The sequence below is a fragment of the Trachemys scripta genome, chromosome 10 (assembly GCF_013100865.1).
Source record: "Trachemys scripta elegans isolate TJP31775 chromosome 10, CAS_Tse_1.0, whole genome shotgun sequence".
Taxonomy (NCBI): domain Eukaryota; kingdom Metazoa; phylum Chordata; order Testudines; family Emydidae; genus Trachemys; species Trachemys scripta.
This window is the reverse complement of record NC_048307.1, coordinates 11082090-11153047: the sequence shown is the minus strand read 5'-3', so window position 1 is coordinate 11153047 and position 70958 is coordinate 11082090. Positions and strand designations below refer to the sequence as shown.

General features: G+C 44.6%; 3 protein-coding genes across 9 annotated transcripts in view; all 3 read left to right on the top strand.

Moving 5' to 3' along the window:
- The first annotated feature begins 307 nt into the window (after positions 1-307).
- On the top strand, positions 308-32125 carry EIF3B (eukaryotic translation initiation factor 3 subunit B). Its single transcript, XM_034782937.1, has 19 exons — positions 308-847; positions 11122-11314; positions 12574-12693; positions 12804-12861; positions 13307-13435; positions 14576-14733; positions 16228-16359; positions 16470-16536; positions 17207-17253; positions 19022-19232; positions 19820-19892; positions 20269-20391; positions 21371-21449; positions 26227-26365; positions 26988-27113; positions 27677-27754; positions 28373-28481; positions 29252-29370; positions 31570-32125. Exons 1-18 carry the CDS (start codon positions 343-345, stop codon positions 29353-29355), a joined length of 2451 nt encoding a protein of 816 aa, XP_034638828.1. The 5' UTR covers positions 308-342; the 3' UTR covers positions 29356-29370; positions 31570-32125.
- A 3386-nt stretch (positions 32126-35511) lies between these two features.
- Positions 35512-66974, top strand: LOC117883556 (kinesin-like protein KIF19). Of its 5 annotated transcripts, none has more exons than XM_034782932.1 (20): positions 35512-35782; positions 38493-38573; positions 41768-41878; positions 44605-44692; positions 45111-45247; positions 47076-47201; positions 48314-48508; positions 50489-50641; positions 51536-51658; positions 52317-52470; positions 53291-53465; positions 57219-57411; positions 58447-58717; positions 58951-59072; positions 60362-60498; positions 62023-62128; positions 63136-63594; positions 64017-64182; positions 65391-65498; positions 66064-66974. In XM_034782932.1, exons 1-20 carry the CDS (start codon positions 35588-35590, stop codon positions 66138-66140), a joined length of 3177 nt encoding a protein of 1058 aa, XP_034638823.1. In that variant the 5' UTR covers positions 35512-35587; the 3' UTR covers positions 66141-66974. The 5 variants fall into 5 exon arrangements, with proteins under 5 accessions (XP_034638823.1, XP_034638825.1, XP_034638826.1 ...); XM_034782934.1 differs by having other exon boundaries at positions 50486-50641; positions 63139-63594; XM_034782935.1 differs by having other exon boundaries at positions 50486-50641; positions 65394-65498.
- Positions 66975-70002: 3028 nt separating this feature from the next.
- The window catches only part of CHST12 (carbohydrate sulfotransferase 12), a 15517-nt gene continuing 14561 nt past the window's right edge, over positions 70003-70958 (top strand). The window contains exon 1 of one of the 3 annotated variants that reach the window (XM_034783660.1): positions 70003-70076. The gene's annotated coding sequence lies outside the window, so the exon portion shown is untranslated. Of the gene's footprint in view, positions 70077-70741 lie in introns of those variants that run through there. The other 2 variants (XM_034783662.1, XM_034783661.1) reach the window with 2 other exon arrangements.

The following is a 70958-nucleotide window of genomic DNA, read 5'->3' as shown; positions in this document are numbered from 1 at the left end:
AAATATGCTGCGGTATCTGATGCCCAGGGTGCATTTTATTTTTAATCTATACAGAGAGGGGTATTTGGTATCTCTCTCTTTCCACCTTCCGAGATGGTTCAGCCAGGCCTCACCTAGGGCCGCTGACGAGGGCGGCCATGTTGGACTAAACCAAACTGGTGTATGAAAAAAGGGAGAATTGGTTTTGATGGGCGGTAGGGATTGAAGTCGCGATCGGCGCTGTCGGGAGCGGGAGGGAGAAGAGGGCCGGGTGATTATAGAGCGTGTGGCGAGAGGAAGGTACTGGGTGGAAAAATTACAGCCCCCCCATACACACTAGGAGTTGGTGTGTTCTGCTTCGCCATGCCCGCCGGGTCTCGCGCACATGGCCCAGCCGTAGGAGACTCCCCTCCCCCCTGCTTTCCCCCGGAGAGCCTGACCGAGCGCGGCTGGCCCAGCAGCGACCCCCTCCCCATGCAGGAGACGGAGGAGAGCCAGGCGCCCGCGGCGGCCGGAGCCGAGGGGTCCGGGGACGAGCCCGAGCAGCCGGACGGGCCCCCCCAGCGGGAGGAAGAGCCTTCGCCGCCGCCATCATCGCCCGACTCCCAGGAGGAGCAGCCGGCGCCGCCATCGCCCACTTCGCAGGAGACGCCGCCATCGCCCACCTCGCAGGAGGAGCCGCCCGCTGCTGAGGAGGCCGTCGTCAGCCAGGAGGAGCCGCCCGGCCAGCAGACCCCGCAGGAGAAGGCGGAGGCCGAGGAGCGGGAGGAGGCCGAGGAGCGGGAGGAGGCCGAGCCCGCGGAGGAGCCCGAGGACGACATCTCCTTCAGCGACCCCGAGGACTTCGTGGACGATATCAGCGAGGAAGGTGCGGCGGCCGGGGCTGCGTGGCTGGGCCGCCGGGGGCCTTGGCCTGCTCAGGCTGGGCCTCCAGGCGCGCGGGTCTGGGGGTGGGCCTCCGGAGGCAGCCGGAGCGGCGCAGAACTGGACCGGCGGGAAGGGGCGAGCTGCAGGGCCCACGGGGCTGCGGAGCCTTCCGAGACCGGGGCCTTGGGTGCCTGCCTGGGCCTCGGTGCGGGGGCGTAGAGTCCGCGAGCTAGGCCGTGCTGCGTTGGTCCCTGGAGTCCCGTCCCGTGAGGGAGGCGAGCGCCCGTGGGCGGCCTGACGGGAATCTATAGGCCCGGCTCGCCGAGCGCTCCCTGGGCTGAGAAGAGCAAAGCTGGGGCACCACTGAAGCGGCTCTGTAGGGACCAGTCCCCTTGCTGACTAGCTGGTGAGCCGCTGGGGGTGCGGGGCAGGCTCGTGTCCTCAAGACCCCAGGTTCCCCCCGTGCCAGCTGGTCCGATTGCACCGGGGGTGGGGGGAGGTACAGCTCGAGCTGATGCTATCACAAGCCCCCATGATCTGCTGCGCGGTGTGTAGTGTTACTTGGCTTTCGCAGCCGGGGTCCCAGAGCAGGCGTCTCTTACATCCAGCACATGCCAGCCACGCTGTTAGTATGTGTTTCTGTTACAGCAGCATATTCAGAATCCCCTTCAGGGTAGGGTCCTCACTTCGTTATACATACAAATGCACATTGGGGATAGAGTCTCTATCATGAAGGGCTCACAATGTTAGCAGATGGCTTCTGTGCATGTGTGAGCAGTAGAGATCCTCTTCTATATTAGTACAATGTATTAGTACTGCTGTATTTCGAGTACACTTAAACAAGAAGTATGTTAAGAGAAGTGTTTTTATTATCATATAAAACCTATTAAACCAAACCTATTAAGTACCTTTCATATCAATGTACCATAAAATACTTGGTAAACCTAATTGCCTTTTCTTCTTAAACCCACTGACATTTATAAGTATCTGCATATTTGCCAGCCCAGGACAATGAAGTAATTCACTTGATCGTTCCCAGATCTCATCCTTTAGTTATTTTGGATTTTCTAGCACAGGAATTTTCAGACTAGCCTGTCAAACACCAGTGATTGGTGGACCCCTCCTCAAAGTCTACGGAGTGAAAAGTTTTGAGAAGGATGGGGAGGGGTAATTGCATCAGTGAGTGGATAGGGTTGCTCTTATGTGATCTTCAGAATGCAATAGCTGACGAGCAATTTATTTAGTACACCTCTACCCTGATATAACGCTGTCCCCAGGAGCCAAAAAATCTTACCACGTTATAGGTGAAACCGTGTTATATCGAACTTGCTTTGATCCGCCCGAGTGCACAGCCCCGGTCCCCCGGAGCACAACTTTACCGCATTGTATCCAAATTCATGTTATATTGGGTTGTGTTATATTGGGGTAGAGGTGTACTAGTGAATCCAAGCTATGTGGAAAATATATTTGAATGCTATCCTGTGTAATTATCTAGAGATGCATATAATTTGTTGTGTTGGGGGCGGGGTGGAGAAACTACTCAAAAAATATTTCTTTGCTATAGTGAGACCTTGGTAAACAGCTAAACTTGCACACAGTGGAATCTTGTAAACAATGTTGTGCTGTACCTGTATTTACTATACTGAAACACAGATATTATGAGAGCCTATATTTACTAAGTTCTGATCTGCTTATAAATTAAATAAGAAAATCAGTTATTTCCACTAGTAAATTATACATGTAGGGTGTGTATATTGCAGGGCAGTGAGATGTTACTTTACTACGTTAGAACAGTTAAACTCTAAAACTGTACAAAAATTGCTTTAGACTAAAACTTATTTGTATGTTTTGTTTTTTCTAAACTTGTGCAGTAGTTAAAGCAGACAGTGAAAACTGCTTGGTTAGATTTTTTTGTTTGTTTGTTTGTTTGTTTTCAAACCCATCTTGGGAGATGCTCTTTAGGTATGTCTACACTGCAATTAAACATCCTTGGCTGGTCCTGCCGGATAAGGGGCTGCTTAATTGGGATGTAGACATTCCTGCTGGAGCCTGGGTTCTAGGATCCTGCAAGGTGGTTAAATAGCCCCTTGGCCCAAGCCCTGTGAGCCTCAGTCAACTGCTGTGAGTTTTTAAATTGTGGAATATACATACCCTGTGCTGAGTTTGGAATGACTGTGTTAATTTTTATCTTCATTCCATTCCAGAACCGGGTAGGTTCTCCCTTCCCACTTCATTATTAAGGGTTAAACTCTTTTTGGTGTTTAGGTAATGTCATATAAGTAACCTGGTTACAGGATTTTAATCTAATTCTTGCTGGTTGGCGCGCTAGCATCTTTGCTCACTGCTTCTTGAACTGTTCTTCCTTTCTCTTGATGATCTATTTTTGAAGGAAAAAGGAAGTAATATGTCCATCTCAGTCATTGAACTAAGAATAATCTTGTGCTTGTGAAAAGCCATTGGAAACTTCAGCCTTTTTTCTGTAATATCTTTAGTCCCCACCCTCTCCACTCTGATCCACTGTCTCTTCACTTATTGTGACTGTGCTGGTAAGTTAATTCCTTTTACTTTGCAGTGGACCAAATCCTCTGCTATGTCAGGTATCTCGGGGGTGGGGGTACATCAGGGAGTCAGTTGTGGCTTCCTAATGTCTGCATGCCCTCCCTAGTTTAGATCATCTGGTAATGGTCCCCAAGGGAACATCTGCCATTTGAAGATTCCAGGAGCACAGCACCCCTCCCTGCCTGACATGATTGTCTGCACTGTAGGGTGGAGTATACATGCCGGCTATACTAGCTCTGTGCCCTATGAGCTAGTGCTAGCTAGGAGCCGCATGAGAGGAGCAGGCCAAGGAACCTGGTCTGGTAGGTCTTTCCTGCAGTACAACCCTAATTCAATCCAGATAAAGCTGTGTTTATGTGTATATAGTACAGCAGGGAAAATCTACCGAAAACAAGTTTAAATATGTATTACTCAGTCTGTCTAGATGTTTAGGAACTTGATTATGCAAAAGACTTTAAGACGTTCAGAAATCTTAACACTGAGATTTCCTTATACAATCAGTGGTTCTGTCTGATCATAAACATGTCTTACATTTCTTCTCAGTGGAGTTTCTCTTGTTGGGAAATGCTTCCATTTCTGTTTTATAGATATAGATATATATGGAAAAATACTGTAAATAACACATTGGTGATTGATTAAAATTCATCCTCTCTGGTTAGCTGTCATGTCCCTGCAGAGATTTCAAAATTCCTTCTTTCACTCTGGGGCCTGAAGTGTCTATTGCATATACAAACTAAACTACCAGCACCTGAAACCCAGACAAAAGTGATTCCATGTCTTTCATATATTTTGCTGTCTTGGCTACTAGGAGAATGGTATTGCAAACTCTGGATGTTCATCCTGAGAGCCCTGGATGCACTAGAAAATTAATTTTTCTGACAGTAGTCATCTGCATCAGTTTGTCCTGCACTAAGAGGTAATGTAAACTAGGTGAACCTATTTTCAACACCACTGCAGAAAATGTGATTTGAGAATCCGTGGAGGATGATCTTGATTTCACTCAATAGCAGTTAAATCAGTTTTGGCAACTGGCCCATCGTAGGGGACCTGTTGCTGATCGCCATTGTCAGCAATACAGTAGACCACTTTCTAAATGTAAATGTTACCTTAAAAGCAAGTAGTATTCAGACTGGTGATGGTGGTGTTTAGGAGCCCTAGTCATGGACCAAGATTCCACTGTACTATGCATTGCACAAACACAACAAAAAGATGGTCGCTGCCCCAGACCTCTATGTGAGGAGGAATTAACTGCTAAACATGCTTCTGTGTCAGCTGTGGGCTATCAGCAGGATAAGACCACATAAATAACTTACTGGGAAAAGATCAAGCAAAATTTTAAGATCCTAAGGGCCTACCATGAAGAGACTTGTGAAGTACTGTTTCTCTTCTTGTCAGTGTTCACAACGCTAATATGTCTCTTACATGCTGCCCCAGAAATTCATTGAGTCATAGGATTAAGCTCTGAGAAATTCGCTACACAATGCCGAGTGTGATGCCATTGCCCATGGTCACGCTAGTTGATACAATGCACAGTCTACTAAGGACTGTTGTGTCTCTGGGGTGGCACCACAGGCAATGCCAGGTAGGGTTAGTAGGTGCACCCCTTATCATGTCAGTGGAAATTGGAGAGCGCACAGTGTCCTGGGATGCTTTTGTTCATCTTGGTGACATGGCTGAAAAGCATGCAATGCCACTTTTGGATATGATGAGTGAAGGGAGACTAGGTCTTTGTGAGATTGTGACATCTTGCACAAAGTCAAACCATATTTTTTTTACTCAGGATTCGGTACTGACAGCCCATATAGAATGCCTCTAGCGTTTCCACGTCTTGCCTGTAGCAGGGTCTAGGTTTCTGACATGTATAGCAATATGGGTAGTACGCATATTTGAGAGATCCTGAAATTTATTAATGTATGATCTGTCATTTTTAAATAGGTACTATCAACTTGACTGTAGTTGGTTTCAACAATTATTTAGAAATAGTTTTAATGTAGTTCACCTATGCTGTGATTCCTCCTGGCAATTTATGGTTTTACAGTTGTGTGTATTTTGAATGTTTCTTTCCTCTGTCTTTAAAATCCCAACACAAACAGGAGAAACTGACTATGCAGCAGAAACAGTGACATAGACTATGCATACTGCTGTCAAGTGTGCAAAGACAACAAAATGGAAAAGGGGAGGTGGGGTTGCTCTGTAACCTTTCCTCACTTATCCTACTAGTTACTCGGATAGTAGATCGTTTTTTTTAAAAAAAAATAAGGTTACCTATTTTAATGTTGTCTAATCTCCCCAGGTTCCACTGGAGGACCTCTGCAGGGTCTCAGGGTTGTTTTGTGATCTCTAACACCTGAATTGAAGGGGACTTGTGTCTAATCTTTTAACAAATGCGTTCTTTATCCAAAATTAGTGGTAGTTGACTTGTTCAAAAAAGAACTAGATAAGTTCATGGAGGATAGGTCCATCAATGGCTGTTGGCCAGGATGGACAGGGATGAAAAACCATGCTCCGAAGTGTCCCTAGCTTCTCTTTGCCAGAAGTTGGGAATGGGCAAGAGGGGATCGATCACTTTATTATTACTTGTTTTGTTCATTCCCTCTGAAGCACCTGGCATTGGCCACTGTTGGAAGACAGGATACTGGGCTGAATGGACTACTTGTATGACCCAGTATGGTTGATCTTATGTTCTTGTTACCACATGACATTTTGATTTAAAAAAAAAAAAAAAAAAAAAGCAACCAAACAAAAAAAAACTAGAATGATATAAAATTACCATGGCGCACATTAAATGGATTAAAAACTGACTGATAGATCTCAGTGTTTTTTATAAATGGGGAATCATCATCAAGTGGGTGTTTTTTTTTTTCCAGCGGGGTCCCACAGGGATCAGTTTTTGGCCTTATGCTATTTACATTTTTATCAACGATGTGGAAGAAAACACAAAATCATCTGTGATGAAGTGTGCAGAAGACACACAAAGCGGGGAGTGGTAAATAGTGAAGACAATGCTCTGAATCTGGTGACATCTGGATCACTTGATAGACTGGGCACAAGCAATAATGTGCATTTTAATACAGCTAAATGTAAATGGTATACAGCTAGGAGCAAGGAATATAGGCCATACTTACAGGATGGGGGACTCTGTCCTGGGAAGAAATGACTGAAAAGGATTTGAGGGCCGTGGGGCATAATCAACTGAACACGAGCTCCCAATGTGACACTGTTACTCCTGAGGGAATTCTGTGCCAACGAAATAAAATTTCTGTGCATAATATTTTAAAATTCTACAAATTTTGTCAATACATAAATGTGGAAGCTCCAGCATGGCAGTGGGGGAGCACAAGCCACTGGCTGCATGGAGGTGGGAGACCACCCTGCTGTACCTGACCCTAACGTAGCACAAGGGATGAGCCTGCCCCTCCACTCCAGGTGCGGTCAGGCAGGCTCCGCCCAACAGGACCCTAATGTTGGGGGGGATCCAGGTGTGGGATGAGAGGATTCTGTATGGGGAAATCTGGGTGAAGGCAGTTCAGTAGGGGATCCAGACACCCTCATTAGGGGGAGTTCTGGGTGCAGGTGGTTGGGGCTCATAGGGGGCAGGAGTCTAGGCATAGGAGGAGGGGGCTTCACGGGGGGGGGGTCCAGGTGCTGGGGGAGTGGGGATCCAGATGTAGTTGCTTAGGACTCAGTAGGGTGGGAGTCCAGATGCGGGGGGGTTTATCGGGGTGGTCCAGGTGCAGGGGGGATGGGGGTTTGATGAGGCTGCTTTACTGAGGATCCCCAGCAGCTACTGCCAAGAGAACGCCACATGCTGGGCTCCCACTTCCCACATCCCTTTCCCTTCCACATCCCATCCTCCTTCCCTCATTTTCCCCCGCCCCTCCTTGCCCTGTCCCACTGCAGGCCCTCACTTTTGTACAGATAACAGGATGGTTCCCAACACACAGAAAGGGAGCATGACCGGCACTAGGACCCAGGAGGTGGCATCCAGCTGCAGAGTTGAGCCGCACACTCCTTCAGCTGGGCAGCTCTGCTCTCACAGAAATGGCAGAAGCAGTGGCACGTGACCCCATATGATCACCCCCCCCACACACACACACACACGCACATGCCTTGCCTTTATTTGGGGGGCAATTCCCCCCCCCCCCAAAAAAAAACAAACTATGCGCATGGGCATCACTAGCCCTGCCCCCGACCCTGTGTGGCTTTCCTTTGCTTCCCCATCATGTTCTGTGGGGAAGTAAATTCTACTGAGGGACATGAATTCTGCGCACGCACAGTGGTGCAGAATTCCCCCAGGACTGCACTGTGGTCAAAAAGAGTTAATGTGATCCTGGAATGGATAAACAGGAATGTCAAGTAGGACTAGAGAGGTTATTTTATCACTGTATTTGGCACTGGTGTGACTGCTGCAGGAATACTGTCTGGTTCAGGTGCCCACAATTCAAGAAGAATATTGATAAATTGATAAGGGTTCTGAGAAAAGCCACAAAAATGATTAATGAATAAGAAAATATGCCTTTTAGTGATTGAGCTCTTTGAGTCTAATTTAACAAAGGGAAGGTTAAGGGGTTATTTGGCTGGTCTATAAGTATCTATATGTGGAACAAATATTTAATAATGGGCTCTTCAATCTAACAGAGAAAGAAAGATATAATATCCAGTGGCAGTAAATTGAAGCTAGACAAATTCAGACTGAATACCGTGTGTACATTTTTGACAGGGAGGGTACTTTACCATTGGAACAATTTACCAAGGGTCATGGTGGATTCTCCGTCACTGGTGAATTTTGAATACAGATTGGATGTTTTTCAAAAAGATATGCTTTAGGAATTGTTTTGGGTAGTTCTGTGTCCTGTATTATACAGGAGGTAAGACTAGATGATCACAATAGTCCCTTTTGGCCTTGGAATCTGAGTTTATAGACTTTTTGCATCATAAAGAAGCAAAAAAAAAAAAAAACTTGCATTTATCTACCCTTCATTATAATACTGTGGTGCTAACACAGTTTGCCAAAAACTGTATAGTAACTGTCAGTCCTGTGTAATCTTGGTAATGTTATGCATAAACCTGAACAGTTTGGAACAAACTATAGCAGGCTTAACAGACAACTTAATTGTATATTCACTAAATTAAAAATAACACACGGCCTAATTTTCTGTTTTCTGATTGGTTGAAATTGTGTAAGCATTTATCAATGCCAGATATTTCCCAACACTGTCGTCTTTTTTTTTTTTTTTCTTTCCCAGTTTCAGCCTCTGGGTAAATAATTCAAAAATTCTGATCACGTCAGTTATGAGACAACTGGCAAAAGCTGGTGGTTAAAGCTCTAAGCACTACCAACACCTTGTAATGTTTTCTGGTATTTAAGTGTTTTCATGGTGCTTATTAAATCTTCCTGATCTCCGAATGCTGTCTACACAGTCTGACTCTCCAGACTGCATCTTTAAATTGCATTTCAAAAGTGAAATGACACCTATCTCTTTTTTTCTGCATGAGCTATAATTTTTAGTTGTTTTTTTGCAATGATTCATCTTTTTTGGAAATTACAGGCATAAACTGATTGAATTTAGATAATCGTTTGAGTATGTGAAGGAACCAGGATTGTCAGAATTATTTCTGCTCTGCTGTTTCCAGATCTCCTTTTCCTGCCCCTATTTAGCCTTTTCATCAATAGACTTTGTTCCACGCAGTCAGATAGATAGCATAACTAAACCCTTGGTAAAACTGAAATAGATATTTTTCTGTCTTATAGTATAACGAGGTAATGGGATGCACTGTTTATAAATCTTGGGCTTTGCTAGGTAAAGCAGATATAAAGTTGGCACTTAGTCCTTGTTTCTATACGTGTCCGGGTAATGTCATTTTGATTAATGGATCTGATGTCAGTGCATGTCTTAGTACTGTTGTTGGGGATTAGTTTGGAGTCTGTCAGTTTCTCATCTTGGGGGGCTGTTACTAGACACTCCTAGAATTAGATACCCAGAAATCCGACTTGCATTATATGAAATAGAAAAACTACATGAATGCAGCATTGTTGTTGAGGCTCTGTGACTTATGTGCATGTGAAAGTTATTGTTCCCAGAGCAATTGTACCTTGGATACGTTGCACATAATGTTTATGCCTTAATATATGTGTGTGAAAATGGAGGATTAGAATAGAACAGTTATAGCTTGAACTACCACTGTCTCCCTAGTGAGAACTAAATTTGTAGTGTCCATTCTGTAGGAACTATACCTCTGAATTTCCTGAGTTCTGTATATGTAAAACCTCAACCATAATATTAGAGTAAGACTATTTTGCTTTTAACTTCCTTTTCCAACTAGAAACTTGAAGCACAGGCTCACTGTACCATCCTACCAGCTAAGCTTTTTCTCAGGCAATTTAAAGGGTGTTGTAGGAGAGGGGCTAGGAGGGTTTACAGGATACGGATGACCTGTCAGAATGTCAAGAGGGTTGAGAAGACGCATTCAGTTGCCACATGCTTAAAATGGTTTAACAAATTTTCCTCACTTTCCATATAGTGTGACCAGGGATCTGCTTTTTGACTGGAACATCTGGTCGAAAAGGGACCCTGGCGGCTCCGGTCAGCACCACCGACCGGGACGTTAAAAGTCCGGTTGGCGGTGCTAAGGCAGGCTAGTCCCTACCTGTCCTGGCACCAGGCTGCATCCCGGAAGTGACCAGCAGGTATGGCTCCTGAGCAGGGGGGCCACGGGGATCCGCACACTGGCCCTGCCCCAAGCGTCGGCTCCACACTTCGGTCAATGGAAGCTGGGGTGGTGGTGCCAGTGGGCGAGAGCACATGTGGCGCCTCCTTCCCCCATCTAGGTGCTGGACCTGCTGGACGCTTCTGGGGCGCAGCGTGGACGGTGTCAGGGCAGGCAGGCAGCCTGCCTTAGTCCCGGTGCGCTGCTGACCGGGAGCCACCCGAGGTAAGCCAGTGCCCCTACCTCCCCAAACCCAGAGCCCCCTCCTGCACCGCAAACCCCTCATCCCTGGCCCCGCCCCGGCTGGAAGCAGCTCCCATCCCTTCCTGACAGCACAGTGCTGAAAGGCTGCTGCTGGCCTCCTTCTGGTGTGAACCCTCTTTGGCAGAAATCTGGGGGGGAGGAGACATACGTGCTTCCCCCCCCCCGCATCATCTCCAAAGTTCTAATTAAAGGCTTAGAATGAGCATGACTTCCCAACCATAATTACAGTGATGCTACAACATACAGGGCTTCCAATGGAGAATCATGCTAAGACTTTTTTGATGTGGGAGGAAAGGTGATGTCAAAATTCTTTCTTTCTTGATGTCAGCATTTAGTTCAGTGTGGGTTTGTGGGTAACTGTTGTAGTGTTCTGATTCATGAGCAATTTGGGGAACTTGTAGGACAATGTCTTTAAATATAAAGAGATCTTTCCCAGAGAAACAATGGAACTTGGTCTGTCATGTCAAGCTAGCATCTGTGATCTTCAGGAAATTGTGCCCTATAGCGAGCATGTCCTAGTAGATTACACCTATGTTAAAATGGTGTGGGGCGGGGGGGGATTTTGGTAACGTTTTACTAAACTCAGTCAAGCTCAGTGTTCCATACAGCTTTCAGTTACTCCTGAACTTTTTAAAGGTGTTTGAGAAGGGTGTAGGTAACTAGCTATTGAATTCTCATCCCTTTCCTCCCTTCCCCATTCAATCCAGAGATTGGTGCTGAGTTTTTCCCTCTTTCTCTTTGCAGAATTACTTGGTGATGTGCTAAAAGACCAGCCACAGGAGGCAGATGGAATCGATTCAGTAATTGTAGTGGATAATGTTCCCCAAGTTGGACCAGACCGTCTTGAGAAACTGAAGAATGTTATTCACAAAATCTTTTCCAAGTTTGGGAAAATTACCAATGAATTTTACCCAGAAGCAGACGGGAAGACAAAGGGGTGAGTAATGAGAACTCCTGCTGTAAATGGGATTGAAACATTGTTCAGGTTAATCCTTTGAATGCTAATAGACATTTGTGGGCTAAAATTCTGAGATTGACATAACAGAATAGGATGATGACCATAGAGGCACTTTGGCATGCTATCTCAGTGATATAGACACAAGATCCTGAGGACACTGAAGGGCTTAATTGTTACCTAGACTATAGCTGTATAGGAAAATAGATGTAGTCATGTTGAACAAATGGGTAATGAAAACTTGGGCTTGGGAGAAGGTAATTACAGACTTTGGGTGGTGGTATTTTTGTTGTTGTTTTGCAATACTGAGTTACTTGCTATTTTTTTCTCTTCTCTGGGATTATCACTATCCCAGATTTCAGCTCAATGAGACTGTTAAGGTGGCTGGAGAGTAGCATATTTTTCTTTGGGGTTTGGAGACCTAATATGGCAGATGAGAGAATGTAATTTGTTGTCAAAATATTCAGTATATGCTTTCTAGAGTTGTAGGGCTGGAATAATTGCTGTGGGCTGGAGGGTTTTCAGCTCAGTCAGGATAAACTTTACAAAACAAATCCAGGTACCTTGAAAATCATTTTCTGTGGGACATTATTAGGTCCTATGTCCACTGTTCCATGAATTCTGGCCCTGGGGCAGCCTGCACCCCAAACCTGTCATCATTGGCCCCAGCCGGAGCCCGCACCCCAACCTTCTGCCCTAGCCCTGAGCCCCCTCCCACACTCTGAACCCTTCGGCCCCACCTTCGCCACACACAACCTCCATATTGGTGCACATGACAAAATTAATTCCGCACATGGATATAAAAATTAGAGGGAACGTTGGTGGAGAGTAGTAGTTGTATTTTGAGGGCCCAGAACATATGAATGAAAAGTTTTACGTATCTCTCTGAATTTGCTCACTTCTCAAACATGTCCTGCCATTCTAATGGGAAGAGCTGCTTACCTATGTACCTGATGGTAGCACTTCTATGGCAGTTCTGCTGTGTGTGAATATGCCTTCATAATCTGTTCCACACAGTTTCAAGAAGGCAGAGAAAAATTTTGATCCAAGTCATGTATATATGATTAAGAAAAATACTTATGAGCAAAATGGAGATTAATTGCCTTCTCCTATACCAGAACTGGCAACTTCTTCAATCTTGCCTTCTGGATTGAGTACTAGCTTTTCAGTTAATTCACCCACCATATGGCTAATGCTGACTACAGGCAGGTTGCTACTGAGTAATCACATTTATCTCTTAGGTATATTTTCCTGGAATACATGTCCCCAGCACATGCAGTGGATGCTGTGAAAAATGCAGATGGATACAAGTTGGACAAGCAGCACACTTTCAGAGTCAACCTTTTCACTGATTTTGACAAGTGAGTGTAGCCATCATGTTCTCTCGTCTTTATTCCTAAAGATCATGTTGTAGCCTACTTCTGATCAAAGGCATCTGTAATATGTGTAACTGATCAAATCACTCTTCTAGATACATGACAATCAGTGAAGAATGGGACATCCCAGAGAAACAGCCATTTAAAGACTTGGTATGTTTTTGTTTGTTTGAAAGATGAAAGGGATATGTTACATGAAGCTTTGAATTAAAATATTCCACGTTCTAAAACTCCTTATTGTTGTGGCATTCATACAAAAAATACAGAACAAAGCTATGTTGCTTTCATAGTGACCGCTGCTACTGTTTAAGAATTATCTTCCCCATGATGGAGTGCTGGGCTCATCCAAAGAACTTGCCATAGTTCTTGGGCAAAGAGGGAAATGAGGTCCTGATATTTCAAATTGCTAATGTGTTTTTTCCAAAGTTTAAGCCAAAATAGCTAGAGAATTAAATTTCTGAAATCTGTAGTTAAATAACTTGTGGCTTGTAATTATCTTTGGTTTTTATCATGTGCTCATAAAATAGAATTTTCATCCTGGAGCATGAATATGGTATTTTTGAGAATTTGCTTCCTTAGCTCCTGACTCTGTTTTTAGGGGAATCTTCGCTACTGGTTGGAGGACCCAGACTGTAGAGATCAATACAGTGTGATCTTTGAGTCAGGAGACCGCACTTGCATCTATTGGAATGATGCAAAGGAACCAGTCGCAATTGAAGAAAGACCAGTGAGTGTCCCTGAAAGAACAGCTGCATATTCTAAATGCAGTATGGTCATTAAGGCTCTGAAAAAGTGGTGAACTCAGGAAACCGGGGCAGTAGTGACATAACTATCTTGTTCAATTGTTGTGTGCTGGGATGTTCAGAATAGAGTGGTAACACTCACTTTCTTTGATGAAAACAACTTCTCCATTTCCCGCTGTTCAGAGTACTTTGTTTTGGTTTTAATCTTCTAAAGGAGATAATGTCATTCATTTAGAGGCAGGGTTGCCTGTTTTAGAAAGGAAATAAAGTTGAATGTGAACTGAGTTGGTCTACCATTACTATCTTGCTGTGACTTCAATTAACCTCCCTATCTATAAATTAGGGATGATAAAAATCAGACTAAGATGTTAGGATCAAAAGACCTAGTTGAGCAAAGATCTGTCAGACTCTGATTTTGCACATCAGTGGTGAATGGGAGTTTACTGCTGTCGAGTGCATGCTACTCCCTACCTCCTCTTATTGTGTCTCTGCTGAGAGAAGGAGCACTGAAGATTTGTGGTAGGCTTGGTACTGGAGGCAGTCCATTACCAGTAGCTCACATGTCATCTGCTCTAGAGGCCAGGGAAGGAGACCTCAACAAGATTTTTTTTGATGACCAGGAGCTCCTCTGTTATGGTTAGGGGAAGGCAAGAAGTAGGGAGAAATTGATTTTGGGGGTGGTGAACATTATTCCAAATCACCAGATGCTTATTAACAAAGGTTCATATAGAAGATGCCTTTTTCCCTCACACTAGGTAAGGTTCAGGAGCTATGTTTTGTTAGGAAGATTAAAACACACCCTTCCCAGTAGTCGGAGAACAAGTAGCATGCTGAGCTTCTCGCTAGCGCTGGACACTGCTGAAGGCTTCCCACTACCATCCACCTCTAGCTCACTAGTTTTATTCTTCTGGTTAGTGAATGTTTGAAACTTGAAGTTTCATTCAAAGGCATTTTCCAGGAAACATTCAGACTAAGGAAATAAGAACTGCACTCCAGTCATGTTTAAGCTTGTGTAAATGGTGGCTGCTGGATTACTTGAGGGAGAGTGAAGCTACAAACTGCACATACTGAGAGTCTTCTGAATGTAATTCAGCTCTGATGTATACTGTACACTTTATCTGCAGCGGTGGACGGAAACCTATGTACGCTGGTCCCCAAAAGGTACTTACCTGGCTACATTCCATCAGAGAGGCATTGCTCTATGGGGAGGAGAGAAGTTCAAACAGATTCAGAGGTTCAGTCACCAAGGGGTACAGCTTATCGACTTCTCACCTTGTGAAAGGTATGGTATAAAAGCAGTTTGAGAGAACGCCTTAGGGAACAGAACACCAAGCATGTTTATTCTGCCTTATCTACTTTTCGGTATCATGGGTTTTCAATCTTCATTTCTCTGCTCTTTGGAATTGCTGCCTTTTTTTCATTAAATATTTTTAGAATGTTTGTGTGTATCCATAATTCTGTTTGACATGACATTCTACTTTTTAAGTTGGAAAATGGATTGTGTTCTTTAAATACTGAGTAATGATCTACAGTATTTAATAATAAAATCTTCCCATTTACTTCAGTTTGTCTGGTACAGGCACCTTAATATATACACACACCCACGGTATCTTTGAACTCAGTGATGCCTGTGAGTTGAGTTCTGGTCTTTCAGCATCTTCAAGGGTTGTAATTTTCAGATGAATAATTCTTTATGCTTTTTGTTTGATGATGGCATCTGTGGAGATTGTCAGGCAAATGGTTTTGTGAAGGCTTCACCTATTTTTCTCTTGTGAAGCTTAAGCTTCTGTCTTGTGTTTATAAATGAAAAGATTGACTTGTTGGGGGTATTTTGGTTTTAGATTTTTATTGTAGTTAAGATATGCTTGGGCTCTTAATAGGAAAACATGTTCCTGCCCTGAAAGCTTCCATCTGGTAAATTCTTGTCTCCAAGTCATCATGTTTTATACTATGTACCTCATTAGTAGTCATACATGGATAATGATGTTTCCCCTTTACAACACCCAGGTGTGGTGGGTTTCTTGCTTGAATTGGGTGTTTGTTTTGGCCAGAGGAATCCAGAGGCAATACCATAGTTTGGATGCCTAACACCACCCCTGACACAAAAAGGTACTAGAAAGAGTGCTGGACTCTGCCTGGGAACACTGATCTCATCAGACAGTCTAGCTAAATGCTGACAAAGCTTCATCCCCTCTAGCTTTTGCAAGAGAAGGGACTCTGTCCTCCTAGAACATGCAGGCATACTGTTTTACTGCTCCACATCCCCATAGTAACTGCTGGTTCATGAGGTGGGTGAATAAGGCTCTCCACTACTCTACTCCTAGAGAGCTTCCCCTCTATTAAAAAGGGGTGTATGGGTGGCCATCTAATACACCTCTACCCCGATATAACACAAATTTGGATATAATGCGGTAAAGCAGTGCTGGGGGGAGGGGGCTGCGCACTCCGGCGGATCAAAGCAAGTTCGATATAACGCGGTTTCACCTATAACGCGGTAAGATTTTTTTTTGGCTCCCGAGGACAGCGTTATATCGGGGTAGAAGTGTACTCAAGCCATCCCTCAACTCCCTCACTAGTTTGTGTAGGGGTGGATTGGAGAAAAGTGTTTGTACTCTACCCATTCCCCAATTCTGGCTGTGTCCTCTTTCAGTGCATGCCTCTTGAACTTTGCTTAGCGGATTCTTCTCACAATTAGACAAAAGCATATTTGTGCTGAAATGATCGTTACATCATATGAAAAGTGAAGCTAGTCATTTTCCCTCTCCCCTTCTTGTAGGTATTTAGTGACCTTCAGCCCTTTAATGGACACACAAGATGACCCTCAGGCCATAATCATCTGGGATACCCTAACTGGACAGAAGAAGCGAGGGTTCCACTGTGAAAGCTCAGCCCATTGGCCTATTTTTAAGTAGGTTGGGTAACAGTAGTAGAGGACAGATCACACTAAATGACTAGCCTCTTCTTACTAGAGGGGTAACATGATAGATCTGATGCTTCATCTTCCTCTTATTTGTTCAGGTGGAGTCATGATGGTAAATTTTTTGCCCGAATGACATCAGACACGCTCAGCATCTATGAAACACCTGTAAGTGCGTTTTTACATAAAACCTGATTTATAATGTCAGTTGTACCTAAAGTGCTGCTTTTTTTTTTTTTTTTAATTTGAAGCGAGTTACTGCTAAAATTTGCTTAAAAGAAATATCTGACTCTCCAGTAAATACCTATTAAAGGGTGAGAAACCCACCCTCTCTCTTGTCTTGCTCTTTCCTTGGGCTCCCAACATCCCCACTGTTCACGGGTTGTGTGTTTGGTTTTTTTTCTTCCCCTTCCTTAATTTTTCACTGAGGTAGTGAAGGTTAGAAGGAAGTAGATGAGGAGAGCAACTTAATTTTTTTAATGGAGTGTAGAAAATCTAGCCTTACAGTATCATAGTTGTTTAATACTTCCCAACTTTTGTCAGCAGATCACTACCAGAAAACCCCCCTAAATCCAATAATGGAAACAATGTTGCTTACAACCTGCTCTATTTTCCTGTATGCCTCCTCATCCTAATGCATATTTTTAATTTGTAGGGTTATGGTGACTAGGTGGGTAATGCAAGAATTAGGATTATGGGGATGAGTGACAAGTGTTTTATACTATATATCCAGGTAGTGATTAAATTAACACCCTATCTCCTTAAGGGTGTTAATTTAAATAACCTACCTATGTAAGTATTCCTAACTTGCAAATTCATGATTTTTCTCTTTTTGCAGTCCATGGGTTTGCTGGACAAGAAAAGTTTGAAAATCAACGGGATAAAGTGAGTTTTTATTCTCTTGTGAAGAGTTCTGCTTTCTTTTGTTTTATTCTTGAGATATTGTGTTAGGATTCTAGTATCATGGAGTTCAAGGCCAGAAGAGACCATTAGATCATGACCTCCTATATATTACAAGCCATTGCATTTTACCTAGTTATCCCTTTATTGGGTCTGACTAAAACATATCTCCCAGAAAGGCATGTAGTCTTGACTTGAAGACATCGAAAGAAAGCTAATCCACTTCCCTTGATGGTTTGTTCCAGTGGTAATCACCCTCACTGTTAAAGTAAACCATATCTGTGTGCCTTATTTCTAATTGAATTGTTCTTTACTTTAGCATCTGGTCATTTGGTTCTTGTTAGTTCTTTCTCCACTAGATTAAAGAGCCTATTGGTACCCAGTATTTTCTCCCCATGAAGATACTTATACAGTGTAATCAACTTGCCTCTCAAAGATAAGCAGACTGAGCTCTTTCAGTTTTTCTCACTATAAGAGGTAGTTTTGGGTCGAGAGTGTTACATGCTGTTTCCCAGAACATCCCCTTTTCTTAGGTCATGGATCAGCCTTTCAGTCTGATATCTATTTGCACTGAAAACTTTGCATTTGTGTAGTGGTTACACAATGAGGAATTAATATCTATTCCAGAACCATCTGCTTCCTATATTGGTGGTCATCAGTAAGAGTCGCTAATCTGTCTTTTGCTGAGGAAGATGCCTATGTCAGTGTGTGTTGGCTGTCAGTCAACTGGAATAATATTACTCTTCAACTCTTATGCTTTTGGTGCAGTAATAGAACGAATACTTAGAATTTCAATAGGATAGCATGTTTCTTGTCAATGTTTATACTTCCATTGATGATGATCCTGTTGTGTGTTCTGCAGCTGTGGAGAAACTACCTATGGGGAAGAAGTAAAGACATCTGTTTGTTACTACTTCTCTCTTTCCATGAGTTGGTGACAATTTGTGAACTTAGCAATGATGCCTGAAATATCTAATTGCTTGATGATCTAAGGACCTAACTTTTGATGTTCCTGCTGCATGTTGGCAGAATGGTACTCCCTGATAAACCAAAATGCATTTAACTCAAGTTAAGGATATTACATCAATAAAGGGATATCTTGTCTGATATTTGGCCGTCCATAGTCTTTAGTAAGAGTGCACTATACTTTACCTGCTGGCACTGAGGTAGCTGGGCTTATTGTACAATTTTATATGATTCTCATCATGATTCCTAAAGAAACGACTGACCTTTTTTCACCTTTCCAGGGTTCCAAAAGGCTTCTCAGAGAATGGGGATCTCTGAAATAGCTTCCTTAACAAGGGAGCTAGAAAATCTAAGTATGACAGATTGTAGGAGAGAAATGTACTTTTACCATAGTTAAAATGAGTTACAAAAAGACAACCCATTAATCAACCTGTCTCCCAAATCACTTGGGTATGAGATGAGGTACTCTTTCTACCTTTCCTAGATGTAAATGTATTGCTTCTACATCACTCCTTGTCTACCTGTGAATGGCAAATCAAACCTGGGTTTTCTGCAGGGTCACCAAACTGGTCCTGGTAAATTTATTTTTAATCGTTCTCATGGCACTTGAATTTAGAGTTAGAATTCCTGTCTGTAGCCTAGCTTTAGTATCACGCTACCTGGGAACTGATTGATTGATTCACCATAACGTATCAAATGTAACTCAGAACGCTACAACATATCTTTAACTGATTACTAAATTGGACTTTTTTTATGACATCTTGTCTCCTCTTTTTCAATCCTGTAGGGATTTCTCGTGGTCTCCAGGGGGTAACATAATTGCGTTTTGGGTGCCTGAAGACAAAGATATCCCAGCAAGGGTGACACTGATGCAGCTCCCCTCCAGACAAGAAATCCGTGTGCGGAACCTGTTCAATGTGGTGGATTGCAAGCTGCATTGGCAAAAGAATGGAGATTATCTGTGTGTGAAGGTAGACAGGACTCCTAAAGGTACACAGGTATGTGCTTCCTAGGTGTGTTCATAAAACTGATTCGGTCTCTGCTTTGGTTTTTGCATTTCAATATGGATTGATAGAAATGTGTCAAAACCCTCTCATTTTTTCAGTTAGGTTTTTAAGGGCTATGTGTGAGGTGCCATGGGCACTTAACGAGCATTGGACTTGACATCACTATCCATCAGGGTTCTTCAAGATCAATGAAAGTATGCCTGTCTTATTTCTGACCCCCTTCTTTTGGCATTTGTTGTATTTGTTTCAGCTGGTTTTGGTCCCACAGGTGACGCTGCATGAGCTACCATACATTTGTCCTCTTGAAATAGTCTCAACTTCTGTGCCGGAGAAAGCCTTTTTTGTTAACGCACAACTTGCTGAAGAAAATCCTATTTTAATAAAGGTGCTGTTTAGAAATAAGTGATCTTTCCGTGTTATCTTCCACCCTCTAAGGAAATGAGCACCAAAGAGTCTAGATTTATTATCTTGAAGTATTAAACTAGGCTAGTTGCATAGTCATCCTCATAGTCCTGTATTAAAATGACTTTCTGTACAATTATTATACTAGATACTTGACCTTTTGTTGACTTTCACAGGGTGTGGTGACCAACTTTGAGATCTTCCGAATGAGAGAGAAGCAGGTCCCTGTGGATGTGGTAGAAATGAAAGGTAAATCCTAGAGATACGTGTGCTAGCTATTTTGCTGATGTTGTGTATTCATCAGTGAATAAACTGACAAAATATTGTGTAAAATGCTACAACTAATGGCTCTTAACAGATGAAGGACAGTTGTGTGGCAAACTTCTTTCTTTGCCCAGCTATTTCTTAATCTAAAAAGACTGCCTGGCAGACTGTTTTCTGCTTCAGTTGCTGTACTTTAATACCAAATTGCTCATCATAATAGATGTTCTCTTTTTTGCATCCAGGATTTCTTCAGTCCTGTATACAGTAACGGCTTGGAATTGAAGTTGTGTAGAGCATGACTGACTTAATTTTGTCTCTTTGTACAATGTTGGGTTTTGACACTTCTTTACATCTGTTGCAGAAAGTATCATAGCCTTTGCCTGGGAACCAAATGGAAGCAAGTTTGCAGTATTGCATGGAGAGCCTCCCCGAATTTCTATCTCCTTTTACCATGTCAAAAACAATGGGAAAATAGAGCTCATCAGTAAGTATAGTTGACAGCAGGAGTACAGGTGGAGGAATCTAGGCATTAAGCACTTTACATGGTGGTATCAACCTGTTTACCCTGTAGACTTCTTACAGTTGCTTTTTCATAGACAGATTATGGTACTTCTGGGCCCTGGCAGAGGGCATGGGAGGCAACATGTCTTGAGCATGCTGCAGTCCAGCTGTCTTGGGCTGGGAGAACAGCCCCGAGGGCAGGGGTGTCAATTTATTCTGTAGTGAGGGCCAAATTACCATTTTATTCAGAGTCTGGGGGTTGGGATTGAAAAGATCACTGGTAAGATATTAATCTTGCTGCCTTGCCTGACTGCAGAATGTACCCCTTTTGCTGGCAAAGTTAAATACCACCTTTCTTTGACAGGACAAAAAATGCATTTTTGAAACTTCCTTTCCTCTCTCCATTAATTCACCTTCTCTATACTTCCTCCCCAGTATTTTAAGGATTTCCTCCCTCTCTGTTTGGACATTCTCTCCTTGTCCCTGCCCTCCATTTTGGTTTAAGAGTGCCTTATATTGATTTAACTTCAGTCCGCAAGGAATCCGCTTAAAGTAAATTGTGAAAAAGCACTCTTATGCCAAAAGAGGTATCCACATAAGGGGTTGCACCAATGTAACTACATCCATTTCTAAACAATTTTAGTTAAATTGGTACAATTTGTGTGCTAAGGTTTTGCGGATTCCTGATTCTCCCTGCCTGCACGTGCACTTTTTTGAATGTTTGATCATCCCATTCTTTTCAGTTTAATCAATGAGAGCAGATCCATGTTGGGTTTCATTCTTCCAATTAAAATACTACTATAGTAGACCTGTTGTTTGTTAATTGCAGAGCTCAGAGGTGCCTTTTTGAGGACTCTCTAGAATGCCTGTCAGTGTGGTTGCTACTAAGCTTCTTGATACCATTGGGTGGAGACTTCCATCATTTTTATGTTGCCATAAATACAAATTCTGTTTCCTTTCAGAAACGTTTGACAAGCAGCAGGCAAATACGATATTCTGGAGTCCACAAGGGCAGTTTTTAGTATTGGCTGGCCTGAGAAGGTGGGTATCACTACTTGACATTCTGAGAGAGCTCATTTTAAGTCCGTGTAATGCTCTCAAAGATCTAAAAAAAGGTCTTCATCACACTACTGTATAAAGACATCTGTAAGACAAATAGCCAAAATCTTAACCATCTGTCAATTTTCTGGTAGAAAACCTGCTTGTATTAAGAGGATTATCTTTGTTTGGAAGAATCTAACTTTGACATACGGTAATCTGTCAGTTGGCCTTTCTGAGGTCTACATGAATTTTAATTTGTTTGCAAGTGATTGAGTTTTTCTTGAAGATAAATTTATCTGTTTGTAATGTCTACGTATTTTCATATGCATCTTGCCCTCTTCTGCCTGAAATTTAATTTCCTGAAGTAGCCGGCCTCCTTACAGCAAAGGTAGTTAGTGCAGTAGATAAGATAACACCTCTTGTTCTGTGGCTGGCAGAAAATCCATTTTTATTTAGTCTATAAAAACAACTAATGAGATGCCTGTGTTTATATTGGCTATCTCTTCTGCTATCATATAAGATGAGGAATGAGGTTATTCTAATCTCACCCACCATGTTGTTCTCTTGGCTAAGTTTAGAATTCACTTCAGCTGTTTACTTCCTTAGTTTAAATATAAAGATGTATTTATTCAGGGAGCCCCTCAGATTTCTCCCCCAGCAGCAGTACAAATGACTTATTATGCCAGCAGCTGCCGCTCTTCGGCCGCCGTGCTCTGAAGGCAGCACAGAAGTAAGGATGGCAATACCGTGACACCCCCCGCCCCCCAACAGTCAGATTTCACAGTCTGAGGTGGTTTTTTGTTTGTTTGTTTTTTCTCATGGCTGTGAATTTGTAAGGGGCCTAAGTATAACTGATATAGGCCAATGGTCAAACCACTGAGCTATCCCACCCCCCCACAGTTCAAGAAGGATGTTGGAAAAACTGGAGAGGTTGAGAGAAGAGCCATGAGAAAGATTAGAAAACTTGCCTTCTAGGCATGCAGCAATTCTCCAAAAAGCTATGTTTTTAGAGTTTAATGTACCCACCATACATACAGACAAGGATAGCTGAGTGTTTGAGCATTGGCCTGCTAAACCCAGGGGTGTGAGTTCAATCCTTGAGGGGGTCATTTAAGGATCTGGGGCAAAAATCTGTCAGGGATGGTACTTTGTCCTGCTGTAAAAGCAAGGGACTGGACTCAATGACCTTTCAAGGTCCCTTCCAGTTCTATGAGATAGGTATATCTCCATATATTTATTTTATTTACACCCACATCATATGTTATTTCAAAGCTTATGCTATGTACATTTAGCTGAGGTATGATATGGAGTTGTCAAGTGGTGCTGTAAGCCTTAGGCAAGGTGAAACAATGGAACCCAAAGTGAGTGTCTTCTTGTGCACAGTTCCAGAAACATTGGGAAAAAAAAAAAATACTACCCATGCAAATCCAATTAAGACTTTCATTGGATTTGCATGGGTAGTATTTTTTTTTTTTTTCCAGAAAAGATGAAGCTTTTTAGCGTGTGGCAAAAATGGTGAATATCCATGTTTTGCAATATACTGACATGAAATGTTCTCACATCACGTGAGATATTTTGACAATTAAGAATAAATGATTATCATAGTTTTCTATATTTTCAGTTGAAACTTGCTGACGAGATTAGTCTCTCACTGAAGATTGTGCACCAGTAGGAGTAGATTGCATGCCCACAGTTTGTGCTGCATAGTGGGTAGATAGAAATGCATATGAATTCCTAATGTAATGCTTCTCCATTTGTAAGCTTTTGTGTCTATAGTATAGCATCGAGTCTGCCTGGTAGAAGGTTTTAATTTGTAATTGCCTGTCCATGCAGTACTAACCTTTGAAATAGAATAGAAACTAGCTTTTTAATTCAGTGACAATGCACATATCAGTGTCAGAGAGGACAATATACAGCTATTATGAATATGTAACAGCTATGAGAAGTGATTTAACAAAAAAATAGTGAAGACAGTCATTGCCTCTGTACTGGAGATGGGTTACAGCTCTTACCAACAATATGACAAACCCTTTTGACCCTGAATCACATCTGGAGGTGCTTCTCAACATATCTACTGAACTGCGTGTAACATCAGAGATTAAAGAGTCTCTACTTAAAACAGCAGATGTTGTTGAAGAACAAATTGGAAGACTTGTGAGAGGTGCATTTGATTGTGATGGGAGACACAGCTTCAGCCCAGTCAAGAAATCTGGCATTAAGATATTTACTCACATGGTCAAGACCACCAAATTTAAGTCTGGAGAAGGAGGGACCATTAGAGCAGCTATTAGTCCAAAAATTGTTTTCCACGGTGTATATCAGAGATACAATGGCGGTCATACAAATGATGGCTGGAGACAAATTTCATTCATTCAGTGAATTGGCTGCTGAGTACTTGAGGCAGGTCCTAAAAGGATTTGATAAGCTAGTTCTGTAATCTCTTTGACAGATATAACTGTAACTGAAAAGTGCGGGAAGATCACGCCAGGCAGGTTCCAAAGTGGGATGCAAGAAATACCGAGTAATTGGATGCCCTCTGCTTCCATATGGAGAGATTCTAAAGTTGGTGTCCAAAAAGCAGTCACTTGTAAAATTCCTCTGTGAATATATGGTTCAAAATGCACCAGTGTAGGAGCACCCAGAGTACAAATACGCCACCTTGCTGGAGGCTTTTCCAATGGGGATGTAGTAAAATACATTACCGGTAGAGGTGTTGAAAGAAGCTCAGACTAGCACAGTACTCAAGAGGAAGCAGAGACAAAGATGCTTCTGAATGCTGTATGTACCAGTACGGCTTTTGGGTCTCTGGATGTCAAAGGAACCATATTGATACAGATGTTTTGGTCCTTGCATGTTCCATACTTTCCAAAAATGGAACATGCATATAACATATGGATTGAAACTGGCACCATTACCGGCTCCGCTGACAAGTGTCACTTCATACCTGTGCATACAATTAGATGCACTCCCTCCTGACTTCTGCAACATATTTCCTGCTGTCCATGCATTAATAGGATGTGACTGTCCTCCCTAGTTGATATTGCAGAAAGAATCGGAATTTAATGCTGTAGAAATACAGGGAACTTACTCCCCCTTTGGCGAGATCTCTGAAGCGGTGACTGACCAGTGACCATTTCTGCAGCAAGGAATCTGGTAGCAGGGCTGCATTACAAGACCGAGAAAAGGAGACCCACAGAGACCTGAATTGCTTTCATTTCAATCTAGCCATCAAAAAGAGCAAGTCACTGGCCAAACTCCCACTATGTGAGGACCGTTTTGAAGAGTATGTCAGCAGAGCATCTTGGCAAACAAAGATTTGGATGTCTTTGTGCATAGGCAAACCAAATATTGGATCACCATTGCAATGTGGATGAACTACTTCCATATTCTTCAAGGGCCCAATGGCACCTAAGCTTCTACCAGACCTTATTTGTGCCATTACTAGTAAAGGGTCACTGCAAAATCAGCTGTCTGTAGTCAGAACAATCTTCACTGCACAGAACTGTGAAGGCTGGTAATCCATGTGCTGTCAACGCTTCATGCTGGACAAGATGATGTTAACTAGAAATGTCACCAACAGTGTTACATTTCAGTTACACCTGTACAAACTGATTATTTTGTTTTATCCTTTTAGATTGTTGCGATGTTCTGAGACCTCAAAAAAATCCAATTTTATGCCTTGAAATAATACATAGGGTCATAACGCACACGTTTTTCAAAGTGGTCCTTTCAACATGTTGATGGTGTCATTGTTATCCCTGTTTCTGTGGTAATGGCACCACTTGAGTGTTCTATCATACTTCATCTTAAAGTAGACCTCATAAGCTTTCAAATGATGTGCATGTGTGTAGAGAGGGTACACTAAGTCGACCATATCGGTGGTGTCTGCCACGCAGCTATGATAGTGATAGGCTTAGGGAGCGCAGTCTATTTAGCTTAACAAAGAAACGGTTATGGGGTGACTTGATTACGGTCTACAAGTACCTACATGGGGAACAAATATTTAACAATGGGTTCTTCAGTCTAACAGGTTTAACACAATCCAGTGTGTAAAATGTTAACAGTGAAAGTAATTAACCATTGGAACAGTTTGTGGTGGAGTCTCCATCTCTGACTATTTTTAAATCAAGAGTTAAGATTTTTCTAAAATATATGCTCTAGGAATTATTTTGGGGAAGTTCTATGGCCTGTATTATACAGGAGATCAGACTAGATCAGATTATAATGGCCTTCTGGCCTTGGAATCTATGAAAATCAATGTGGTTATTCTGTGTACATTATTTCCATTACACATGTTAATGGAAAAGCCCTGCTTCTCATTTAGAAATCTATTTTATTTTTTACTTTCTTTGCTACCGAAATAACCATATTTACACCATGGCTGTGAAATTTTGGTTGTACCCCAAGCTCATTCATAATGTGGTTTCTTTATGACTTTGGAGAGGGAAAAAACATGTTAAGGAACTTTAAGCCTAGAAGGATACAAGGGTTAAAACTATTCCCCATTGTTTGTTCACAAAAATATGAAGAAACAGGTGTGACTTTAAAAACCTTGAGAGAACCTATTTAAACACCAGCAATGAAAAAATGGTAATCTTGTTAATATTGATGGGATTTTGTGGGGTGTGTTCATAAAGAATGTCACCTCCTAGTATAGATCCTGCTGATCTTCTTTTTTTTGCGGGGGCGGGGGCGGAGGGGGGGAACAGGACAGGAGGAAAGTGTCAGCGTGCATGGATCACTTTTCCATCTTGTTCCTCATTGTTTGCCTTTGCAGCATGAATGGTGCCTTAACATTTGTTGATACATCAGACTGCACCGTGATGAATATTGCTGAACACTATACAGCCTCAGATGTAGAGTGGGATCCTACAGGCCGATACATTGTGACATCTGTGTCCTGGTGGAGCCACAAGGTACTAAAGTTTCTGCTGTGATGTCTCCCTGGGTATTTAAGAGGGTCAATCTGGCTTTTCCTATGTTAACTACTCGAGAGAGAGAGAGAGAGAGAGAGAGAGAGCGAGAGCGCGTTGCTTGTATCTGTCAGTGGGTAATAGCTCCTGGTGTAATCGCTTACATGCCTATTTCACATATCAACTTATTGCTTTCCTGTGTCAATGAACTACTTCCTTGTTGTTCCAGTCAGGGTACTGTTTCTCTTCTATATGCAAGTATAAGGTTTTTAGTCTTTGGGATTAGTTCAGGAGCTTTCTTACTGCAGTTCAGATATCTTGGAAGTGCTGGTGGATACCTCTGCTTTGGATACTTCATAGGTGCTTCATTTTTGAAGCAGTATAATTTTTTTTTTTTTTTTTTGAGGAACATTACTTCAACTTATAGTTAAAATAAGAAATGGGGGGACCCACACCTACCCCAAGCAGTGTGTTCACCCTGAAAAGGTAGACGTTCCAGAGACTGAGTCCCACTAGGGACTTTCCTGTTGATTTTTCCATGGAATGCATTCAGATATATGGCAATGGGGTAGCACAGTATAAAACCCTTAGACATGAGTGAAATTTCTCACTTACTGTTTTCCAGGTGGACAATGCCTACTGGCTGTGGACCTTCCAGGGTCGTCTCCTCCAGAAAAACAATAAAGACCGGTTCTGCCAGCTACTGTGGAGACCCCGACCTCCAACCCTGCTCAGCCAGGATCAGATAAAGGTGTTGTATCTCAGATTAACTCTTCTGGTGTGGGCATTGGTGTAGAGAATTCAAGAGTGGTCTAGTCACAAGGGTGTGGCTTAAACTGGGGAATGGAAAACTGCTGTAGAGTTTTCTCTCTGCTTAGTGGTAAGGCAATGTGAGAGCTGTTCACAAATTCACTGGGGGAATCTGTATGTTGAAATGGTTCTGTGTATGTAACAGTATTCAATTTGAGTTGTCACTATTCCTATTACAAACTTGTTTTTGTGTGGGGGGGGTGGGGGAGAACATTCTGAGGCAACTAGAAGGAAAGGTATTAGAAGCAGAGAGGACTGTTGAAAACTTGGATAAGGAGCAGACTTTGGCTATCCAAACTCCAGTGGTTGCCCAGGTACAGAAAAACTGAAGGTATCTATAGGCCTAAGCAAGGAAGAGAAACTATAAATGATAGAGGAGAGGGCTTTTTTTATAGACAAGGAAACTTGCAAAAATGCTGGGTTTGCCAAGGCATGCCTGAAGTAGCACTGTCTTATACATTATGGTGGTCTCTAGTACTGGTTGACATAAGTTCTCTCTTGCAGCAAATTAAGAAGGACCTGAAGAGGTACTCCAAGATTTTTGAACAGAAGGATCGTCTAAGCCAAACCAAAGCCTCAAAGGTAAGATGCTTCTGGGACACAATGAATCAATAAAAGGCAGCTGATGCACTTGTAGTCCATACTAATCTAATGTGTCTTTGTCGCATTTCACTGACTGGGCCATATAGTTTTGAGTCTGCTGCTGCCTCCAATTTAATAGACATTTATCCCTTATTTCAAGTAGGAGAGGCCATTGTGTTTTAGGTCCAGGTTTTCCAGATTCAGTCCCCACATGACCCAGCCAGGAACATTATGAACTCAAGCACAAGCATATGTGTAGGGAAGGCAGTAAGGCAAAATCTGCTGGTTCTTCACTTGAAGAAACTGAAGCATGGTGTTACTGGTATATGTTGGAGGCGGAATCGGGAAGAATTTTTGTTGAGTTAAGTAAAGATACTTAAGTAATCTTGGCTGGGACTTATGGGTTCCTGGTGGCTGCCTGTTAGCCAGTTTTAGTATAAAATTTTCACAGAAACCATAAACCCATCTTGCCACGCTGGAGAAAGGTGTCTTAAATGCTGATGATTATCTGTCACTAGCTGCATCCATAAGCAGAAAACCCCTAGATCACTTCCAAATGCATCCCACAAGGACACACTTTACTGATGGGCTTATTAACCTCTTGTTTTGCTTCTGTAGGAGCTCGTAGAAAGAAGACGTACAATGATGGAGGAGTTCAAGAAATACCGCAAGATGGCACAAGAATTATATTTGGAACAGAAGAATGAGCGTCTAGAGCTGCGAGGAGGTAAACCAGCCACTGGCCTTGTCTTCACTTACCGGAGGGTCCGGCGGCACGCAGTCGATGTTCTGAGATCGATTTATCGCGTCTGGTTAAGACGCGATAAATCGATCCCGGAAGTGCTCACAGTCGGCGCCGGTACTCCAGCTCGCCGAGAGGAGTACGCGGCATCGACTGGGGGAGACTTCCTGCCGCGTCTGGACCGCGGTAAGTTCGGACTAAGGTACTTCGAATTCAGCTACGTTATTAACGTAGCTGAATTTGCGTACCTTAGTCCGAAGTGGGGACTTAGTGGGGACCAGGCCACTGGCAGCATCGTAAAGATGTGGCTTTATCAGTAAAAATTTTTAAAGCACCAAATAAACATCACTCAGGCTATAGAAGCAGTCTCTTGTAGTGGATCAGTGTTTGGGAGTCGAAGCCCTCCTCTTTGTGGTGGGTTGGGGTCCCTTTTTAACATTCCCCCTCCTGCCAAAAATAATCCCTCGACCCATGCCTTAGCAGGTTTGCTCACTCCTCAGCTATTCTCTTTCCCATCCTTTGTTTTTTCCATCTGCTATCTTGAGGTGGTGAGTAGGGAGGAAGGCTACTGTTGCTGCCCAGTGTGGTCAGTACTGATGGTTTTGCACATAACGTGCTGGAGGCCAGTGATGATATTAAATGCCTTATTTTAAAGGTGCTTCTCGGCTATGTATTTTCCTTTTTAGCAAATACATTAGTCATTTTTGCCTTCTTGGTGGAGGTATTCAGGACTAATGCCTCTTCTTTTCCTCCAGGAGTGGACACAGATGAGCTGGACAGCAATGTAGATGACTGGGAAGAGGAGACTGTTGAGTTTTTTATCAATGAAGAAATTATTACCATTGCAGAACCAGAGTAGTCCAATAAAACTGTGGTAAGACAGATTGCCTTTCAGTTGAGAAATACCTTTCCTATCAGCTGTTGCAGCGTACCTCCAACCTGCGTAAAAGCACTTTCTGGGAAAGCTTAAGGCTTATAGAGTGCAAAAATGAATGTTTCTATACCTTTGACTTGGCTTTTGTACTGCGCTCTCAGTTGAAAGGTTCTGAATGGCCAATTGTAGTGCCAGTGGCCAGAAATGATAAAGGCTTTCTTTCTTCAAAGTGAATGGTTAGGTCAGCTTGTAAATCTACTGGCACTTTGCAGAGTGCTACGTCCTTCTCTTTTTGATCCTTTCAAAGACTGAGAATCTGAGCCAACATGATGCGTTGCAGGCACTTGATGAAAGTGCCTATGCAGTATGAGAAATGTTTATAATTATGCTAGTGGAGAGGTAAATTTTGTGTTCTGGTTATTGGAACCATATAACCTTGAATTGGTGTAAATAATGTTCTGATGCACTATGTAAGAAGGTTTAATTACTGAACAAATTTGTTGCATACTCTTAAGTCAGGTATTGCTCTTGAAAAGTCTTGACAAAAGTCCTCATGCATTCTGTTACCTCTTCCTAAAAATGCCACTGAGATTTCAACATGTAACAAACACTTGTATTTAGTGTCACTGAAAGTGTTTATTCATTATAAGCATTTATTTGAAGCCTGTTTTAATCCAGAAGGCTGCTTACCTTGCTGCATACTCCAATATATCCCCCAAATATTGGCAATCGGTGTTGCAGATCTAGTGGAGCTTTCCTTCTTGGATACTTGCCAGACTGTTGTGAAGGAGATGCAAACTCTGAATCTCACTGTAGGCCTCTGGAGTCTGAACAGAGCACTTGTCTGGCTTGGTGTGTCTAGGCACACTGTTAAGATGCAGTTCCTCTTTCTAGCACCCCTTCCTGAGAGCCTATCCTCTGGGACCAGTGCTGACCGCTCAGGCTCACTTGTAGCTTAAACACACCTCTCCCAGAATTCCAGCTACAGTGGGTGCTCTAGTTCCAAGGTAACTCTTCAGGGAAACATGAGGTGTAGCACAAAACACACAGACTTTGCGTGCAATTCTAAAGACACCATGGCTTTTTACTTCAGAAAGAAAGCACTGATCACTTAGAAGATAACACCCTGAATGCAGTACCCTTTGCTCTAGCACACCCTTACTTTGAGGGACAATCTGTGTTCAAATAGGCAGAATTTCCTCCTGCCTCATTTGGCTTCTGCAGCAGCTTCACCAGCTCAAACCTGAGGGAAAATGGCTGAAGACCCCAAGTATAGCAGCTCCTGCCCTCTAACTTTCTAGTCTCCTCTGTCAAGTTACCTCTGATCAGCCTCCTCAGGTGATTACAGACCCCTGCAGGTAACTTTGTTGCCAGGCGACATCTCCCCTGACAGTTCTCCTGGGTAGGAGCCAGGCTTTTGTCTCAAGATGCTGTTTTTTCAATAGAGGACCATCAAAACTGTTAGCCCTGTGCCACTACATCTTGGAATTTCAGTCCAACATGGAGGTAATAAAAAGATGGCAGAGAAATGAAAGGGCAAGCCATTCAGAATGGAGTTTTCAGCTTGATAAAGTTGCATAGAATTCATAATCAGAGTTCCTAAATCATATAGACAGATTCCCCAAATTGTCACAAAAGGATAGCCCTAGTTGTTGGATCTGAGAAACGTGTACTTAGAAGACTTAAATCACTTGTCTTAGAGAGGAAATATTGTTCAGTGGTTACAGCACTAGCCCAGGACTCAAGGGATCTGGGTTCAATTCCCTGTAACATCTCAGACATCTGTCTGACCATGGGCAAGTCACTTAACCACATAGTGACTGGAATTAAGGCAGCAGCAGCCCCGCACCCAGCAGCCCCATTAGTGTAACGGATGAATACTAAAACCCCCTCACCCATCCAAAAATGCACAAATGTCACTTAAACCCTCTAAATATGTTTTTAGTTCCAGTGGCCAAGTATGTTCTCTTGCCAGTATTTGGGAAATGTGGAAGAGTGGAGGTAAGAAAGGGGGAGAAGCAGTCTTCTGGATTAAATAGGCTTCAGCTAATGAGTTACTGGGGAAGCACAACAGCAAAGGGTAAGTGGAATGCAGTTATAGAACTGCCTTTCCCTTGCTAGCAGCTGTGAGAGTTCTGATTTTTTTTTTTTGTGTGAGGCACAGTACTGACTTTTTCCTTTTTGTCCCCTTCTCTGCAGCACCGCCATATCTTGTACTGAAAAAGGGTTCATTTATTTTCAGAAAGCCTACACCATCTTCGGAATTTTTAATCCATATTCTCTCACTCTGGACGGTGAATGCACCAGGTTCTCTCCATTCTGACATATTGTAGTGCCTTTAAACCTCACTGTCAGCAGTGGGGCTATTTGAAAGGCACTGCTTTTAAATTTTTATTCCTTTGGGAGGGGGTTGTCTTTCTTTTTAAATCCACCACCAGTATTTGCTGTCTGACTCCTGTGCATTGCTTACCAGTTGGCAATTTTGAACAGTTGCCAGTAGGTGAGCATTATCCGTGCACCTTCCAGTGTCTTGCACGCTCACCATGCTTCTCTTTGCAGAGGACTCTTTTTATGTCCCGGGTGCATGGACAGGTGTTTGTTTTGTATGGGGAAAGATCAGCAGGAAAACCATTTTTCATATGATGTATGTTAGTGTGCTGAAGCAGCACTACAGTGGGCTGTACCCTCCTCCATTCAGATTGTGACAGGATTCAACAGGTTGAACGTGGAAATAAAAGCAGACCTATACTAAAAACAGGCCGTCCGTGTGTTCTGTAGAAATCTTCCCTTGAATGACCAGAGTTGATCATTATCTGAATATGAACCTGTCAGGGTTCAGAATTTGCAACTGCATTTGGTTTTTTGTTTCCCAGTTCCTTCATGGCTGCACTGATCTTTTAGTCCATGGTGTATTAGGTGGCAGACCGGCTTACATGTTTTTAATAACTATAGTGCAATGATTTGAAGATCAGTGTGTGAATTTCTGGGACCTACTTACAAGGTGTAGCTATTGGCAACAGCAGGATTATGGGAGATTTCCTGGGTTTTATTTGCAAGCTTTGGTTGAAAATCTATTCAGAGGAACACACTCTTCATGTGTGCCTTCGGCTATACAAGGAAGCCTATATTCTGATGTCTGGAGCCCTATGCCTTGTGGTGAAGAAAGTACAGAATACTTAACATCTGGATCAACTCCTCTTGAGCAGACTTCCATGCAGCAGCAGCAAAACCAAATCAACTTTAAGAACCTAGTTCTTAGCAGATAAGAGCTCTTAAATGAGCATGTTCTATGGTGAAAATACAAGTCAATACCGTCTGTCTTGTACCATCAACTTTTCATCCTTCAGAAAAATAAACAATATTTATCATGGGTGACGTAAACAGAATTCCAGATAATTAAATTTTTTTTAGATAATCCATAATCAAGTTTATCCCTTAATTTTTTTTTTTTTTTTTTTTAAATCTTTCAGAAGTGATTCTGCAAGGTTATAACATGTTGAAGGAACACTAACTTTTTAAATAAGGGAAGTAGGGTTTTAATATCACTTCAGTAGTGAGAAACTGTCTTGTGGAAGTCCAAAGATTTTGTTCAGGGTTGGCATACAGGATTTATTATGGGACTGAAGTAATTCCTGTAGTGGGGGTGATTTGTCCTCTACCCATCACCAGTCTCAGAACTCAGCTTGTGAAGCACATTACTGCGAAATGTCAAACTGTCTTCCATTTTGACAGCTAGATAAGTGTTAGTCCGGTATATGTTCTGACTATTTCTGAAGAGGGAAATACTCTCCCCTAACATGTTGTTGTGATCTGAATTTTTGTTTTAATTGTTGGGGGTTTGAAGAATAAGTTTAGTCTTGTCCAATATGCCTTCTAGTTTTACCTTTTGGTACAGGATACTCTATACTTTTTGGCAATAATGAGCAGTGAAACTACTAGAGAGAGATCTGCTGGACACATGTTTGGGTATAGTAACCTAAAGCAGCATGATCCTGGGAGAGAGAGAGAGACTCCCTGAGGATGTCATGTGGGCTGCAACTGTGTGCTGATTAGGCAGCAAGCTGTCTGCAGGCCAAGGGTTGAGAACCACTGCACTAGACTAATGCAAATAATATCAAGTGTCCGTTTTGTACCTTGCAATAACAAGCCAAGAAATCTGTCTATTGTATTTCCTTTCTGGTTTTAAGTAGATTTATTATGCTTTACTCCTTCTCCCTCTCAGAGCACACAACTGATGCATGAAGTGAGACCTTTATATACTAGTCTGTATAAGTTGTAAAGAACCTTGGGCTCCTTCAGGATGAAAGATATTAACATCTTATCTCTCTAGGTCACCAGTGAACAAGGAGTATTTTTTTAAATATTTGACGTAATAAAGTCTGTTACTTTATGCTCATGTTGTATGAGGCACTTTGGAAGTCCAGTCAGTATTCCTTTCAACAAATAATTAGTTGGGTTTTTTAACTTCCATATTGACTGCTGACACTAATGACTCATGCTGCTGCTCTAAATGAGTTTATTTTTTTGTAGCGCTTACCTTAAGTGTTTTTATTATACTACACAGTTTGCAATCTCTTTGCCTGCCACTGACATGCAGTTGTTCAACAATGTGGTAGAGCAACATTACTCAACACTTGACTATAGGAAAATTCTAAGCATTTTATCTGGAACAATGCTGCTAACACTTTTTTATGAAAAAGTCATGGATTCTTTAATCGTTTAAAAAGAGAGGCTGTGAATATTTGCAATGTTTCTATCTAGAGGGGAAATATCTACATTCCTATAGTTCCTGCCTCTCCTTCAAGAGTGTCATGGTCCCGTGTGCTTAGTGTGTGATAAATCCCCCCTATTTTCCATCTGACGGGGCACTAGACACCTATAGGAGTTGCACTGGGAAGAAGAGGTCTTGGCCTTTTTAAAAAAAAAAAAAATCTCCTATCCTGAAATCTCCCTTTATCTAGTAGTTGCTCTATCCTGTTTTGTGTTTTAAAGTGTGTATGCCTCAATCACTTAATGTTATTTTTTTCTGACTTCTCAATAACCTCTAATCCTACCACTGTTAAAATAAGACAAACAGCTCAGGGCCCTTATATTAAAAATTAGCCTTTTTTTAAAGATTTTAAAAACTGTTTTTCTCCTGAAGTGTGTTTTTTCTTTCATTAACAATCCCTTTTTCTTTTCCCTGCTGTGAATGGAAGTAGATGGACCCAGTTTTGTTTCTTATTTAACAAACCTCAGTGGTTGTCTCTTACCCCTAGGCCCTCTAACTTCTAAATTAAAGCTCGAGTGTTTCATCCAGTTAAGTCTTGCTTAGTATAATTCTCTATGCTAATAAACCCCAGTAATTAAAATAGAACACACCTTCCTTGTTTTTCACTTTGCAGCAAACTGGAGCCAGGGAAATCCAAGAACTGCAAGGCCTACCCATCTCACCTGCCAATATTAAGCGTTCTACTTCGGACTAGGAAAAAGGACAATAGCCTCTTAAACTCAAATATTTCACTAAGGGGCTGTACCTCAAACATCTATCACTGCTACAACTGAGGGGTTGGTGCTTAAGGGAGGAGGGGGCAAAATGTCCATGGGGAAACAGGCATCTTCAACCATGCTGTCCCTGACTCCTGCTGAACGAGACACCTGCAGCTAGCGGTTGGGTTTATTTTTCCCTGCACCTTGAATAATTCCCAGGGGCCAGCAGGGCTCCTGGGGTTCCAGCCCCCTGAACGTTGTTCTTCCCGAGCTGCAGTGCCAGGAGGAGCTGGGGCAGCAGCGGAGTCTGCTATGCCCCGGCTCGGATGGGCTGGGGGCAGAGGAGGTGCCCTGCCTTCACCGTGAGTCAGAAGGCGAGTAGCGCTGCGCTCTGTGCTGCTAGGGCGCCAGCGCCAGGCTCAGCCCGGGTGTAACTGCGCTAAAAGCAGGCGGCGCTGACCAGGTGAGACCCCCCTACAGCCTAGAGGCGCTTTAGCCTGCAGGCAGAGGGCGTGTGGGCCGCACCCACGTGCTGGGCATCTTTGGGCCGGTTCCGTACCCGGCCTCAGCAGGGGATGGCACTGTTGGGGCATGCGGGAGTCGTGCCGAAACCCTGCATCCTCCACCGCCCGGAGCCCCGCGGGGCGGGGCGGGGCAACGAGCGCTTCTGTCCCGCCCGGTGGTTCCCTGGGGCTGGGGCAGCTCGGAGCTGCTCGCCGCCGCCTCGTGCTGCTACAGCCGCGCGCTGATGTCACCTGTCGCCCGGGGGTCGCAGGTCTCCCCGGGGCTGGGGCTGCGGCTGCGAACCGCTCTCCCCGTATCCTACAGCCCAATGGCTTCCCCCTCGGGCAGCCCTCTCAGCGCGGGGCAGAGGCGGACCGGAGGCCCGGCTCCGAGCCCCAGCTCGGCCATGAAGGATCCGAGCGTGGAGCAGCAGCTCACGGTGAGTCCGGCTGCCCCGGGGCAGTCAGGCACCCGGCCTTCCCGTCTACTCTGCAATCCCCGGCTGCACCCACAGACCCCTTCTGCGAGCCCCGTGCAGCTCCGCTCCAGCCCCGGTGCCTGTAAACAAACCCTCCGAGGGCTGAAGGCACTGGACTGGACAAAGAAAACACCCTGCAGGGGACTGACCTGTAGCGGTAGAGGGTGGGACAGGATACGCCAGCAGGTTTGCCCCATGTTTCCTTCTGGAACTCCTGGGATAAGGCTTTTCCAAGGCAACTGAGCGTGTGAGCTTTTCCATCTGAATTGAAATTGTCTGTTGTAGAAAGCAGGTAGGTTGCACTCATCAGAGTCCCAGGATTTTGACATGTCTCTGTGTGGATCATGGGAATTTGCTGTTTTTTCAGTAATGATTGTGCACAGAGACAGTTCTTTAATTAATTCTGCTCCCAAGTTTCTGGGTGTGTGTGTGTGTGTGTGTGTGTGTGTGTGTGTGTGTGTGTGTGTGTGTGTGTGTGATAATTTACAATAATCTCTCACTCCTCAGACTTATTTTTGCCATGACCTTGTGTCAGAAACATGATTGCATGTGCAGTAATCTCTGCTTTGAGCTCTAAACCATATAGTAACTATTGGAATCTCTTATGTGATAATATCTAATAGCATGTAAAATATTTTGAGTTCCCTTATAATGCCAGTAAGTCCTTAATACTGAATCTGATCCTTCACCACATGCTTTCTTGTCTTCCCTTGGTAGCTACAAGTAATTATTTTAATTTACCTGCTTTGGGATGTGAGCAGTTACAGACATGCAAGAGAGGCTTGTCAGTCTTACACCATTGCACGCTCTGCATGAGGAGGAACTGCTATAGATAGGGTAACATTTTCAAAAGTGCCTCGGTCCCAGAGCCGCCCCTTGGGTAGGGCAAATCAGGGAGACCAGCCCGGGCCCCGCGCTTCGATAAAATTGGGACTGTCCTGATATTTAGCCCTTTGTCCCACGTCCCGAACTCCAGACTTCGGTGGAATCCCGTTGACTCCAGTGGGGTTCTGCACAGATTAGGTGTCAATCTACACCAGGGGTTCTCAAACTGGGGGTCGGGACCCCTCAGGGGGTCACAAGTTCTTACATGGGGGGTCGCGAGCTGTCAGCCTCCACCCCAAACCCCGCTTTGTCTCCAGCATTTATAATGCTGTTAAATATATAAAAAGTGTTTTTAATTTATAAGGTGGGGTCACACTCAGAGTCTTTCTATGTGAAAGGGGTCCCAGTACAAAAGTTTGAGAACCACTGAGAACTCATCCTAGGATCAGGGTCATAGTGATTGTTACACAGGGATAAGCAACTGGGTATTGTGTTCTTCTGGCAGTAAATTTGGTACAATAAATGTATTTTGTGTCATATAGTTTAAGAGCTGATGTAAAGAGCTGCACATAGGAAGCCATTTGCAGTCCACAACAACGAATTTATTAGACCTACAAAATCTTGGAATCATGCTACATATCATTGGACAATGTCTTGTGCTACCTTATCTATGAACTATTTACATATACACAGCTCTAGAGCTCTTTCATAATATATTCTACACAGTGTTTTATGGGCTTGTGCACAGTGGAGTGTCTGGGACAACATAGCCATAGATTTCTATGGAGTTATGTATTGTTTATGGGTAACTAATTAACAGTTTACTACAGACCCCAAGCTGCCGAGTTCAAATCTAGAATATTTCCAAAGTTCAGGGGTGCTTAGATCTGGGATTTTGATTTGGCCCTATCTCTCTACATCACACTAAGCATAACATGATGTAATCTTAAACCTTGTTAAATGTTTGCGGTGTCACAGATGTAGTGTCAATCGCATGTTGGGTAGCATTTTCTCCAGCTGTTTGAAAATAAAATATCTTTCCTAAGTGTGTCTTCTTTGTTTTTTTTTTATTTTTCTTCTCCCTGAGCTTTGGATAGTTAAAATGCATATGGCTTCTGCTGTTTGTATGGCAGCATTGTGATGTTAGCAGCAGGGTTCTAGGAAAAGGATTTGTAAGTCTATTGCTCGTTATAGTTTCAGATGAGGACGCTAAAGAGCAAAAACTGTTGTGATTTTGTAGGTCCTGCAAAATGGTTAATTTCACCCATACGGTTGTGAAATTAAACAAATAAGAGATTTGGCTCCTCTTTAGTTTCTTCAGCTAATGTTTGTTTTAGGTTGTAGCCCTTTTAAATATATAAAGTGATGAGAATTTTTTTATTATGTTCAAATTCTAAGGCCAAAATGTTCAAATCTTAAATTTGACTACTCTGACAACAAGAAGTAAATAACATAACTGTAATCCGTGTTTTGGGGACACAATAGAAACACAATGTGCCTAACAGCTCTGCAGCATCCAGAAACACTACCACATCAGTGAATGGCAATGGCGTTGGTGGGCAGAGAAGTGAGCAAAACGGAATGGTCTTTGGTTTTGTTAGTTTAGAAACAGAGGGGGCAGTGGGAATTAGCACTTGTCGAAAGAAAAAGTGAAAATTATTGGGGAATTAAATATTTTAAGCTTCTCTGGTGGTTTAAAAAATCCTGGAGATTAAAAAAATCAATATAAAGTTATTCTAAGTAGGTGATCATGTCACTTGAACAGAGAGAATGACTCAGTGATGGATCAGTCTGACCTGGCTGGGGGAGTATTTATAACCAGCTCAATTCCTGTGTATGTGTGCAGGTGGCTCTTCGGATTCGTCCAATCAATGAAGCTGAGCTGGAGGAAAACGCTGCTATCATAGCCCACAGAGTGGGTGACCAGGTGAGGTTTGAGCAAAGCAGCATGGGTGAGTTTACAGCTTAGCTGGTAGCTAATGGCTTCTTGGAAGGAGAACCCCAGGGCTTAAGTGTTAGTGCTTCTGTCACGATGAAGAACAAACACAGTGACTCACTTGAACATGGAAAGGGTTATGAGATGTTAAAAGTTCTGCAAACCTGGGCAGTGGTTGTTAGGGCAGCTACAAAATTTGCAGAGCCCTGAGAAGTCCCCAGATTCCCAGGACTGTGAATTTTGGAAAGTTTGAAAACATAGGAAATACCAGATTGGTTCAGACCCAAGATCCAACAATGCTCAGTACCAGCAGCTTCAGAGGAAGATGCAAGAAACCTTGCATTAGGCAGATGTGGGATAATCTCCCTCCTGCATCAGGTCTCTAAATCCCTAGTAGGTAGAGACAGGTTTAAACTAGGGGTTCTCAAACTTCATTGCACCACAACCCCTTTCTCATAACAAAAATTATGACACGACCCCAGGAGGGGGGACCGAAGCCTGAGCTTGCCCATGCCCCACCACCCTAAGCGGGGGACAAATCTGAAGCCTGGATTTGTCCCCCGCTTAGGGTGGACACCGTCCTGGGCGTCCAGGCAGTGGGGCTCAGGCTTCTGTCCCAGGCCCCAGCAAGTCTAATGCCAGTCATGGCAACCCCATGAAAACGGGGTCGTGACCCATTTTGGGGTCCCAACCCACAGTTTGAGACCCGCTGCTTTAAACCATGAAGCATTTGGTTTAATATTCCTTCTCAAATTTATGCTAACATGAACTGTTATAACCCTGGATGTTCTTTATATCCATAGAAATGTTCAATCTCTTTCTGAATCTTGTTAAATTCTTTGCCTCAACAATGTCCTGTGGCAATGAGTTCCACAGTTTCAGCACATATTGTGTGTGGGGGGAAAATCCTTTTATCAGTTTTGAATGTGCCGGCTTTTAATTTCATGGAATGTCCCATTGTTCATGTGTTATGAGAAGGGAGAACAGAAGCTCCCCATCTACCTTCTCTAGATTATTCATTATTATATAAACTTTCATCATGTCTCCTCTTATTCATCATCACCTTTCTAAGGCAAACAATCCCATGCTTTTCAATCTCTCTTCGTACGACATTTTCTCCAGGTCCCCAATCAGTTTCATCAGCTTTCTCTGAACTCCCTCTAATTCTGCAATAGCCTCGCTGAGGTGGGGTGACCAGTACAGTACTGCACACCGTATTCCAGATGAGCAGACCTTAGGTCTGTGTCATGTGGGAACAAGGAACTGCTGTGAAACATCCAGGCTGCCTTTTACCTCATAAAGAAGTGAAAAGGGAACAAATCTATTTTTCCCTGTACAAATTATCTTCCAAGCCTGGTTTCCATTTACTGAGTTATTTGTGGCACATCATTCTTTAAAGGCCATCAAACTGGCTCAATCACAAACTTTATTTTTGTATAGCTTGTTTAGAGACCCCCTCACCAGCCCTGAGCTCTGTTTTCCTCCAGTGGACAGGGAAGGATTCAGATATTGCAATGGTTTAAGGATAATTTTTACCCTGGAGAATCTCTCTCTCCTAGCCATGAAAATGACCGTAACAAATGAAGTGAACATGGGTTCTTAGGCAGTTGAATATCCTTGGTGGTTTCTTAGATAACGTTACTATTCTGATCTCAAGTATAGTTTACTTGGAGCCATTTACACCCCTTCACTGATGCCTAAAACAAAACTGAAAGGCTTATGCCGCAGCAGTTCAGTCCACTAGTGAATGGTTTATAATTTTGTGTATGTTTTCATAATGCCTGTCAATCAAACAAGGCATTAACCCTGGACGAATGAAGCTAACTTTGTTTTTGCTATCTAATTAAAAATAAACTTTAAAGTGAGGTGGAATATAAGATCCCGACTCCACATGAAATCAGTCGCAGGATCAGGGCCTAGAAGTATTACAGCCCACATTTCCAAAGAAAACGCCTAAAGTAAATTCTCTGTGCCCAGTTGTATGGGTGGAATCCAAATCACACGGACAGACACTTAGGCATTTACCAATTTTGCATGTGCAACTACAGATTATGGGCACAAATCAAGAGGGTCTTTTGGGCATTTGCCCCTAGATATTTACTATTTTCAATTCTTTTTCATCTGCCTAGCTCAGAAAAAATTGCTTTTCTCTAGCAAGTGAAATTGTGAAAGTAATTAGCCTCGGATGTTTACTGGATACTTTTGGAATTTTAGGCTGGGAGAGAGGAATAGAAAACCCCGCCAAGCTCTTGACGTTTCCAGACCAACTACTGGGGATTTGTCCTACATCTTTCGTATCTAGTTACATGATTTTACTACAGATTAGCAACCAAATGCTGTAACTATTTTGTAGATCAGGTGGTTGATGATCTGCACTGCCAACACTTAATTAGGTATTTATCTGAGAGACGGCAAAAGCTCCTGGGGAGGATATGGTGCATGGTTTCCCCTCTAATCCCCCTTGAGGCCAGAACACCTCTTATGAGCTGTTCCAGCAGAGGGGAAGGAATACACTTTTTCCACCATAATTATGTATTTATGTGAGTGAGCAAAATTGGTCCCAAGGGAATCAGGAAAAACAAAACCTGTTTTCTAACCTGCCATAAAATATTTTTCTTTTGTTTTCCCCCCTTTTTTTCGAATAAAAGTCACAAAAGGAGCAAGTTTCTGGCCTTGAGTAGAGCTGATACTTCCACTGATCCCTACACAGGAAAGGTTTGGGGGATTTTCCTCATGCACTTTTGATCCCAGTGAACTTAATTTGTTTCTATATTGGTTCCCTTGTCATTTGAGAATATTCCAATTTCCACCCTCTTGCCTAACAATAAAAATGGAAGGGGCCAATTCTCTTATTCACAGTAAGGGATGGTCTTCTGCCATAATTGCTAGTTACCCATGTGACCTCAGCTGGTGATCGTATGAGTTGTAGGGCTTCAGTATGACTAAATTAGGCCCAAAAGCATCTCAGACTTGGTATTATGCATGTATGTGTTTTTTTCCACATATTGCCATAATGCAGCACTCCTGTGATGATTCGTGAATACTAGTGATTGACGTTATAGAAGATCCTAAGATAGATAGCTGGGAGAACCACTGGCTTTTCTTGATTGCAACTTCCACTTGATTTCCGTTACAGACCCAATTAAGGATGTAAAGATTTTCTCTTTGTCTTTATTTTGTCACAGATGGTGGTTCTGATGGACCCAAGTGAAGATCCAGACGACATCTTGCGAGCCAATCGATCCCGAGAGAAGACATTTATATTTGATATGGTTTTTGATCACAAAGTGACCCAGGTAACGTTCCCTCCCTTTCCAAAAGGTGTGGTTTACAATTGTGAATCTTTCCTTTCCATGGATATTTGGTTTGACAATGTCAGTAATAATGTGCATCCCAGAATCTACGTGGTGTCCAGTGAAAAGGCAGTAGCGCTAAGTAGAAGCAGGCAGCAAAGGCTCTCTTCTCTTTATTGTGATCTGCAGTATACAACTCACTCTTTATCTCTCCCTCCTTAGGGACAGCATCACCCAGCTCTACACTATGAGTAAGCAGAGTTCTGGAGCTGAGAGCCAGAACTCCTGGGGCCTCTGGTGAACGAGATCATAGTTACCTTGTTTGGGTCCTTCTATTGTGTGTGCTCCTCTCGTCTTTCTCTGTTGTTTTTTATGGACAAGGCTCTGTAAAAGGAGGCATGTTCCTGAACCCTAGTCCAGTTAGGCAGGACTGATGCACACAGCTGTGTGCTGCAATAGAAGGGGTGAGAAACTGATTAATGTATGAAATAATGGACTCTAGGGAAGTTACTTGTTCTGCCTATCTGCAAATGTCTAACGGGTCTATCACAGTGACATCAAGACATCGCAATTTATTTATCTAAGGATTTACTGGAGAGCCCATCATCATAATATCTTCTAAGCAACCAACAAGTATTTAATCTCCACAATATGTGGTCCAGAATTGACTGCATAGTGGAGGTTCTAGGGAGGCTTCTAGAGTATTTCTTTATTCCCTCCCATGTCAGTGTATCCCTGACACATGATATGCCTTGGAAGGCTTGTTAACTAGGTGGGTGTCATAGCATGTTCTGAAGATGGCCAGGGTCTGACTTACTGGTCCCTCTTACTGGTAGCTCATTCCAGACTTACACCCCCTTGAGAATACTGCATGTGCATGTAGAGGTGATATGCCTGGTGCAGTTTATCACGGGTCTATGACTGCAACACCTGTTCACCCATCTCCCTGGGACTTATTTGAATATTCCAACCTGTTAGCAGCTTCACACAGACACTTTGGGGAAGAGCCACCGCTGGTAGAAATAGTCACGGCTCTGTTGGAGGCAATGGAGCCATGAACTTCATTCTTTTAGAACAACCTGCCAGACAAGGTTCCCTAAGGGCTCCCCTTGCATGTGGAATAATACCTTTGTCTGAAGTCCAGGATGGACAAGATTCAGTCCGCAGCTTTAAAATAAAAATGTCACTGCATTAAATTCCAATAACTCATGGCCCCGTGGGGAGAGAGATAGGAGAATGGGAGCTTTATACCATTGGGAGGGGGAAATTCCAGCTTTCCCGTAGGTCACAGCCCCTGCTTCTAGCCCTGGAAGGGCCTGGGGTACTGGACTTTAGAACAGTGATATTTATGTACAGCAAATCTATATTGGGTCATTTTTTGAAGATTTTACATTTATGAATTTTAATTTTTCTCTCTCTCTGAACCCGGCACAGCCAATTCCTGCTAAGATGCCTGGCCTTACAGGCAGAGGGATACAAGAAAGAGTTCCAATGCATTTTTATAAAGAATTTTTCCTTAACCTATTTAACATATAGCTAATGATTATGTTGTGTTATGCTGCATTTGGCATCTACGCTATGGTGTGATATGAAGACTTTATCAGCACTTATTTGGGATGGTCTGTATTACACACATGGCCGCGGTTCTTGTGAGTAATGCAATCATCTCAGAAGACTGGCGACAGACCCTTTATACTTCCCCACAAAGTATTCCCTTAGATCCGCGGTTCTCAAGCGTTAGCAACCCAAGGACCCACATTTTGATTTAAATTTTTTTGCAGACCCTCAAGCCCCCTGCTCAGCCCCAGGCTCCGCCCCCACTCCACTCCTTCCCACAATGCCCCACCCCTGCCCCTCCTCTTCCACTCCTCTTTCCACCCCCTACCCCGAGCCACTGAATATGTTCCCTGGTGTGCAGGAGGCACTGGGAGGGAGAGGGAGGAATTGAGGGAGGGAGGGAGAGGAGTTGATCAGCAGGGCTGACAGACCCCCTGGTGGACCCTAGTTTGAGAAACACTGCCTTATATGATAATTAGTATATTGTATATTTATGAAAATATATTATATGTGTATGTGTGAGAGAGAGAATGCAGTGTGTGTGTGTCCTCATCTATTCTCTGTGTTGTATGTATCTTCCCCGTCTATGGTTATATTATAATAAAGTATCTTTTTTAAAGAGTGTCTGTGGTGGACTGAACTAGAACTAAATGCTGCCACTTCGTGTGTGTTCTGAATTCTAAGAAATAAAGTAGGGTTATGTTGCTACCTTCCAGCAAGAGTGTTAGTGTTTTTATCTAACTTCTCTGTGTGTATGCTGCAAACATGACAGTCCGCTGAAGCATGGATGGCACTAGCGAGGGCATGATCACAAACAGTATTTTCATCTTTGTTCCACTGATGCAAAGAATCTAGCTGAAACGTTCCCAGTTCAAAATCTAAGAAAATAATCAAACTTTATTTTTGGACCCTCACATGCCGCACGCATCTTTAGATACTTCAGCAAGACCTCTACCTTATTAGTTGTTTTGATGATTTGGCAAAATCATTTTGTTCTATGAAGCCAGAAATGATTTTGAAGCCCATAGACTTTGTAAAGAGAAAATGAATGTGCTGAGTGAACCATAGAGAATGAGAGAGGGATGTTGTGACAAGTTTAGACATTGGATACTTGTCAGCTGGAAAATATTGTTATGCCTGACCCAAGACCTATGCTGTTTCTGACTGACTAGGAGGAGGTGTACGTGTCCACGACCAAAAACTTGGTAGAAGGAATCATTTCTGGATACAATGCAACCGTTTTTGCATATGGCCCAACAGGTAACATAAATAAAATATTATACCACGGGGGAGCAATAGCTGCAGGGACTGGATTTGGAGCCAGGGTTGGGGAGCGATAACTATAGGAACTTGATCTGAAGTAACAAGGCCAATTAACTGATCACTTCAGAGCAGAGCAGCAAAAATACCATTCTGGCTGCGAGATGTGACTCTTTAGTTTAAAAGTTAAAGCAACAGCAAAGCTGTAGTAACTTTGAAAATAGATTTAACATTGGAGAGAAATGTTTCCTTTCCAAAAAGGGTGAGGGAAAGGAGGGTTCTCTGTGCAAAGCTGAGTCTGTGTGATAATCACACAGGAGGACAGATCCGGCTGCTGATAAACTGCCGTGGTTTATATTAGAAGATATTTTTTTCTCTGGAAGTTGATCTGTGCTGCTCTTCCCTGTATCTTTCACAGGGGCAGGGAAAACCTACACTATGCTAGGGACAGACTGTGATCCTGGGATCTACATCCGCACCCTAAATGACCTCTTTAAAGCCATTGAGGCAACCAGTGACAACATGGATTACACCGTCTCCATGTCGTACCTAGAGGTGAGGTGTCTTTGTTTTGTCATGTGGACCAATTCTGTGTAGAAGATGCTTTAAAAGAATAGCTTAGAGACACTCCTGCTGGGAGTAGGGTGACCAGATCACCCAGGTCAAATATCGGAACCGGGGGGGGCAAAAAAAAAAAAAAAAAGGTGGCAGAGAAAAAACAAAAACCCTCCTCCACAAGTGCTGGAGGGAGGCCCTGGAGACGCAGGGGGAGCGGGGTGCCGTGAGTGAGAGTCCGGCCTGGCCCCGAGCAGGCAGGACTCAGTCGGGCGGTACTGGAGGGAGAGTAGGGGGGCGGCCCGCGGGGCCAGGCGGCGGCTGTTCTCCCCCCCGGGCAGCGGGATTCGGGAGCAGCCGCTGCTGCAGCTCCCACTGCCGCGGGGGAAGGAAGCGGCCATGGCGCTTGGCGGTTGCGGATCTGGCGCCTGGGCCCGAACCCCCCGAGCCTGGGCCTGCTGTGGGGACCCAGCAGCGCACACGCTGCACTCAGCCCCTGGCCAGTCGCGTCTGGGCTGCTGCCCAGCTGGTGCAATCCCGCGGCGGCCCCGGAGTGGGAGCAGCAGGCGCCAGCCCCCCCCATCCTGCTCGGGTCCCACAGGGGAAAAAATGGGGCTGGGCTGCCGATGCCTCCGCCCCGGGGCCGCCGCCGGATTGCACCAGCTGGGCAGCAGCCCAGACGCGACTGGCCAGGGGCTGGGTGCAGCGTGCGCGCTGTTGGGTCCCCGCAGCAGGCCTGGGCTCGGGGGGTTCGGGCCCGGGCGCCACAGCCGCAGCCACCGAGCTTGGCCATCGGCCGCTTCCTCCCCTCGCGGCAGTGGGAGCTGCAGCAGCGGCTGCTCCCGAGTCCCGCTGCCCAGGGTGGGAGAATAGGGTTACCATACCTCCGTTTTTTCCCGGNCTTGCGGAGGGAGGAGGAAGGGCAAGCCTGGGGAAGAGGTGGGGATTCGTGGAGGGAGCCAATGGGGGAATGAGGGGGCATTGTCGGGGCGCTGGGGTGGGGGGGGCGCGAGCACTTCTGGGCTCCGGAGCATTTGCTTGTTTGTCCAGTGTCCCGACCTAACATCGGTCAGAACGGGGGACAAACAAGCAAATATTGGGACAGTCCCGATAAAATCGGGACGTGTGGTCACCCTAGCTGGGAGAAACTATAAATCTAGAACCTGGGAATCCAGAGCCACGGCTCCTGCATTCATTCCCCTATGGTGACTCCTACCTTGAGTCTAGAATTCTTGTTTCTTTTTTTTCCCTTTTATTCTAATGCATAACATGCTGCTAAATGTGACATTTGCCCCTAGAGAGGCTGGTTCACATAGAGGATAAGAACCTACTACTTTTACCGGCTAATAATTATGCCTCTGGTTTAAGTGGTAAGAGCCTGCGCTTCTGGTGCTGATAATCCCAGGCTCATTCCCTACTGGTGACTCATGGTGGGGACAGTGACAAATGCATTGCACTCACCCTGTGTATAATTTAAGATACGTAAAGGAGTTGATAAATGGCTTTTTGCCTCACACTCCCTCTAACAAAAATGTAAAGCAGAGGTGGTATATCTGCCGTTATTTCTGTGACGGCTCTCAGTAGTAACAGGCATTTGAGTGGTTTCCTCAATCATCCATTCATGTTATCTCTGTTATCTCCTGTATCAGCCATGCGCTGGAGTGGGGTTCAGCTAGCCTTGCCTCTTCTCCTCGCCAGGGAAATACAAAAAGTACCAAGCCAATGTAATGCACAATATATTTTAAATAGCACGCCATCCTTATTATTGACCTAAGGACAAAGCTTTGCAAACATACAGACTTCCTTTGCCTTTCTCTTCCACCTTCAGATTTATAACGAAGTGATCCGTGACCTCCTGAATCCATCCTCTGGATTCCTAGACCTCAGAGAGGATGCTAGGGGTAGCATCCAGATAGCAGGAATTACTGAAGTCTCCACTACAAATGCGCAGGAGGTAAATCTGAAAGAAATTCCAGGGGGAGAGAGGTGTTCGGTGTGCTAGAATAATGATGTTTTAAGAGGCTCTCGCATCTACATATTGGCATAGCCTTCCTTGGTGTAAGACATCTCATGTAACAGGATCCTCTGGGGACTCACTTAATGAAGTGAGTTGCTCAGATAGGAGTAATCAGGCAGGCACAAGAATAGTAGAAACCAGGATGAAATCCGTAGCTAAGCAGTAAAGATTGGCTATATGGGTCAGTAATAGGCTAAGGGTATGTTTACACAGGGAAAAAAAAAACCACATCTGGCCCATGCCAGCCGACTCGGGCTGCAGGGCTTGGGCTGTGGGGCGGTTCCATTGCTGTGTAGACTTCTGAGCTCTGGGACGCTCTAACCCCGCAGGGTCCTAGAGCCTGGGCTCCAGCCCAAGCACGGAAGTCTACATGGCAATAAAATAGCCCCAACAGCCCAATCCCCACAAGCCTGAGTCAGCTAGCATGGGCAAGCCGTAGGTGTTTCGTTGCTGTGTACACATACCCTAAGTGACTGCCAGTTTTCTGGAAGGATAGGAAGGCCAAGGCCTGTGTTCACAAGCCCTATCAAACAAAATTGTTGGGAGGTAGAGAGGAGATAACTGAAACACGCTTTTGTAATTCACTGATGTGTACTGTGAGGTAAGTTATGCTAGGACTTTAACGTGACCTTTGATTTGCAGTTTTTCTAAGGTTATGCCATGCTACCAGGTTAGGGAGCATCATGTTATTGTATTCTATTATGTCATGCAGTGTTGTTTTGCGTTGAACGTGAGATAACATGCCAAGGCACAATGCATCCCAGGGGAACGTATCTCAGCCCATTATAAAGCCTCCTAAAGTGAAACCCCAATAATTATACAATTAGTAGTCAATGAGCCAAGTCATGGTCCCAGTGAGGTCAAAGGCAAAACTCCCATTGACTTCAGTGAGACCCGAACTTGGTCCAATGCTGGCAAACACGCAGGATGGTTTATCTTGTTTGCTTACTCATTGTCACACCTCTAGGAGGCAGTCATTGAAGGAGAGAGTCATACTATTACCTGAGCAGATCTCTAAACTTCTGCATATTTTTTTCTGCATTGTTTAGATCAAGCAGCTGTTAACAAAAGGAAACATAGAACGCACTCAGGAACCCACCGCTGCCAACAAGACATCTTCCCGCTCACATGCAGTCCTCCGGGTCACAGTGAAACAGAAGAGTCGGGTGAAGAATATTAATGAGGACGTGCGCGTGGGGAGGCTTTTCATGGTTGACTTGGCAGGGTCTGAGAGAGCAGTCCAGGTACAGCTTGTAGTTCATCAGCCTTTCACAAGACAAGTCTTAATTCTTTGGCGTGTCATGAAATTAGTAGATCTGAGAGAGCTCACACAGTGTGTGTGTGTGTGTGTGTGTGTGTGTGTGTGTGTATATGAGCGTGCATGTTTTACTCTCCTGGAAAAGATTACTGCATGAGTATTTGACATTTTAAAAACTGTGAGATTACAACATTTCAATTCAGGTGATGTGGGCCATGTATTTTTTAGTGCAGGAATTAACTAAATGCATTGTCCTTTGTGTGTTGTTGACGTGTAGGCCCGTACAAAGATAGTTGTGAATATTTTTTCATAGACTGCATAGAGGAAATACAGATAAGAAATGCAGGAGTTCAGAGCCAGAATGGTTCTTCTTAGTTAATGATTCACTGCAAAATGTGAGAATTTGAAAATGATACCTAAAAAAAGTGGCCGCTATTTGGAAAGAGAAGAAATGGTAGATTGGTATCATTGATGAAGAGAGTATGGATAAGTAGGTAGCTGGAAGGACAAAGGGATGGAAGCCAGAATAAATAGAACCTACGTTCAACATTGGAATGCAGGAAGGAAGAGAAGATAGTAAAGAGGATAGAAGACAATGAATTATTGGAAGGATAGACATGTTGAGTACTGCGTATGTTGAATACTGCATGGACAGATGCTGGAAGGCAAAGGATGGATGCACAAGACTGGTATGCAGTCTGTCTGAAAAGACGGATGGACTCTTAGGCAAAGGGCTCAGAATGGTAGATGGACGTCAAAAGGAAAGTGAAAATGTATTGATTGAATACGGAACTGGGTAGGAAAGAGGTGGACAAGCAGGCAAGAGAATTGACGGCTTTGATCGCCACTTCTTGGTACTCTTCATTACCACTTGATGGCGATAAGTGATATTTAGATGGATGGAAGGAGATACTAAAGGAGAGGTGGCCAGATCAGTGGTTAGAGCAAAGTACTGACACTTTGCAGTACTAAAGGCCACCAAGACAATTTGCCAAGAGCCCAAGGACTGCACTAAACATGCATGTAAATGTACATGAAATTTTAAAATAGAAAATAACTAGACATATAACAAGCTGTGCAATTGGCAGGATGTACAAAACACACTACACACAACGGCATTTGCCCGTGGCTTCCTGAAAGATGAATATAAATCTGTTGCTATTTGAATTAATCAGCAGTAAAAATCTACAAACGGCTAGCTTTGTCCTCACCCTGAAAATGTGTGATGATTCTGGTGATGGGCCTTGGCTTAAGACTCCAGAGACTCCAGCAGCATCCAGGTCATGGCTTGGACTCCTCTTGGTTGAAGGAAGAATTTATGAATCAGTGGGAGGGTCAATGACAAGAAGGGTGGGATAAGCAGACGGCTGGATGCTGTCAAGGCATTATACTTGGTTGGACTCAGGAGACCTGGGTTCTATTCTTGGCTCACCCACTGGCCTGCTGGTGACCTTGGACAAGTCACTTCACCTCTCTGTGCCTTAGTTTCCCCATCTGTAATATGGGTAGCATGATGTTGACCTCTTTTGTAAAGCGCTTTGAGATCTACTCATGACAAATGCTGTATAAGTTAGGCATTATTATTATATATCAACAGAGTTACACAGAAATGATTGGCAGTTGAGGAGACCAGTATTGGAATGAATGGATGGAAAGCTGTTTCCACAGAAAGATGTTAGATCTTCTATGTTCTGCAACCCCAATTGCAGAAAACAAGTCATGGGAGGGTGATTTTTAGTTTACTGCAAAACATCTAATGAAGACCATGGGTCAGATTAAGATTGAGATTTCAATGGACACTGCACCCACTTATGTCAGAGCTGACTGGTCCTGGTTTCCACGTAGATTTGTGAGAGAAGCTCATGCTTTGAAATGCAGATCCTAAAGTTAACGTTGCCTGGGTGAATCCATTCCCACAGTACAACTCTCTGTCTTTCTGAAGTGACTTCTCTCCCTCTCCAAGCAGACTCAGAACCGAGGCAAGAGAATGAAGGAGGGAGCCCATATCAACCGCTCGCTGCTAGCTCTGGGGAACTGCATCAGTGCCTTGAGTGAGAAGGGAGGAAGTCGGGCCCAGTATGTCAATTTTCGAGACAGCAAACTCACACGCTTGTTGAAGGTACTGTATGCAACTGGTTAGGAAGGGAATCGACACGTTGGGTTGCTGGCTTGTATTGGTGCACAAATCTGGTGGCACTTGAGAGCTGATCCTCATGTCCTGACACCTTTATCCTTTGTAAGTTTAGGAAATCACTCCAGGATCTTGTGTGGGATTTCAAACCCACCCAGTAATTTATTGTGACCACATAAATAAAAGGTCAAGGTTTGGAAGTCCTGGACTATGCTAGTGTGCTGTTACTGGTAACATGGTGAACTTCAGAGGTGACTTGAGTAACCATGGCCATTTGGTGTATTTGTTTATGGATCTTAGGATGCTTTCATTGCTTTCGGCATGAATCTCAGCCCAAGTACGTGGTGTTGATCCTACTGCTATAGCTGGTTGAAAAATATATTTAAACACACCCACAATATTGAAAAACAAACAAACAAACAATATTTAAAATAATGTGTAGACTTTTAAAATCAAAAATGTGAAACGTTTTTGGTGTTTTGATGGAAACAGAGATTTTTCCAGCAAAAATCCCAGGTAATCAAAAAAAGCTGTTTGTTGAAAATGTTTTGACCAGCTTTTCCTATAGCCTTTAGTCGATATCCTCCATCGGAATCTAAATGAGCATCTTGAGTGTTTCTTTAGGGTCTGTATGTTTTCACTTAGTACACTGCTACCTCGATATAACACAAATTCAGATATAACACGCTAAAGCAGTGCTCCGGGGGGCGGGGCTGCGCACTCCGGTGGATCAAAGAAAGTTCAATATAACGCGGTAAGATTTTTTTGGCTCCTGAGGACAGCGTTATATCGAGGTAGAGGTGCATGTCTTTCCTATTTCTTCAAACATGCCTGGCCTCTATTCTTTTAAAGCTAAACAATGGAAATGTTGCATTCCTTTAGGACTCATTAGGGGGTAACAGCAGGACAGTTATGATTGCCCACATCAGTCCTGCCAGCATCTACTTTGAAGAATCTCGAACAACCTTGATCTATGCTTATCGAGCAAAAAACATCAAGACAAGGGTAAGCAAGCAGGCAATCCAAGAGCTAAATTGTGTAGACTAAAAGCATGCCCAGGGAAAAGGAAGGTATGCTGTGGGGAAAGGAGGATAAACATACTGAGCTGGGAAAGGAGGAACAGTGTATGACAGGGGAGAAAAAGGGCAAGTGGTTTGCACAGCATGCATGTTGGAAGGCTTGATGGGAGAGAGAACAAAGGCTGCCTGGTTGAAGGTGAAGAACACAGAAGAAAGCAGTGGGGAGAAGGCCTAACAATGAGGCAGCAGGGAGTTAGTAACATGGCGAAAGGATGGGGAAACCGATGTAATGGAAAGGGAGAGGACAACGTACAGCATACGGGATGTGATGGAAGGAAGATAGCAATGCGTATGGCTAGAAGCAGTGGGCAGATACCATAATGGCTGAGAGGACAGCAGAAAGGAGTGAATGGAGACAGAGAAAATGGAAGGCTGATGAGTGTGGCAGAAGGAAAGGCCTGCGGGGTGAAGGTAGATAGATAATGATCTACAAACAATTATCCCATAGAACGAGGGTTACTGAATCCCTTTCAGTGAGCTAGGGCTCTTCTCCTAGGAAGGGATGTTTTATTTTACAGCTCTTGTGGGACGAAGTGACAAAGCAGGCTGTGGGATTAATGACCATGTGTGTTCTCACCCACCAGGTAAAACGCAACCTGCTGAATGTCTCCTATCACATTGCACAGTACACCAGCATCATTTCAGATCTACGCAGGGAGATTGAGGGTCTGAAGGCAAAGATTGAAAATCAGGAAAAGGAGAAGAGTGCAATCAGCTCTGACGTCAGGGATGTACAAGGTAGAGCTGGGAGCAGATGCTGGTCTCATCCAGGTTCCATTTCTGTCTGTTGTGCCTCTTTGTAATCATCTTGTTGATTAGAGTGATTATCATACACCCTCCATAGTGTCCCTTTCATGTGTCCTTTAAAGGCTTTCCTGGAGACGGGCTCTAGCTTTTCCAGTTGCTGATCATATATTTGTAGCAAACCATTTTTTAATACAGTTATGATAGTATGGGTTCATCAAACTCTTCCCTCTAGTCTCCCTTTATCACATCTGAGTTGTCTTTGTCTCCTTTACAGAGGCTTTTTCAAGTCTTTTCCCTTGTCCCATTTTTAAATGTACAGAGCTGACATGGTGCTTATAAAAAGGTGGAAGAGGCAGCAATGTCTAGTGGTCCGAGCAGAGAACTAGGAGTCAGGAAACCTGGATTCCATTCCAATCTTTACTACTGACTAGCTGTGTGACTCTGGGCAGACACTTAGCCTCTCTGTGTCTCAATTTCCTCCACTGGCAAATGAGGTTTATCTGTCTTTGAAAAGTGCTTTGAGATCCTGTGACAACAGTGTATATATAAGGGCAAATGATATCATGTAATTATTATTTTGCTGCCCATCTCCAGGCTCTGATACTAACTGTGTCAGGCCAGAGAGCTTTGTTTCAGTTCCTGGAGTACTTTGTTTTCAGAATAATTTTTCAATTGATCTCACCGTGGGGAATGTTCCTTCCAATAACAGAAAATAGTAAAAGTGTCTGATAGACGGACCTTATCGGTCCCAGGGGGTTGTTCTGAGAAGCTGGCAGATTGGAAACAGAAGAGCTGTTGTTTTCTCCCCCAGTGGAGGCACATCAGGATTCGGAGGCATACAGCCGGCAAGAGATGAACAAGTTACGGGAGCAGCTGATCGGGGCTTTCAAGGAGCAAATGGAGATGCGCCGCAGCCTCATGGAGCTGGAGCACACCAACATTGAGCTACACATTGATACCTCAAGGCATTTGCTAACGATTGCCGAGTGAGTATGAGCACTGCATAGTGGGGCGCTTACTGATGAGCACAAAGTTAATATGCAGATCCCTGCCATCACTATGAGAAACCCTAATGTAACATAGCTGCAGCTCCCTGCCAAAGGCACTTAGAGTGTGTCTACATAGTGATCAGGAGGGGTGACTACAGCAGGTGCAGGCGTACCCAAGCTAGCTTGGATGCGGGGAGAGATAGCTCAGTGGTTTGAGCATTGGCCTGCTAAACCCAGGGTTGTGAATTCAATCCTTGAGGGGGCTGTGACGGGTTGGATCACAGAAACCCCCTTGGGAGCTGCCACCCGATGTGCAAAGACTACCCCTGCTCCTGTTTTCCCTGCCAGCTCAGGACTCCAGCACCCTGTCTTGCTGAGCCAGACACTCCCGTCTGGCTCCAGACACAGACCCAGGGTCTGAATCACTTGTTCCAAAGCTGCAAGTTTACCTGAAAACAGCTCACAGTAGTGCGCTTGTCTTTAGCACTCAGATGCCCAACTCCCAATGGGGTCTAAACCCAGATAAATCCGTTTTACCCTGCATAAAGCTTATGCAGGGCAAACTCATAAATTGTTCGCCCTCTATAACACTGATAGAAAGATATGCACAGTTGTTTGCTCCCCCAGGTATTAATACATACTCTGAGTAAATACTAAATAAAAAGTGATTTTATTAAATACAGACAGTAGGATTTAAGTGGTTCAAAGTAGTAACAGACAGAACAAAGTAAGTCACCAAGCAAAATAAAATAAAATGCGCAAAGCTATGCCTAATCAAACTAAATACAGATAATCTCACCCTCAGAGATGCTTCAGTAAGTTTTTCTCAGACTGGACATCTTCCAGGCCTGGGCACAATTCTTTCCCCTGGTACAGCTCTTGTTGCAGCTCAGGTGGTAGCTAGGGGATTCTTCATGATGACTCCTCCCCCTCTCTGTTCTCTTCCACCCCTTTATATATCTTTTGCATAAGGCGGGAACTCTTTGTCTCTCTGGGATTCCACCCCCCCTCACTGGAAAAGCACCAGGTTAAAGATGGATTCCAGTTCAGGTGACATGATCACATGTCACTGCAAGACTTCATTACTCACTTGCCAGCACACACATATACAGGAAGACTCACAGGTAAATACAGCCATCTGCAGACAATGGGAGTCATCAAGATTCCAAACCATCATTAATGGTCTACACTTTACACAATTACAATAGGCCCTCAGAGTTACATTTTATATTTCTAGTTTTAGATACAAGAGTGGTACATTTATACAAATCAGATGATCATACTCAGTAGATTATAAGCTTTGTAATGATACCTTACAAGAGACCTTTTGCATGAAGCATATCCCAGTTACGTTACATTCACTTATTACCGTATTTTCTCTAAAACTATCTCAGTTACATTATATTGACTTATTATCAAGTTTTTATAAAACCATATAGACTGCACAACGTCACAGGGGCCATTTAGGGAACTGGGGTAAAAATCTGTCTGGGGATTGGTCCTGCTTTGAGCAGGGGGTTGGACTAGATGACCTCCTGAGGTCCCTTCCAACCCTGAGATTCTATGATTCTGTGGATCTAGCTTGCTAAAAATAGCAGTGCACTGTTGGCAATACAAGTTAGCCACCTGAGTACAGTCCGGCCTGGGACCCTGAGGACATACTCAGGCAGGCAGCCTGTGCCGCCATCCAGGCCACCACAGCCACATTGCTATTTGTAGTGAGCTAGCTCAGGGATGTCTACATGTGCTGCAATCCTGCCTCCCAATAGCAGTGTAGACGTAGCCTACGTTTTCAGTAAGAAACAGTGTTGCAGATCTGGCTTTTTGGTTCACTACATGCCACACACCAGTCTCATACATAGGCATACAGAACAGCTCACATAACTGTCCCTTTGGCAGTTGTGGTTAGAGGAAGTCTGTGCACAAGAGAGATTGAACTAACAAGGCAAGAGCAACCTTCGAGCTGATTATGCACGGACATGAGCATCTCCAGCCAAGTGCCCTCAATTCCTACTGCTGCACTGGGTTGTTACAGATGGAGCCTGTAAACCAAGGGTAGGCACGTGTGCCGCAGGCAGCACACAAGCTGATTTTCAGTGGCACTCACACTGCCCGGGTCCTGGCCACCGGTCTGGGGGGGGGCTCTGCATTTTAATTTAATTTTAAATGAAGCTTCTTAAACATTTTAAAAACCTTATTTACTTTACATAAACAATAGTTTAGTTACATATTATAGACTTATAGAAAGAGACCTTCTAAAAACATTAAAATGTATCACTGGCACACGAAACCTTAAATTAGAGTGAATAAATGAAGACTTGGCACACCGCTTCTGAAAGGTTGCCGACCCCTGCTGTAAACAATGTCTCTTATCCAGCAAAAAGTCAGTTGTTCCCTGCATATCCTGCATGTGTTCATTCCCCAGGGTGGGGAGGGGGTTCTGCAGGGCAAGAATTTGGTGGCTATCACTATTTCAGGGCTCTGCAGGGGGAAGAGACTCTTTTAAAAATATATAAATCTGTATCTGAGTTTGTTTGGAAACGAGACTTTTCTGGATAAAAGGGATAAAACATCCACGGTAGTTCAACATGGTCTTGAGGCAGGAGAGCCTCAGACCGCTGGGCAGAATAACCTAATAGAGGCATAGTGATTTAATTGGGTGCTGCATTATGATAGGAGGGAGATTCTGCCATCTGGACACAAGCACCAGATCCCTCCTAGCGCTTATGAGGGGAGTGAGATAGCACGGTTGAGGTCAGGTTTCAACACACTGCAGTTATCAGTTACAGTTGCAACATCAATATGTAGAAATGTAAGATGGTGGTGTCTTTCCAGAGGGACTGGATCGCCAACCTGGGAAGCTCTGTGGCTTTAGCCGCCATTGTGAAATGTAAGCGAGGAGTTAGACTAGTTCTTCATTCATAGAGGCTGCATGTGGTCAAAAGTATCATTCATACAAAGTAATGATGCTATCTTGAGCAGGTGGTTCTGCCAGTTTTCTCCAGCAAAAAGTTTAGAGCCACAACTGAGAGTGCAAATGGTAGATTTCCCCCCCCCCCCCCACCCCCCAAAAAAGCCTGTGTCTGATCACTAACCTGGACTTGAATTTTCATTGCAATCTATGTTATCTCGTTATGGCAAACCTGGATTGTTGGCCTTAACATCCTCAACTCTGGGGTATCTCGCCCTGTACTTCTGCTGTGTTCTCTCCACCTTCCCATGCTGCAGCTGTACACGTTCCCATTGTAAATAGAGCTAAACCAGTCCTTGCTACTGGACAAACTATGAGTTGTGGTAAGTTCTGAGTACGGTGCTTATTTGTTATCTGTCAGTCTGTTCAACACCTTTGTACATTTTTATAGCACTATAAAATTCAGGTAAGTTTCAGAAAAACAATCTCCATTAGATTACGTATGGCCAGTAAATATCTCTCTACTGCTGCTGCTACAGCAGCTTGTAGTGATGGCAGAGGCAGTGCTCCCTTTGCTGTTTAAACATCTCACTGGAGACTCTCTTTATATCCACCCCAGAAACTAGGACATTGTTTGCAGACTACTATACGTGATGTTCTTGACCACAGTGCTGTCAGGCTTAGTGTAGTTAGTTCAGCTGTTGCCATGCAAGAGAAATGGGGAAAGCACCAGAAGACTGGGCAAATATGGCATTGGGTCACTGGCTAACTAGTGTTTGAGTGACTGTTGCTAGGCCCTTAGTGGTTAATGGTTTTCACTCTTGTATTTTTGCTGGCAGCTGGGAACGAGAGAAGACTCAGCATGCTCGGAAGTGTTATAACAAGCTGGTGAACAGAAAGGAAAATGAAAACATGGAGGATGCAGACAGAGAAGTAGAGGGAGCAGGTTCCCCTGAACCTCATGAAGTCACTGTAGCAAGAGAGGAGATCAACATGCTGTTGGCAGAGCTGCGAAAAACAGCAACCTTAAAGGTGAGAGCAAGCATAAAGCACTTACCTGACCTCTCCATAGCCTGGTTCCATGCTCCAGCTGAAGTCCCAGGGTGGCTATGATGTCAGCAGCATAGTGGGGCATCACATGGAGGCAGAGCCAGCACTTTAGACACTAGAGGACCTGAAAGAGGAAATAGCAAATGCACACGAGCAGTCAACTCTGTGCAGAGGTCCTCTCGTACCCTTTGGCCACTCTGCATATAACCCTAGTTCTGATGAATGTTGGGAGCCCTGTCTGCAGGTTGAAGCTGAGAGGTTGAGAATATGGTATCAGTATACAGACGACTCTGTAACACAGGCTTTTGGGACACTGCTGCACTTATGGTGATAAAACCAAGGGGAAGAGATTGTACCTGTTATTTCCCCCTGGGAAGCAGAGGGATATTTGTTATGAGTCGCGGATATTTGTTATGAGTCACTGAGGAGTGTTGCTTTGGGAAATTACCACACCAGTATTTAAGATGGTCATGCAGAGATGTTTACAGGAACTTAAATACGGATAACATGGATAGTGAGTGGAGGTAGGGGCTAGAAATTATTGAGTTCTAATCCTAGTTCTGTCACTGATTTCTTCTTACTTGGGCAAGTCACAAACTCTCTCTATCTCCTTTTCCCCATCTGTAAAATGAGGATAATCATATTTCTGTACCTCCTTCTCAGGGGTGCTATGCGGATTCATTAGCTGGTGTTTTGTAGGGTACTCCAGTCATTCTTTATGCTTAGACAGCATTTCACATTGGTAAATTCTTCAGGCTGGGGACTGTCTCCTCTTGTGTGTTTGGACACTACCTAGCCACATTGTGAGCAATACCAGAATATGAATGATCTTCATCATCACTGCTAAACAAAATGCGCCTAGGTCCCATTTCCAGGAAGAGGGAAGTATAATCTCTTGCTGCAGATAGCCGGACCGGATCAGATACCAGAGCTGTATCTTGAGCATTTAATAAATAAATGTTACCAAACCTCAGTGCAGACCCGCTGGTGCACGCAAACCTTCATTTTCCTTTTCAGTCGGAGCTGGAGCGGCGCTTAGCCAATGCCAAGAAAAAAGCCTCCCAGATGGAGAAGCTGTTACCCAAACAAATCACCAGTGCGGACCAGCGAGAGGTGCTGCGACTTCTCTGCAAGGCCCATGAGCTGGAGGTGGGGAACACGGAGTTGCAGGCGAATGCCTTGTACAAGGAGAATCTGCTGTGCCAGAAGGATTTTGTCATCCAGCGGCGGCAGCAGCACGGGCTGCTCTGCGAGGAAATCATTCAGCAGCAGCAAATGCTGATCAAAGGTAAAATTCCAGCACTACTCCTGCTCTGGAGTGAGAGCAGCTGATGACAAATGGGGAACATTAGAAATAATTCCATCTAGAGGCCTTCCTGCTCATGGGCCAAATTCTGCACTGTCCTCCCTTGGCTTTAACGTAAGCTGTGGGTGCTCAGCACCTTTGAAAAATCAGGCCAGCTGTTGCTTCTGCTGTGATCCCTAACTTTCTCCCTTCCCACCCCCACTCCCCCACTCCAGGCCATGACATCCCTGTCCCAGAGACCCTGGGGACGCTGTATCAACTGCACTGCCGTGAGCTAGAGGAGGGGACCCTGACCCGCCTGCTCCTGCTTCACTCTGTGATGTCCAGCACGCTGAGGGTAAGGCAGAGCTGAACCCAGCTCAGCGAATTCCATTCAGTGCCAGGCTTAAGTGCTTTTCTGGATTGGAGCCTCAATACCACATCGCATGCTGATTTGGGGAAGATAATAGGTCAGTCACCATTCAGCAGATGGTCCTCTTCAGCCCACCTCCTGAGGAATGGCTAGTGTTCAGGTGTTACTTAGGTGGAGATACTCTTGTTATTTAGTGGATCTACACTCTTGTTTGTTTCAGAGCTTAAGGCCTAGGGCTTCTGGAGGTAGAGAGGAACCAGGAGACAGCTGGAAGGGGCAGGGTATTCATCTCAGTCCCTATAATGTTGGGTTTGAGGGATATGTATGTCCCCCTCACTGACAACTATGACTCAGAAGATTCTATGGCCAGGCAGTCAGTTCCTACAGCAGAACTCTGTGGAGACAATACATTTGGAGAGCTAGTGTTACTGTGGGTAAATCTGCTTCCCGTGATAACCAAAGGTGTCCATCACCTCTAAAGGCATCCTGCATGCTAAACACAGCCAGCATTCGAACCCTAGGAACTCCTGATCAGAAGGAAAAGGGAATACATTGCCAGTCTCTGCTCATTTTTGCAGATTTTGTGAGTATTTCTTGAGATGGTGATATTTTACTGACAACTTCTTAATGTCTTGTAATAACAGGTGGGACTCCCCAGTGGCAGCTCCTCACATTTATTATGACTTGTCTCTGATAAACCTGACACAGAATTGGTTTTCACTCTGAATAATAAACTTGCTGTCAGTCACGTTGATATACAGAAACCAAAATTATTCCAGACACTCTCTTTAATGTTAATGGGTGATGGCAGGTTGTGGATTTGAATCCTGAAGAAGGAAACCACACATGCTTCATCAGCCAACTTCCCTGCATTTGATTAGGAGGCTAGCTCTGTTGCAAAGGCTCCAACAGTAACTGGGCATGTGTAGGAAGCTGTGCTGTGCTGTGGATTGGTGCCTTTTGAGCCAAACAAAGCCCATTAGGTTTGTGGGCTGGAGGGTTTACAGATGCAGATGAAGTGGGGAAATCCTCTTACATGCCCCTTGCTTTCAGATTTTTCTCTTCGCTCCTTCAGTGCCAGGCCAAAGCTATGTCTCAAACTGAAAATAAAATACAAGTTGTAATGAGGGATTCAAGAGAGAGGGCAGGTGGCTATTGCATTAGGAGATCTGTGTGTAAAGAAGCCGACTGAGTGAAGAGGGGTTTGTACTGAAAAAAATCTATGCTGTGTCTGCCTACAGTCCCACCAACCTCCTTTTTTTCTGTGGCCCCAGGGTGGCTCTGCTCTGAATATAGCTCAGCAGCTGGACCTAAACAAAGAAGAGGCCAGAAAAGGGCTATTTGGCAACAGGAAGGGTCTTCCTTCTGGAGCAAAGTTTGAGCTTCCGTCCATTGTCTTGGAGTCAGAGAGGTGAATGCATTTCCATCTATTCTGTCCGCTTGGCCATTATCAGCCCCATTTTCCCGGGCCTTGCATCTCAGCAGTTAATTTCAGAGTGTTACCTGTGCTGCTATGGCTAGAGGTCTGTCGGCACTGTCCTTTTATACTATCAAGTATCAGAGGGGTAGCCGTGTTAGTCTGGATCTGTAAAAAGCAACAGAGTCTCCTGTGGCACCTTTAAGACTAACAGATATATTGGAGCATAAGCTTTCGTGGGTGAATGCCCACTTCGTCGGGCAGCACATGCATCCGATGAAGTGGGCATTCACCCATGAAAACTTATGCTCCAATACATCTGTTAGTCTTAAAGGTGCCACAGGACTCTCTGTTGCTTTTATACTATGTAACTTGCCCATTATCTTTTCTGAGTTGGATTGTGTGTGGCTGTTGTAGAGACTGAGGTTATATTTTGAATGTGGCTGAAGCACCATCTGCTGTTATCGGTGGGTTGAAAGGAATATCAGTCTGCCACACATAATTAGGGATGTGAATCTCATGTGCCACAGGGGTTTGCTATTGGTTTGAACTCTGCAGTCTTTTCATGTCCTGCCCTAGTCCCGGACTTTCCGAACATGCCATTTGCTAAGCACAGAGGTGAAAAATCTTGTAGCCTTTAGGAAACCTCTGCCCCTACCCCGTCCGATTTAGTCCTTCACTGGTTCAATAACACAGATGTTCCACGAAGGGCCTAATTCTGATCCCATTGAACTAAGTGACAAAACCCCTATTGATTTCTGTATGAGCAGGATCAGGTCCAAGAAGGTATCACCTGACATGGAAAATATAAAATTGCAATTTATTGTGCGGAGATCAAACCAATGACAGAATAAAATCAGAGTGAGAGGCAACTTGACAGACAGTACAAACAGCCAGCTGCTTTCATTGAGTTTTTTATGGAGGCAGGGGAGAGGAAAAGGGAAACCAAGATGTTGTAGTAACATACTTACTAAGGTGAACATTGCCCAATGATGCAGAGCCCCCCAAAGTCTCTCCAATGTGAGTCCCAAGCCAGACTTGGTTTCTAGAGGCCAGATCCCCACACGAGTGACTATGTTAGAGGAACCCCCAGAAAAGGGAGCCAATAGGAAAGAAGTCCCTGTTGTATTATGCAATTGCTAGGTAGCTCTGTGTTTTAGAATTTTCTCCAGGGAGTGAGTGGATGGGATAGGGTGGGGTGGGATGGGGGGGACTTCGGTTCTAAACCGATCAGTGAAAGAGTTTAACCAATATATATTAATGAAGCTCTTTTAAGTGGGTTCAGGGTCCTCTCTCTGTTTCCCTGAGTTTTGAAGTTCTCTTTCCACCCTGGATCTTCCCTCCCTGCCCCTGCTTTTAAATCAGTCCTGGTTTCCCCTACATTTTGGAGGAGTTAATCCAAACAGGTGTCTCCAAACACTCCAGAAGGGCTGACTAGCGTTCCCCTCAGGGCCCAGTGCCTGGCTCTTATACATGTAATTCAATCTATTCACGCCGCCGTGTGTGTGTTTTTCACAGTGACAACTACAGACCATCTAAAACGACACCTGCTAGGAAACTGGGGAATCCAGATACCCATCTCAGCCCTACTTTCTTTCGCTTGCCAAGAACCCCACTGCACCAGGTCAGTACTGGCAGGCACAGAGTTCAAGGTCTAGCTACCACAGAGAGCACTTTCCTCTGACGAGCAGGGTGCACGTAGCAGTCAGACCCATCGTGGCTGCAAGTTGTATGATGCAGTGAGGAGTCCAAGACTAGTTTTCTAGATGAGGAAGATAAGGAATAAGGCTGGGATTCAAGTGCTGTGGGTTCTACTCCCACCTCCACGACAGACTTAGGCAAATCACCTGATCTCTACAGGCCCCAGTTGTCTATCTGTACAACAGGGACAGTAGTAATCCCTACCACACAGGCGGGAAGGATAAATGAATGTTCATGGGATGCTCAGTAACTCCTGTGATGAGAGTCATATAAATACCTTGATAGATACAACATAAATTATGAGACAGGGAAGTGATATGACAGATACCTCTAGATCAATAACCAGTTCCCGTCGACCAATGTATTTTCTACTCAGCGCATCAAAGGCACAAAGTAATATTTGTACCCATGTCTATCTGGAAGGAGGAAGATGATGAAGTGACTCTTGCTCGGGTGTCAAGCTTCTCTGACAGTTGTGTTGATGTTGCAATACTCAGGCCAGGAATGTTGCTTGTTCCCCACAAAAGCTGATGCTGGATGGAGTTTGGTACTTTCTGGTGCCATCTCATGTAATGATGCCTTTGTAAAATTCTTTTAAGAATCTAATCACATATGATTCCTTTGGGGCTAATTTGTGGACACTTTGGGAGAGTCTATGACATGGCCTAATGCCTGAGCACAGGACCAAAAGGCAGTTACTCCTGGTTCTAATCCCAAGGCTGACTCCTTTTGTAACCTTGGGTATTTCCCTTACTCTCTCTAACTCAGTTTCCCCATCTGCAAAAATGGATATACTGACATCTACCAACTTCTCTGGAGTGTGGTAGTGATTGATTAATGTTTCTAACATGCTTGGAAGATGAAAAACACCTTAAGTGTTAAGTAAAAAGCAAATCCTAAGTTGTCTGATTCCATGGCTTTGATTTTTAGCAGAAACCAACTGGCGTTGCTGTAGGAAAGATGACCTCCAAGCTATGTTCCCCCACCTCCCTGGACTTAAATAGGAGAAAGTCAGCTGCAGAGATCGCTCTTGCCCCACTGAGTCTGGAGGCCTTGACGGAGATTGCTGTTAGCACCAAAAGTATCTCCCGCATTGCAGCCAGACGGCGTTCCAGAGCCCGACACAGAGAACATGGGAGTCAACTCGCCTCGGGGCATTTCTTTGAGGAGGATACACTGGAGCCGAAATATCTGCAGTCCAGCTTCACTCCAGAGCCTCACGTGAAAGACACCGTGAGTATCGAGAGCCTCTCAGCGGAGTCCCAGAGAAAGGAGCAGCTGTACTACACAGCCAAGAGAGAACTGAAGAAGGATCGAGAACGAGAGAAATCAGCTGAGAGGAAAGCCAGGAAGAAAAGATCTCGTTCCCTTGAACCAGTCTCCCAAAAGGTAGACACTTTTTATGTTTCCTTCAGGGGGGATGGGTAGATCAGGAGGTAGAGACCAGGTGGAGGACTTAGCAGAGGTGGTTTTGGAGGCAGTAGTGAAAGGAAGCCATTGGGGATAGGTGCAGCAGCAGACAGAGGTGGGTGCGGAAACAGGCCACATACAGTAGTGCCAGAGGATAAAGCTATGTCCAAGGATGGAGGGAGCACTGAGCTATAACACAGATAATGTTTTGAATAACTCACGCTGACACGTCGCACATCCCCAACACCATTTCTATCCCCTTCCTAAAGGGCAGCCTGAGCCAAAGAGACTGACAAGGGAGTGAGGGAACCTGTTTTGGTATAATGTGGCCCACGGTCAGAGAATAGAGCCTCCTGAATTGGGAGGTTTAAGTCAACAGCATCCTTGACGGTGTCTTTCAGATCTCGAATGCAAAGCATCGGACTCCCTCGAGCCACAATATGGACAATGTTTCTGAGGATCAGCTGCCCCGAGCTAAACTCTTCCAGCCGTTGAAGATCATGAGCAACTTATCCCATGCCACTCCTGCTGCCACCAAGGTCAAATTCCCCATCAGTCACCATACAGGTAAGACCCCAGGTTCCTGATGTGACTCCATCTGTATGGCAGCAACATGTGGATTAGTCTTTGAGAAACAAACCACAGCAGAGGTTTATGCTGAAAATGAACTTATCTAAGGGTCCTGATACATACGCACAAAAACTGTGTTTCAGGTAGACTTGATGAGTAATGGGATTTCAGAAGCGTTTCCTGTGGAAGTGGCTGGCTCAAATATGTCCCCATCCTGTAGTGACCAAAAGTTATCATCTCACTTCTGTTCAGTGTCGTATATGAAACAAGTTATTGGTTTCTGACCAGTGCCCAGAGTCCACAACTGGAACTGGCTGGCCTCCATTTTGGCATCCTCAACAGAGGCCAAAGACTGAATAAGCCTGTTGTATAACCATCTCACAGCCCAAGGGCTAGCCAGTCCAGGTCAGGCTTGAGGCACATTGTGCTCAGACTGCTACACCTGATCTGTGGCTGAACGCAGAGGACTTCAGGGCAGGGCCGGCTTTAGGAAGTGCGGGGCCCAATTCGAACAGTTTCGACGGGGCCCCGACAGGGACGACTAAAAAAAAAAACCACGTTAAAAAAAAAAACACATGGGGTTTGTACTCACCGGGCTGCGCTCCTAGTCTTTGGCGGCGGGTCCTTCACTCGCTCCGGGTCTTTGGCGGCACTGAAGGACCCGCTGCCAAAGTGCCGCCAAAGACCCGGAGCAAGTGAAGGACCTGCTGCCAAAGACTTGGAGCGCCGCCGGGTGAGTAAAAATTAAAAAGGTGCCTTTAGCCAGGGAAGGGATTCTCTGCCACTTGCCCCCCACTCTGGGCCACCCTGCCTCTGGGCGCGGGGCCCGATTCGGGGAAATTGGTGGAATTGGCCTAAAGCCGGCCCTGCTTCAGGGTGGGATTTTCAAAGCTGGTTAGGGCCAGGAACTTGGATGCCCAATTTCCATTATATTCTAACTGGAGTCAGGCATTCAGATCCCTGTGGAGACTCTGAAAGTCTCAATCCCCATCCTGGTCCCTTCCATCACTGCTAAATTCTTTCCCTTTTAAGTTTGTTTCCCAAAGATAGATACTGTTAACATTTCATTTGCAGCCCTTCCACTTATTTCAGCTGGTCCATTAGTGAATCCTATACTGAATGGTCATTGCTTGCTACATAAGCTGTGTTCCTTTCCCATTGTTTCTAGTAAAGGTCTCTGTCTCTCTCTCTCTCATGCTATCAAGAAGAAAATCCATTACAGGTGCTGGAGATAAGCAACACTCCCCCAAGCAACGTTCAGCAGAGTAATGCAGGTCAGACCAGAGGCCAGGTCCTACAAAAGCGGGTCAAAGGTCAGTATGGAAGACAGCAATATTCCGCTATTAAATACTTCCTTATGACGCTTGCTCTGTGGTAGGCGTAACTGAATGCATTGTAGGTGCCACACAAGCTGCTTGCTTGGAAAAGCAATCCTGTGGGTATGTCTCTTACAGCCAAACTTTTAAGCCACACGCTTCAGCAGATAACTCAAAACATTCCAAACATCTCTGTTACATTCCTCCTCCCCTTTGGCCAAAACTAACTCCTTTGGGGGGAGAGGAGAACATTTTCAGATGTGTTCACAATCCCCGTCTGATCCATGTAGGAAGCACTGCTGTAATATGAGAATGTGCTCCTGCTGTTTAATGCATTGCACTAAGATTATCTCAGATGCTTAAGGAAGTGAATGAAAAGCTGGCTTTCCATCTGGCCCCAAAACTACCAATATCTCTTTCCAGCTCTGACCAATGCTGAGAGTGCCTTGTGCCAGTCAGTGAGGTTCAAGGCTTAGTGTTTCCTTTACTCTGGAACACTGAGGCAAGACACTTCTCCTGTAATATGATGATAAAAAACATCTCAATCTTCCTTCGCGTGTAGGGCCCATAGATGGTGCCAGCAACCAGCCGAAGAACCAACCCATCGCAAGCTTCAAGAACCTGCCGAGGTCAAAATAAAATCATCAGGGAGAGCAAGATTCCATCTGTTCCCAAGGGACCAGGACTACAGGGGTACTAAAAAGTAGGGAAGGTTTACTTAAGACGCATTTTAAGCAGTATGCTCTGAGGCTGGGAAGCGGAAGGGGAGGTGTGCACACTTCTTTGGTGCTTCCCCCACAGCCTCTCTACAGTTTTGTTTTGTTTTTTGCACTGTGCTCCAGCTGTTAGTTTCCTTTAAGATGAACTGCGGGTTCTTCTGTTAATAACATTCAAAAGAAAAGGAAACCCTATTTGTCCACAGCATTCTTAGTCCAGGAGACAGCAGTATGGAGTCCACCATCTGGGATTCTGCATGCAGCACATCCTCTCTTTTCTGTGGAAACCTCCCACACATATTGGGGTGGGGGAGAGGCTATTTAATTATCAAAAGAAATTGCAGACTCTTTTGAAGTATCCCTGCCCTCTTCTCAGAGGTTTATACGCATTGTCTTGGAGCTGGAAAAGGTGAAGCCTATCTGGAATGCTGCTCAGCTGAGCAGATGTTTGGCAGTGGGAGCAGCCAGAGGCGTTCTAAGCACTTGGCCACGTGCAGAGCATTTCAGATCTGACAGGAGCTTGAAAAAGAGGTTTGGTGGTTGGCAGAGACTTTGTTATGAGCTGGGTTGGAGGTGAACAAAGGCAATGTGTTTTTCTTCTTAAAAACCAAACCCATCTTTCCAGCGGTTCTCCCCCTGGTTTCTTGGAGGGACATGCATTTTGTAAATCAATACTAGACTTACCATTTTCCTTTCTTGGCCCTGTTATTTTCTTCACGTTGCAAATAAAGTGGCACAGGGTGGCCATTCCATTGAATAAATGTTGCGTTTATTTCCCAAATATGAATAGCTTCTCTCCACACCCACTTTGCCACCTGCTTGGCATTCAGTGCAAGCATGTAAGGAAATGTCATCTTTATGGCTTCATTCAGTTTCAAAGGGGATGTAAATTATGAAGGGTCTTTGTGCAGCTAATGCACAGGACAATGGAGTCAAGATGCTTAGATACTGTCCCCAGTTCTGCCACTAATTTACTATGCAACCTTAGGCATGTCACTTAACCACTCTGGGCCTCTGTTTCCACATCTGTCAACTAGGGATAGTATTAATCCACTACTTCACCTTGGACTGGGAGGCTTGATTTGAGATCCTTGAATGGAATGCAATACAAGTGCAAAGTATGTATTATGAAGAATTATTCACTATTTCAGTATAATGTAATGAGGTCTGATGGACACTCCTCTTTGAGTTCTCTGTTAAACTGCAGAAAGCCTGATGAGTCACATTGTAGACAAGAGGGGCCAGGAGAACTTGCAAAGAAATAAAAAGCACACCTAGATAAAATAAGCCCAGACCATGTGAAAATAAACCCATTCCAGCAGGCCTTGAGCCAGTCTTTTATTTACAGGACACCATGTGAACCAGATGGGAGCAAGAAACTTAGTGCGATGGAATACCATGAATGTTCCAAATGTGTACATCTCTGCTAAATACCTTTGGGCTGATTCACTCTGAAAAGTCACAGTGTTCAGAAGCTAAATCCTATTCCCCTCACAGGCTGCTACTTTGAATCCTGACACTAAGACACTGGTTTGTGGACATAACTCAGACTGGAGGTTGCGCATTTGGAACAAATGGAACCTGATGCTAATTTTCCAGGAACCCCACACAGCTGAAGATGAATCGGAGCCATTGTATGCAATGTTTTTTAATCATTTTCCTACATTTAAGTTAAAAAAATATGAATGTAGAGATTTGAGAAAGAAGACCTCAGACACTTGGAGTCAGTAAGTCTGTGTTACTGCTCTGCACTCCAAAGAGTCGGTCTCCAGTCTCTTGAAGCTGAGTGTCTGTATCATAGGAGAGAGAGGGCACTAATGTTCAGAACTCAGATGAAGGACATTGCCTCTGACCTGGAATGACGGACTCTCCTGTTCTTGCCTTTTACGTGTGAGGAAAGAGACAAGAATTTAAACTCCTCTGGGCCTTTTATGTGATAACTTTTAGGTGTGTTAAATTAGGGGAGCTCAAACTTTGCCCACCTAAGATTCACATAATTGACAACTTGCTGGAAGCCCAAGGGCTGCACCGAATTTGCACAAATGGGATAGCTTGTAGCTGCCTTCATCTTCACAGGAGGTGCAGCAGGCAGAGATCACAGGTCTCACCGTGCAAATTTGCACAACTGAGATGCCTGCTTCAGAGCAGGTCACTTCTAAGTGGCCTCTCCCTCAAAGCACAGAACCAAAGCACCAGCCTGCAACAGAAACAGGCCCTGCTGCACGACCAGTCTTTTCTGTCAGTTCATCTCTAGGCACCCGGCATTCCACAATCCACACAAAACTAAATACTTGCACAAAATAAACTTGCCTAAAGTATTTTTTCTACTTCAAGATGGTTACAAAATCAGTAACCAATTCAACAATGATTTTTAGGCTAATATAACTACTCACAAGTTTTCCTACTACCAGTAACTGGTTAATATAGTTTTACAGTGCAGCGGGTTTCCCATAAATCTTTTAAGAGAGCTAAGATTCTTTTTGTAATTGTTATACCCATATTCGTCTAGCTTCGTCTGCTTGAGAGGAGAATATGAGCAATCCTTGGCTTCCCATTTCCCACAAATTATTTTGAGTACCTGTTGCTATTGGCACCTGAGCCACAAGCAACAGATCATATTCATGGAAACTGCCTTCTAATCTGATGCCAACTATAATCCCTCAGTCTCTGGCCTGGTTTACAGAGGGGAAGCTGTATAGCATTTTTGTAGGCTTGCCCTTGCTGCTTGACTGGCAGCCCTTCAGCTCAGATGCTACATACAAACTCTCCTGCTGACTTCAGTCCAGTGCAGAGGGGGAAGTTTTGTTTGCTATTAGGATGCAAATGAATATGTGAGAGGGAGCCACCCACAGGGATAAACAATTTAGTTCCGTTAGGAAATATTTGCACCCTGAAAGAGACATGGACAAATCCCAGAGAAGGGAGCAGAGCTGTCCCAGTAGGCAATGAAGGGGCGAGGGACTTGGCGGAGAGTTGCTTTAAGGCGATATGAATAGATCACTCAGTGAATGAGACTGAACAGAGAGGCCGTTCAGCCTGGATGGATGAACTCCAAATACTCTGGGCCCTTCTGCCTGGATCCATACTCTGCATTTATATCATGCCTTTCACATGAGCCTCGAGGTGCTTTACAGAGGCTGGTACTGCCCGGATCTTACAAATAGGGAAACTGAGGCATGGAAGTTAAGCAGCTTGACCACGGATGAACAGCAGGTCAGTGGCAGAGTGGAGAATAGAAGCCAGTTCTCCCTCGCCCCCGCCATCGTTAGCCCGCGTTGTTTCCCGTGGATTGGATCCCCATGGTCCCATGCAAGGAGTGCCGCTATCGTGCGAGAAGGGGGCGTAGCAACTCTTGCAACTTCCAGCCAACTCGTGCAACTTCCAGCCAACTCGTGCAGAATTTGAACCGAGCTGGGCCCGGAGAATTCCCATGTGGGAAAACGCTTCCAACGCGGATGCCCTGGAAGAGTTCCCCCCTGCGGCGTGCGCTGACTTTTACCCGCCATTCCGTACCCCGGATCGGGGACGGGGGGCTGGGGCCGAACCTCGCTCGGGGGTCCTGGCCCCGGCGGGGGGAGCCAAGCAGGATCTGCGCGCCCGGGCTCCGCTCCAGCCCCGCAGTGCAACGGCTCCAGCGAGCCAGGGGCCGGGTCTCCGCGGGGAGCCGAGCGGCCGGCGCGGGGCAGGGGGAGGGACAGGCCCGCAGGGCGCCCGCGGCTGGACCGAGCGGCGCCTGCGCTGCGGCCCCACTGGCCGGCCCCCCCCGGCCGGCTTCTCGCGAGAGGCGGCGGCTCAGGGGGCGGAGTCGGGGCTGCCGCCGCCGCTGGAGGCTCCGATAGCCGAGCGGCTCCGGGCGGAGGTGAGAGCGGGACCTGGGGGCGGGGGCTCCGGCCGGGCGCTGGGATGCAGCCGTGACCCCCCTAGCCAGGGTGCGAGGGGTCCGCAGCGTCCCACTCCCTCCGGGCACAGCTGGCCAGCGGTGCTGGGTTCCCCCTCCATCCCCGGGGTGCAGCGCCTCCCTTCCGGGCACAGCTGGCCAGCGGTGCTGGTTCCCCCTCCATCCCTGGGGTGCAACGGCCCCTCCCCTACGGGCACAGCTGGCCAGTGGTGCTGGATTCCCTCCTCCATGCCCGGGGTTCAACGGCCCCTCCCTTCCGGGCACAGTTGGCCAACAGTATGTGGTTTGCCCTTTCCACCAGGGCACAGGCTGGCTTCCTGCCACCCCTGAGGTGCAGCGCACCTGACCCTCCCCTCTAGGCACAGCTGGCCATCGGTGCTGCCGACCCCAAGTTTATTTCCATGGATTTAATGCTGGGTCGGTTTTGTTAATGTGAATACTAACGGGGAAGCTCAGACGCACCCGTTCAGTTCCTCCTCCAGCTGTCCAGCTTCCTGTCCTTGATCTTGGTGGCCCGCGTATGTGCAGAGGGATGGCAGCGCGGGGGTGACTTGTTGTGCCTGCAGCTGCACTCAAGGCAGAAAGCCAGGTGCTGTGGGTGAGGCTTTTAGAGGGCTCTGCGTAGCCCAGGGTGCCCCAGAATAAGCTAGGAATGCTGCTGGCCACGGTTCCAGGGGGCTCTGGGCAGCATCGGAGCCTGGGTCCAGACAGGGATCCTGATATTACCTGACAGAGAGTCGGGAGGGAGATAGTGCTGTGGATATCAAGGGTGCTGGAAGCGGCTGACTGTCAGGAATGGGGACCAGGGGGTGTCTCTGTTGATCTCTGTCAAACCCAGATATT

Coding starts and splice junctions, on each gene's coding strand:
- EIF3B (XM_034782937.1), top strand. CDS start 343: ATGCCCGCCGGGTCTCGCGCACATGGCCCAGCCGTAGGAGACTCCCCT. Junction 19,233..19,819: donor GGACTCCTAAAGGTACACAG/GTATGTGCTTCC, acceptor TGACTTTCACAG/GGTGTGGTGACCAACTTTGA. Junction 28,482..29,251: donor GCGTCTAGAGCTGCGAGGAG/GTAAACCAGCCA, acceptor CTTTTCCTCCAG/GAGTGGACACAGATGAGCTG.
- LOC117883556 (XM_034782931.1), top strand. CDS start 35,588: ATGTCACCTGTCGCCCGGGGGTCGCAGGTCTCCCCGGGGCTGGGGCTG. Junction 35,783..38,492: donor GCGTGGAGCAGCAGCTCACG/GTGAGTCCGGCT, acceptor GTATGTGTGCAG/GTGGCTCTTCGGATTCGTCC. Junction 47,202..48,313: donor CCACTACAAATGCGCAGGAG/GTAAATCTGAAA, acceptor TGCATTGTTTAG/ATCAAGCAGCTGTTAACAAA.